At 37.7% G+C, this 60,948-nt stretch overlaps 1 protein-coding gene across 1 annotated transcript; it reads left to right on the forward strand.

Moving 5' to 3' along the window:
• Positions 1-4,511: 4,511 nt before the first annotated feature.
• PTBP3 (polypyrimidine tract binding protein 3) lies at positions 4,512-51,247 on the forward strand (the record flags this gene model as incomplete). The annotated part of the gene is made up of 14 exons (XM_080638324.1): positions 4,512-4,616; positions 26,626-26,701; positions 28,749-28,918; positions 29,778-29,924; positions 34,502-34,666; positions 38,954-39,064; positions 40,525-40,699; positions 43,916-43,993; positions 44,648-44,769; positions 47,333-47,366; positions 48,339-48,431; positions 48,993-49,209; positions 50,333-50,410; positions 51,115-51,247. 14 exons carry the CDS (start codon positions 4,512-4,514, stop codon positions 51,245-51,247), a joined length of 1,704 nt encoding a protein of 567 aa, XP_080494450.1.
• Between the last annotated feature and the right edge of the window lie 9,701 nt (positions 51,248-60,948).

The raw sequence follows: 60,948 nt of genomic DNA on the forward strand, positions 1-60,948 counted from the left end.
TTATGCAAGCATTAAAAACTGAGTGAATAAAAAAGATAAAGCATTTTCAGTGTTGAGAATCTATAAAAAGTTTTATTTTGTGATAAATGGATCAGCAAAATTCCATAAATGGCTTTGTGTGATAAATCTTGTAGAACAAAACAGAAAAACAGGACAGTTTGGGGTTTCTGAAGTTTGGTTTTGGTTTTTTTGTTTGTTTGTTTGTTTTTAGTTTATGAAAGTATTAGTAACATGGAAAATAGGAATATTAGTAAGATATGAATGAGAAAAATCTGGTAGCTGTTAGTTATACCTAGAATAACATCAAAGAAAACTCATTCCTAATAAAATGCTGCACTGCTGAAAACAGATAAACATGGTTGCTTAGAATAGAGCACATTGACGGATTTTGTCAGTCTGATCATATCTGTATGCTGAGTAGGCTAATTATTGTGCACCCAGGCCCTGATCCTATAATTGGATCTGTACATACAGATCTCTGTTCTTGCTTGAAGTTCTATTTAATTAAAAGACACCATATACCTCTCTAAAGTAAACACCACCATCATTCAGCTTATATGCCTTATAAAAGAGGCAGCTGAAACATAGCACATCCATTCAACAGAATCTTTCACACACAGTTTATGGACAGCACAATTCCATGAACTTCCCTAAAGTTGCAAGAAACATGAATTTGACATGTATCAGGAAGAATGCAATTTGAAGAAAACTGAAACAGGAGTAAAGGGAACAGATAAACCAACCAGGGAAGTAAGCAGAAAATAAAAGAATGAGTAAAACAAGTGGACCAATAAAACCAAACCAATCACCCCTATAACAAAAACACATAAAAAAATCAAACCAAAGAAAAAAACCCAAGGCCCAACACTAAAGGCACCACAAGGAAAGTAGGAATTGAACTCCCAAACCCCAAGTTTGCTTCCCAGAAGTATTTTCCCTTACATTATCTTTATCTCTTTATCTCTTTCACTCTGCTTTGTTCCTGCCCTCACAGGAAGGGAATGTTTAAATATTTCTTCCTTTCTGTTGCTCCCTGCATGTGTGAACAACTGGCTCACAGGCCCTATCACAAAGGATTTATTTCCTTTTTCTATTACAACAATCTATCAAATTTTCAGTTGGCTTTGTGAACTGCAGTTGGAAATTAAATTAAAAGCATTCTTCAATGCCAGCATGATCTAGATTATGGAGAAACACACTTATTTCTATTTTTACAGTATACAGACCAATTACAGGAGAACCCTCATAGTGTTTTTAAATTACATTGTATATTTAACTTTTAACAAGAAACATGTGTACCAAGGGGTGAAATTGTAAGGCATTTTTTGACAATTTGACCTTTAAAGAAAAGACCTTTCAAAGGATTCAGAAATTCTTATCTTTTTAATTTCTAAATTTTTTTAAAAATGTAATTAATATATGATATATTCTAATATACTGGAAATATTTATCATATCCTTGTATGTGTGTACGTATATTCTAATATCATATTAACACATATATTAGAATATATATAAAACACATAATCATATATATATTCTCTCCTACTTTTCTCATCATAACTTATTGAAATATCATCTATCTTGTTATGGCTAAAATTCATTTTTTCAAATTAATCTTGCCCCAGCTGTCAGTATGCTGGATGGGGGTTTTTGATCATGGTGATCTGTCTTGCTCCTGTATTTCATGGGGGAACAGAAAGGCAAACTTTTAAACACTCCCATATTCTTAACAAAACCTACTGTTTTCAGTAACCTACTTTTGGAAATCGGCTAATTAAATCACACAATACACTCATAACTTCATTTCTTTTGCAAGTGATGATAACCATAAAACCAAAGCCTGGTTTAAGGTGGAAACCACAGGAAACTACAACTTTCTCACAATTTTCGCTTAAGACTGCAACTTTTCCCAGATATAAGAATTCAGGCTGAGTTTGAAGGACATATGAAGTTGTGCTATAAAACCACTAGAACTTGGAGGTACACTAGGGAAATGAAAGTTCCTCCTTTCTACAAGATGCTTTCTACAAGACACTTTTCTTGCTTCCTGCCCTAACAGTCCCAAACTAGAAATACAACACAGAGACACACTTTTTGACCTGGACTAGAAGTCCAACCTGGTTTAAAAAAAACCCTGTTTATTAGAAAAAAAAAAAAAAAATGTATTTTTTTTAAGGTCAGGTTAGTTCCCCAATACAGGATAGGGGCTAGCCACACTGGCAGCTGTAATAGCAGAAATGGGCTGGTATGCTACCATGTTGGCGGGGGGGGGGGGGGAAGGGAGAAAAAGGATGATAGCAGTGTCTTGCAACTATAGAATTCACAACCTTCAGCTGAAAATGTGTCATTCTATTTTTAGGTAACAGAACTCTCAACTTAGAGCCTCTGATCAAGCCCAGCCCTCCATTTTGATGTGTATATTCCATGAACCCTAAGGTGCTCATTTTTGTATGTGCTCCCTGATGAAGGCAGCGATTGGGCCAAGGACTTGGCAAATATGGGGCTTTGGAACCAGGTCATCTTTTTAGGTCTCTTCAAACCCAGACCACTGTATGATTCTATGATTCTAAATTGCTACCTAACAGCTTCTTCTCCAGTCACTCCACTCACTTCCTACAGCAGGACTCAAAAGTTGTCCTGTCACAATCAAAGCAAATACCTTCCGGCAGGTCATAGGACACAGATGATGGGAATCATCTGTCAGGAAGTGCTTGCAGCTCACTTGCTAAACATATTCTCATTACATGAAGGGAGAGAGGATTGGGAAATCATCAAAAGCCTGTGTCAGGCCAAGTCTTGCACCAAGTGAACTTCAGGAGACATAAATACGTAACAAATCCCATTGTTTCTTCTAAAGGACGCTGTCATGTACTGTGACTATGCTAGGCACTGAACAAGTAAAAATGCAAGCCTTCTTCCACTTTATGTCTAAGATTTCACATAAGGGCACCAACCTGCAAATGGCTTTTGAAAGCATATGAATCTGCCCCACTTCTAATATTATCTTGTCTTTACTACTTTTTAGCTTTTACTTTCAGATTTTGTGCATTGGATTTTGTGCAAATAAGCAACTGTTACAATCTGCCATGCTTAACACAAAGACACCTCTTGTACACATTAATCCTTCCTGTTGGTGGCAGGGGTTTAATGAAGGGATTAATGGGGCCTCTCTCTATCCACTGTCTCCCTCTAAACCCCACTCATCCACACTGCCCATCTTTATCACACTTGTAACTTCCACATCATGTGGAGCAGTGGCATCTCAGAATATCCAACCCATTTGCAGTGAAGCTGCTTCTCCTCCCATGTTTTTGGATGATTCATATGAGTGATATGAGAAACCTCTGGATCTCGTATTTCTACAGAGACACAATACAAAAAGTGTTTTATCCCAAAAACTGTGGCAGGTCTCTATTTCCCACTTAAGCCTATGGAAGCCCTGAGACTCACAGGACTTCGATAACGGCAAGATTTGTCTTGTGACTCATCCATTTGACTGAGGCTACATGTTTCTTTAACGCCATACGCTGGAGCACACGAACCGCCAGCACCCAGCTCGGAGCTGGCTCACCCGAAACCGCTTCTTCCCATCAGCGGCGGCTCGCGGTGCGGCCCAACCTGACCGCAAGGGCTCCGAGCCCCCTCAGCACCTCCATGCCGCGCATGCGCCGCTGGGGGGGGATGAGGGCGGAGGAGCCGAGGTAAGCCGGGTCGTGCGTGTGTTCACAGCGGCCCTCACTTCGCCAGCCGCCGACCCCCAGCACGCATGCGCAACTGCCGGCGGAGGGAAGGGGGTGGGGCGGGGCGGGGCGGGGGCGGTGGCCGCTTGCTGTCATCCGCGCATCGCGCCTGCCGCCCCGCCCCTCCCGGCCCCTGGCGGGCGCCGGTCCGGTTGCCCGGGCCATGGATGGGTTAGTACCTGCCGCCGCCGCCCTGCCGCTGGAGCCGCGGCCGCACCGAGGGGCGGGCAGGGGTCCGCGACCCCCTGGAAGGCTTCACCTGGTGTCTCCTGGGGCGGGGCGCGGCCTCCGGGGGCGGGGCCGGCCCGGCTCCTTCCTCCCCAAAGCAGCTAGCTGGCCGCGCCGGGGGTGGGGAGAGGGGGGGCTGAGGGAGGTTCCCCCACCTCCCGCGGTGGAGGTAGCGCAGCGAGGGGAAAGGTGGGTGTCGGAGGGGGGCCGGGTTTCGGAGGGGCCGGGCTCGGGGTGGGGATATTGTCGCGGGCCGTTCCACCAGGTACTTGGGGACGGAGCAAGTCAGCAGCTGTGGCCGGAGGGAGCTGAGGGACCGGGAGCCTTCTCCGAGAACTGTGGTATCCGGCGCGTGTGGGTTCCTTTCTTTCCACTTTCTTCTTCTTTTTTTTTTTCTATCTCCCATCCCCTCGTTCTCTCTTTATTTCTTTCCCAGCGGAGTTGGGGGCGCGTTTCCTTCGTGCCGCTGCTTGCGGCTGGCTTCTCTCTGATAGCGAGGCCGGCGGCCGGCGCCGCGCTGGAAGCGCAGCTGCGGCTCGGGATGCTGCGGGCGCTGCGCCGTGGGGCTCGGTCCGCCCGCTTGCCTGCTGGCCGAGGGGGTTCCCGCCGCTCGGGTGCTGCTTGCTGTGGGGCTTTTAGCCTTATTGTAGGGTTACCTCTCTTAGCGTATTGAAAAGCTCACTGGCGCTCTGCTCTTGTAACGGTGAGCGGGCGTCGTGATGAGCTTTTAGAGATTGCAGTTCCATGTGGTAACTTTGAAGTTTTTTGTTCAAGTACCTTAATGTGGCAGAAGAAAGCGCGGTGGTGCTGCTGTCTGCAGCTCGTACCTTACAGAGGTGCATATGTGGAAGTGAACTGATTGACATCCATTCTGCAAGGTTAATCAATAATCAGAATGGTTATTCGTGTAGTCCTAAATGCATTTTTATAGACCGTGCTGAAGGCCTTAAGTACACGTAAGTTGTTACAGTGATAAAAGTTTATACAGTATGTCATCCTCAGAAGGTAAGAGTATTTCTGGCAAGTTTGAGTCCCATTGCTGCGGTAGCGTGATGTGTGCTGACTTCTGTCATATGTCTTCGTAAATTTTCTTAACTTGAAAGTAAATAATAAAGTTCAGTATGTGTACTGCCAACTTCCTTCACTAGTTTTTAAGGGCAAACATGATTGCTGGTATGTTTTTCCTTTGCCTATTGGTGTTTCAAAATCCAAAGCCTGGGAAGTTTGACCACAGGGGGAAATTTGGTGGACTCAGGAAACTAACTATGCCTAATGTCAGTAAAGTGCATTACTGTTTCTTTTATTTTTTCATCATAACAGTACACATACATGAAAATGGAAATGATCACTGAAGACAGTAGTTCTAATTTAATGTAAATACGTAGGTATTAAGATGGAGTGTGTCCTGGCCTTCAGCGACCTGTAACATCTTAAGTGCTCTTGAAATCTAGGAATTCAGAAACAGAAGTTAGGAGGACTTTTTATTCTCTTTTTTTTTTTTTCTCTGACAAATCAAAGCAGTACTGCTCAAACTTTTCTAGCATATTTTCACATTGCTGCAGTGGAAGCCTTGATAGGGAAACAGGTTTACAAAACCAGTCTTGTGTAAATGCTGCTTAATGAGAAAAAGCCAATAGTCTTAGGAAATATCTTTTTGGAGAACTTTATTCAAAAATATATCAGCATATTTTTTTTTTCCACATTTGCTTTGAGACTACTTTTTGGAAAATTTCAAAAGAAAATTAAGAAAGTTCTCACTGGAGTGAGAATCTCTTTTAATCTGTTAGTTGTGCTTATGAGTTACTTGTCATTTTATTTTAATCCCTTTGAGAATAATTTTTTTTCTCCTCTTAGGTTGTGGAATTGCTGTCTAAACTGAGTGTATGGTTCCTGTGGTCTTCCTATTATCTTTCAACTAGTATGATGAGTTTCTTATGCAAACTTCTTGAAGTTTTATAAGGGATTTGTTATTTCAGTTGAGAGAGAATAGAAAAAGAGGTATGCATTAGACAGTGTATTGCCCTGAGATGCTAATACTGAAGATAAGTAATATCAACCTTAACTTACGTTTCTAGTAGAAATAGTATGAGCAAATGTATGTAGTTCTTAAAATGTACAAATCATTGCAAAATAGCACCTTCCTGATAAACTTGCTTGTCAGAGAGTAAGGCAAAGACAAAGGGCACAGTAAAGGTGAATCAACTGAGTGTGTTTTTTTAAGAAATTTTCTTAAGCAGAACTTTATAGGTGTTCCAGTAATAATACAGGTGTCTGATAATAACTGCAGGTTTGAGTAAGCTCAGAGTTATATGTTATATGTGATTATTATATGTTATATATGTTATATATATGTTATATGTTATATATATATTATTGTTATATGTTATATGTTGCCTGTGACAGTTCAGGAAGCTGTGATTTTTGGTGATTTGAGGGTGTTTTTTTAGTAAAAGATACTAAATACTTTCTGAGATTTCAGACTGTTAGTTGAAGATGCAGGCTGTTAAAACTGTGATTTCCCTACCTAAAACTTTTTGTAAAACAGCTTCTGATTTTTTTTTTTTTTTGGTGGTTGTTAAATGGCCTTCAAAAGAGGAAGAGTGAAAGAAGTAAACTTACACTTCGTTTACATTAATACAGAAATTAATACAGGGCTTAATTTATTTCTGTGGAATATTGAGGCTGATTTAGATCCAAACCTTATATGTAGAGAGGACAACAATACATAAACACAGAGAAACAGTTTTTATTTGGATCAGGAAGATTTAGTAGAAAGCTGTAAAAAATCCACTGCTTTGTGGCAAAGAATTTGGCTCCTTATTTAAGACTATTGCATTTGGTGGAAAATGTGATTCAAGTCCACATAAGTAAGTTTGAAGAAGTTACTAATGGTATGAGCTATACTATTTTGTTGACTCTCGTAGGTAGCCCATTTATATATAAATATATATATTTATTTATTTTTAACTGAGGTTAGTAGCTTCCTTGTTGGCTAGTAAGGGGAAAAAACCAAGAACAACAGTAAACACAGCAGCAGAATTTATATTTGCAGGTTAAATTCAGTCCGGTACCAGATTAAATTTTCAGGTTTAACAGTGTTTCTGAATTTTGGAAGATGATATTCAAGCTCTTGGAGACGTCAACCACCTGCACATTGTTATCCTTAGGTTTCTGGTTTGCAAGCCTTTTATGGATTTATATTCTACATAGAATAAAAGTATCCTGTAGTTGCTTCAGTCCCTGTTTCTAACCCACCTTAAGAGCTTCTGAAAAATATCTAATGTAGACCTAGTATGAATTGAATTGTTTCTCCTTATGAGTTTGCGGTTCACTGAACAAACTTGTTTACTGTTATTATCTGATATAATCTGAAACAGGAATCACCTGTCACAATCGGACACATCAGAATAGCAAAATATGAATCAATCTTGTAGTTTCCTTACCACTTGTCGAGCTACTATTTATTTGATTTGGTATATAGTCAAGAAAATTGATCTGCTTAAGGTACCTGGTGGGGTAGATAAGCAATTAAGTATGCTGGGTTCTACCAGGAAGTATTTATTAAGTTTTATGCTGAACTAATCCTGTGCTAATTGAAGCATTCTGGAGGTATTAGGTGGTACACACAAGTGTGTTTAGGTTGACTTTCTTTTAAAGGATATCCTGATTAAACATAATATTGTGTCAAAACATGAGGATGGGAGTTGGTTAAATAATAAAAGTGTGCCTACAGCCGCTGTTTCAAGATACAATTATTAATTATTTTCTTTTGCACTCATTAACAGTTGCATGGAATTGCACTCTTGCTTTTGATTCCCCGCCCCTCCCCCCCCCCCCTCATTTCAGTGTGTAATAACACAGCATATCTTTTCAGGTCTGTAAATGTGACTTATGCTCAAGTAAGAGGCAGCATTCTGGACGTGGTGTTGCAGATTGGGTAGGTGAAAAGCAAAAAGTATTTTGACTGTTGCTGTTGATAACACTCTTCCCTGCTCGTGCTGCTTCCCTGTTAACTAAAGTTTTTCAGACTCAGGACTGTTGCCAGAATTGCAGCACCAACCTCAGCAGTGCATTTCTGCACACACTTGTGGTGTAGCAATTGTCATGTGTGGACTGTGTAGTAAATTATTCCACTACCCTGCTGCCTTGCAGGTCTTAGTGACTGCAGGGAAAGCTGTGAAAATACAAAGGTGCGGAATGGCATGATTGCCTCTGCTCACTCCAACTGACCGGGAAACCACACCCAAAATTTCCTGTGAAAGCCAGTGGTATGAATGCTTATATGATTCAATAATATAACCATTATCTTTGCAATGAACTTTCTTAATCACACAGTACTACAAGTAATTTAAGTTGCTGCCATTCTTACTCATGAAATGATATGGGGTATTATAATAGCATTTAAAGTCCAGGAGAAGACTGATCGTTCTGTCTCAATAGCAATACCAGAAGCAAAGGAATCAAAACAATGGTTCTGTATGTACACTCTAAGCAAGTATGCATGATACACATGGCAAGTGTATGGTGGGATCAAGTACACCCTAGTAGGATCTTACCGTTTAAACAAAAGATTAAAATCTCTTGGGAGTATGGTTGCATTAATTATGGGAATAAGAATGATCCAAAATCTGTTTGGGAATAGGCAGAAATAGAACCTCTGTCTTCTGGTTTGGGACAAGACCCAATGAAATTGGGGACTGGTAACCATTTTCCTGTCTTTAGGTGACGTGGTAGCTACATGTTCAGTGGCACATGAGAAGGATGTGAAAATACCTCCCAAGTGTCATAAAAAGCAGGTCACTGCAGATCTGTTCCACTGCACTTTGCAGTGATTTGGTTAAGAGTATCACTCCAACTTTTGGTTCTTGCTTACTAGGAAATTTCTAGACTGCAATACTTGGAAAAGACCATAGATATTTTTGAATAGAGGATTCAAGCACATTTTTGCACTTGTCCAGAGTGACAACATAACTTCAAGGGCTGCATTTGAATGTGCAAACTGTGCTTCAACCCTTAGAGGCAGAGATTTCTCTATCTTAAAGGTCTTTTTCAGCCTGAATGATGCTATTATTCTATATGCCTTCATCCTTTTGACCATAACATTTTCTAGGCTGGGAACAGTTATAATTCTGTTTGGCAGTCAGCATGAAATAAATTGATATTGCCACAGTGACCCCAAAGATAACTGCAAATTAAAGGAGTATAGTATCTGTAACATCTGAGTATTGATGTTTCTAGGTGTCTTAGTTTAATCCATAAATTATAAGTAATCCTTCTTGGTTTTGTTAGGCCTTCTTTTCCTATCTAGCTGTGCATGGCTTGATTAGGATCTTTTTTTCCAGTTCCATTTCTGTGGGGTTTTTTGTTGTTCATTTTCTCACTTTACTACCCACTATAGTGCATTCATTTTCATATTCTTTTTTTGATTTGTCAGTTCACTTGTTTTGATTTTCTAGTCTCTAATTTCTCCTTCTTGCTTCATGTTATAGAGATGAGCTATTTGTTCTGATCTTATGTTACCAGAAAAAGTACTCTAGCTTCATGTCTGTTCCTTCCCCCTTGTTTTGGTTACCTGTCCTTTCCCAAAACACAGCCAGTTTGAACTCTGTAATGAACTTCTGTAAAGTTATTCTGTGGACATTATAAGACCTTCGATGTGGTAGAAGCTGTAGTGCAAAACTCAGTTTCTGTGAAGGAAACTTCTTGAACTCAAAAGTAGGTGATCTGTTTTTCATTTGGTTTCTGTCAGTGCTAGCAAACTTGTTTCTGTGTAATAAAACTTGGTAGAGGTGTAGAAAAGCTTGTTCTCCTTATAAAGCTTGTCAGTTTCTGAAGATGACTACAAACTGTAGACATCCAGAGTCTCTTGAGCTGTTTGAGAGTTTTAATTTGTAATACCTCCCCTGCTCTCCTTGGTATTTCTCCAACAGACAACCAAGTATTTATACTTGTGCGGTGCCCAAGTGTGACTGAAAGTACAGGTGGCAAAACTACATATATTTTCCAGTCTTATAGGACAACTTAATGCATGAGCTAAAGTAGTGTTTAAAAGAAAGGTTAATGAGTATCAACATCACTTCCTCATAAACAAAATAAATTAGTATCTATAATTTTATTCATTTCTAGATTGATTTTAATTTTTGAGGGAGAAAAAAAAATAGTGATCTGTTGCTTCAGAAACTGAGTTGTCTTAATTTAATTGGGTTGAAAGTGTTATCTAAGTCTGTCACTGAAGAAGACTTTGTTGATATGTTATTTTCTTATATTCTGTAAACTATTATTTTGTCCACTAGTGTATGCCTTCCAATTTGTTGAAATACAGCTTGTGCACATACAATGGCTGTTCTCTAAAAAAAGAAAAAAACTGTATTGAAGTAAAATGGAGTGCTTTAAAAATGTAAGAGTAGCTTGAAAATAGCTTTTCATTGCTAAGTCTTCTGTGCAGCATCCCATAACATAGTTTCTGTAGGGAAATTGGTGTGCTAATGGTGCTGCTAATGGCAATTTTTGTCTTACCATCATGTAAGGTAAGTCTCAAGTGTATGCATGTATATTTGTATGTATATACACTAATGGTACTTGATTGTTAACGTAAAGATAGTTCAGTCTGTGCTGTGTTCCCTTATTGTCTCTGCTTTCTGTTGCTTGTTTTTGCTGTGTAATAGTTGGCCTTGGTAGGGCTGAGGACTGGACAATAATAACATAAATACTGTCTGTGATGAAGAATCGTCAAGGAACAGATTATGATTCTTTAGGCATTTTTTATTTTTGTGAACCATAGAGTTCACCTGTTTTGTGTGCAAAATCAACATTTTATTGCATGCATGTGACAAGCATGGCCTAGTGTGCTGTGAGCAGTGTTCTCTTGGAGGAGCTGTTTATAGGATGTATATATGGCACTGATTGCTGTTTCGGTATGTACCTTAAAATATAGGGAGAGAGACTCGTAACACATGGCCAGAAAAAAGACAGGTCTCAGCAGGATCCAGAGTTCTCAAAAATATGCACTCCAAAGACTAGATTAAAACTGTGTTGTAGACTAATAAGTGTTAATGGCTTGATCTTTAGCCAAAGCTGTCTCATTTAAAACTGTAGACTGCCCAAAGATGGTAACTTATATAGTTACCAGTACTTTATAAAATACAGAGAATATTAACAGGATGCATGGATTTAAGTATTAATAAAATTCAGGAGCTTTATTTGCTGCATAAGTTTTCTTCTCAGAATCATGTTTCTCCTATAGTTGGTTGTATGTTTATTAGCAAAAGGGTAGGGTTAAAACTAACGAAGTCATGCTTAACAGTGAAATGATTTTACTATTACTGTTATATCAGTTCACAGTGTACTTTGACTGGGGGAAATAATAATTTTGCCAGATAACTTGTGTATTCTACTGAGAATTGGAAGAAATGGAGACTGCTAGAGGGTGTATTATTGTTCATTTTGGGTGACTGGTGATACTTAGGAGAGGGAATAAGAGAGAAGAGCTTGTCTGTATATATTGAAAAAATGGAGCATTCGTTTATAGAATCATAGAATAGTTAGGGTTGGAAAGGATCTTAGGATCATCTAGTTCCAATCCCCCTGCCATGGGCAGGGACACCTCACGCTAAACCATGTCAACCAAGGCTTTGTCCAGCCTGGCCTTGAACACTGCCGGGAATGGAGCACTCACAACTCACAACTTCGTTGGGCAACCCATTGCAGTGCCTCACCACCCTTACAGTAAAGAACTTCCTCCTTATATCCAGTCTAAACTTCCCCTGTTTAAGTTTGAACCCATTACCTCTTGTCCTGTCATTACAGTCCCTAATGAAGAGTCCCTCCCCAGCATCTTTATAGGTTCCCTTCAGATACTGGAAGGCTGCTATGAGGTCTCCATGCAGCCTTCTCTTCTCCAGGCTGAACAGCCCCAACTTTCTCAGCCTGTCTCCATATGGGAGGTGCTCCAGTCCCGTGATCATCTTCATGGTCCTCCTCTGGACTTGTTCCAACAATTCTATGTCCTTTTTATGCTGAGGACACCAGAACTGCACACAATACTCCAAGTGAGGTCTCACAAGAGCAGAGTAGAGGGGCAAGATCACCTCCTTTGACCTGCTGGTCACACTCCTCTTGATGCAGCCCAGGATACAGTTGGCTTTCTGGGCTGCGAGCACACACTGCCTGCTCATGTTAAGTTTCTCATTGACCAACACCCCCAAGTCCTTCTCCGCAGGGCTGCTCTGAATCTCTTCTCTGCCCAACCTGTAGCTGTGCCTGGGATTGCTCCGACCCAGGTGTAGGACCTTGCACTTGGCAAAACACTTTAAACAAAAGATGTAGGCTTTCTGGATATGCGGGAGAATGGAAACAAACCAGGGTTATTTTAATGCCATGCTGTCTCCTGAGTCTCCAGACAGTCTGAGATTATGGCTTTGACCTCATTTATATAATTAGTGTATTAATACTGAAGATTTAATCTAAAGGATGATTCTTGCAGCACTAGTTTATTATTAAATGTTCCAAGAGATGAAGCAGAATTGGGCTGAGCAACAGAGACTGTTGCATGAAAGAGTGTCATGCAGTGAGAAACCAGTAAGAAACATTGCTAAGAAAGTGGGGAGGAAGGACAAGAACTGTGTGCCGTAAGTGTGACCATATTTTTCCTGCATGCACCTGTACTGTCCTAGAAAACATTAAGTAGTAATTGAAAATTGAGCTTGTGAACAGAAGTATTATACACTGTTGTTGATCTTGATGTGTATCTTTCATCTGTTCGGATAAAAGCTTATTCAAATCATACTTAATATATGCGATGCATGTGATCATGCAGACTTCCATTACTTTCTAGCCACTTGACTTCAAGTGTGCAATTCTTAGAGCTTTTAGTGCTAGAGTTATGTAATTGTTTGAGAACATGAATCTTCCTTTTAAACAGTAAGAAATTTCTAGCTTTCGTTGCTGTGAAAAAGCTTTAAATGTGAAGCTGTAAATTTAATACTCAAAAGACAAGCAATCCAAAACGTGTCTTTAGAGTGTCATGGTTAATTTAAAAATAGGATTTTTTTTTTTTTAATACTTTTTTTAGGCAATTTTTAAGGCTCCGAAAGTTTTTAAGTTAGAAAAAGTAGTTTCATGCTTTTAAAATGAATGATCAGTTGAGAGTCAAATCTCTTTGTTAGCATCCTATGAATTCATGGTGGCTTTTAGATGCATGGAAAGCAAGAATTTTTCTCCCCAGGTATTATTTGCTTAAACTAAGTTATGTATATTTAATTCTGCAGAACAATGGAAATCAAAGTTACAAAGTTACAAAAGTAGATATCTTTCATAATCCAAGTTAGAGCTGCTGATTGACACCAGAATCATGTTTATGCATCTTTATGTTTTCAGAAGGAACTGCGGTTAAAATTAACGGTAAAACTATGTTTCAAATAGAAATTCTGCAGAAATTTTTGTTGATTGCTATTGTGATCCTGCCAGTTGTTTTCTTTTTTAAATGTGTTGTGCATTGTTAAATTATTTCATTTTCAAGAGAAAAGAAAAAAATTGATAGCTCATCACATTTTTACTTTTATAGTGAAGTTTTTCTTTCTTTAACCTATTTACCTTTGTGATAATTTGCTAACATCTTCCATTTTCTTTTCTTTTTTTTATACTTTGTTTTAAAGTTCTCTTAGCAGTTTGTTTAAAGCTAGCAATCTCTTTGTACCTTTTCATATATACTCATTGCTACTTTTATTATAGCCTTTACTGGTTTGGGGTGGATTTTTTTCTTTTGGTTGGTTTTCTGAAACCGTATTGATAGTCATAAGCCTCATGGTTTTGTTCTGTTTATCTTAGCTGTATTTCTTTCTCATTTTTTAACTTTTAATAATAAAAAATTATAAACCAGATTGTCCAGTTATGAGACTTTTGTACTTTAGAAATACTTTGTACTTGTACTTTATAAGACTACATAAATTTTCTTCTGGCCAAATTCAAAAGAGGATGTTACTTACTGGATGTTTATGTCATGTAAGCATCTTCTGTGCATTGTAAAGCATAAAATGGTGCAAAACTATATACAGTATGACATCATACAGATACATTTGTGATTTCAAGTGAAAAACCTTGATTTTAAGGCAAGGTATCTTCTCACTGTATGGGACTTCCTTCTGTATAGTGTTTATTTACAGATACGCTCACACATTCAATTGCTTATTAAGAATTAGGTTGAAATTTATAGGAAAGCTTGTTTATAGTGTCCTATTGATTTTTTTGAAAAAGGAATATATTTGAAAGGAATGTATTGAAGTAACTTTCTCATGTATTTAAGGGTTTAACTAGGAAAAACGTTAATCTTTATTGCTGGTAAAGTTAATATTTAAATGATCAGTAAAAAAAAAAAAAACAAAAACAAAACCAAAACAACCCAACAAAACCCCCCAAAACAAACCAAAATACTACTGGAAAGTTCTTGCCCTGTATCAAGCATAAATACAAAGTATATGATGTTACAATATTCTGACCTGCGGAGTCTGATCGTGATGTTTCTTTTGGACTTTCTGCATCAAACTGCAGATGTGATACACTGGGTAATGATGTATCTTATTTTAAATACTCAAGTAGTCAGTCCCAACTGTGACAGCTAGAAGTATAAAGATTTCTGCACATCTGGATGCAGACTTAGCATTACTGATTTTTTTTCTTTAGTAATAAAAGAAATTTAATGATGAAAGTCTGTGAAGTATCATGTTATTGTTCAGTTTAACTGAACAGCAAACTGTTAGACTGGTACCTCCAATGCAGTTCTATACCATGTCCTCATTAGACTGTAAATGTCTTTGATGCAGAAATGGAGTATTTTGTAATTTTCACTTCTCTTGCTCGCTCATGTTTGTGCAGTTAGTGAAGCAATAGCTGGACCTTATGTTCAACTACGCTTATTCAGAGACCCTAATATGTTTAGGAAAAGACAAACATCTTTGATATTCATAGAATCATAGAATAGTTAGGGTTGGATATTGGTGATGCTTGTTTAGCAGTTCTGCTAGTGTACATGCCAGAAACCTTCTTGTTTTGCTGCAAAAACAGAAGTGTTACTATCTCTAAATGGGAACACCCCTCAATAAATTTGAGAAATTAACTTTCAAACTAGTGTTATTTTAGTAGCTATTTTGAATAGGATGTATTAGTACACTGGGAAAGGAAACAAGAGGGACATGCAACACATAAATTATTATTCTGACTTTCAGATTAATTACTTTCCGGTTAATCTATTCTGTTTAACTGAAAGCCAAATTAGTGTGCAAAGCGTTGCATAAATAAGTGGGGAAAAGGTTTTTGGTAATATGCCTGTCCCTCCTGTAGTCTTGTGTATATTACTTCATTTTCTGAAGTAATTTTTGCTAATAAATTATTCTTAAAGGGGAAATGCTAAAATGCATGGAATGCACTTGTTTTATTATATAAAAGCAGCTGCTCAGAGAGAGGAGAACAACTTGTATTGAAAACTGATCTGTGGATCACTTCAACAATGCTACTTCAACATTGCTAATTTTGAGTTTCCTTTGATTTGGTTTTAGGTTGCCTGGTTCCCCATATGTTGTCTTATATCCCAAATATATTACCTGATAGTGATGCAAAAGGATAAGTCAGTTCCTAGGACTGTGTGATGCTGTTCTATGACAAGTGCAGATAACAGTTTCTCTTTGCTTGTCCTTCAGATCACTAATAGCGGGAGAACACTGCTGAATTCTACCTACTGCACTAGGAGCAAATTGATGAGAGTTAAACTGTCCTTAGTTTAATTTATATTTCACACCATTAAGACAATCTTCATATACAAACAGTAGTTTGAATAGCTGTGGGAAATGCAGAAGTGTGTCATTTTCTTAAAGGCAGGAAAAAGTAAAGTGAAATTTTAATATTTACCTGTTTCCATTAATATTGTCAGGATCAGGAAGGGAAGGCAACAATAATGATGTACTTAGCGAGTTGTGCTGACTGATTTTGTCATGCCTTCATCACGGAAAGAGAAATTACTTTGCCTTACAAAACAAATGAAAAACAGTTATGTGGAATAACCTACTATTGTTGTTTTCCTGCTCCAACACTTGCACGATTTTTCAGACCTTAAGGAGTAGAGAATTCAGTGTGTTTGTGTCCTAATATAAAGCAGAGGTATGTACTGTAAGGTACTTCCAGCTTTAGAACACCTTGGCAGTGGAAATTTCTATTTAAAATGTCGAGGATCTTCATCCAGGAGCATTAGAGACCTAAATTTCCTTGTGTTGGTAGTCTGCGTAGAGGTCTCTTCATCTAAGCTCAAGCTAACAGGCTGAATCTGTTTTACTTCATAGAGTAGTTATGCAGTTCTCTGAAAACAATTAACTTTTAATGCAGATAAATGCTTTCAGTTGAAAGTTAAATGACTGTTATTTTCCTTTTTACAAAAAAATGGGAATGATGCTTTTCATAATTGAAAAAGTTGCTTAATAACTTTTCAGTTTAATTCAACAATATGGTACAAGTCTACATATATATATTTGAAGCCCTTGTAAGCAAAGGCTGAAGTAGACTCTTGGATGTGAAAAGCACTGAGCTTCATTCTTAAATTTGTACTGTCAACTGCAGTGTAACTTCCAGGAGAAAGGGAGAAAGAATTAACTTGGGATAACCAAGTGAACCAGTACATACAGGCACTGTCACAGACAGTAGAAGGGGCAGAATTTGGTTTCTGTATGTAGCCTTCCATTCCATGTTTGAGCTCAGCCCAGAGTCCAAGAGGTTGTCTTGTGGGATATACTACCCTGGATTTGGAGAATGCTGAGGTTCTTAATGACTTCGTTGCCTCAGTCTTCACTGGCAAATGCTCTGACCACACCACCCAAGTCTTAGAAGGCAGACGCAGGGACTGTGAGAATGAAGACCCTAGGCCAACTGTAGGAGAGGATCTGGTTTGTGACCATCTTAAGAACCTGAACGTGCACAAGTCCATGAGACCTGATGAAATCCATCCGTGGGTCCTGAAGGAGCTGGCAAATGAAGCTGCTAAGCCACTGTGCATCATATTTGAAAAATCATGGCAGTCAGGTGAAGTTCCCAATGACTGGAAAAAGGGAAATATAACCCCCATTTTCAAGAAGGGGAAAATGGATGATGCGGGGAATTACAGACCAGTCAGTCTCACCTCTGTGCCTGGGAAAATCTTGGAGCAGATTCTCCTGGAAGGCATGCTAAGGCGTGTGAAAAACAAGGAGGTGGTTGGTGACAGCCAGCATGGCTTCACTAAGGGGAAATACTGCCTGGCCAATTTGGTGGCCTTCTGTGATGGGGCTATGGAACTGATGGACAGGGGTAGAGCAGTAGATGTCATCTACCTGGACTTGTGCAAAACGTTCAACACTGTCCCACACAACATCCTTGTCTCTAAATTGGAGAGACATCAATTTGACAGACGGACCACTCAGTGGATAAAGGACTGGCTGGATGGCTGCACACAAAGAGTTGTGGTGAATGGCTCAATGTCCAGCTGGAGACCAGTAATGAGTGGTGTCCCTCAGGGATCGGTGTTGGGACCGGTCTTGTTCAACATCTTTGTCGGTGACATGGACAGTGGGATTGAGTGCGCCCTCAGCAAGTTTGCCAATGACACCAAGCTGCGTGGTTCAGTTGATACGCTGGAGGGAAGGGATGCCATCCAGAGGGACCTCGACACACTTGTGAGGTGGGCTGATGCCAACCTGATTAAGTTTAACCGTGCCAAGTGCAAGGTCCTGCACCTGGGTCGGAGCAATCCCAGGCACAGCTACAGGTTGGGCAGAGAAGAGATTCAGAGCAGCCCTGCGGAGAAGGACTTGGGGGTGTTGGTCAATGAGAAACTTAACATGAGCAGGCAGTGTGTGCTCGCAGCCCAGAAAGCCAACTGTATCCTGGGCTGCATCAAGAGGAGTGTGACCAGCAGGTCGAAGGAGGTGATCTTGCCCCTCTACTCTGCTCTCATGAGACCTCACTTGGAGTATTGTGTGCAGTTCTGATGTCCTCAACATAAAAAGGACATGGAACTGTTGGAACAAGTCCAGAGGAGGACCATGAGGGTGATCACGGGACTGGAGCACCTCCCATATGGAGACAGGCTGAGAAAGTTGGGGCTGTTCCGCCTGGAGAAGAGAAGGCTGCATGGAGACCTCATAGCAGCTTTCCAGTATCTGAAGGGGGCCTATAAGGATGCTGGGCAGGGACTCTTCATTAGGGACTGTAATGACAGGACAAGAGGTAACGGGTTCAAACTTAAACTGGGGAAGTTTACATTGGATATAAGGAGGAAGTTCTTTACTGTGGGGGTGGTGAGGCACTGCAATGGATTGATCAGGGAAGTTGTGAATGCTGCATCCCTGGCGGTGTTCAAGGCCAGGTTGGACAGAGTCTTGGGTTGCATGGTTTAGTGTGAGGTGTCCCTGCCTATGGCAGGGGGTTTGGAACTAAATGATCTTAAAGGCCTTTCTATCTATCCTTGGTTCAGCAGTAGCAGTCATTTTTTTCCTTCTTAGTAGCTGGTGCAGTGCTGTGTTTTTGACTTTCGGCCTAGGAACAGTGCTGATAACACTGATGTTTTTAGTTGTCGCTAAGTCATGTTTACTCTGACCAAGGATTTTCTACGTCTCATGCTCTGCCAGGGATGAGGGGAAGTCGGGAGGAAGCAGAGACAGGACACCTGACCCAAACTAGCCAAAGAGGTATTACATACTGCAGCATGTCATGCCCAGGATGTAAAACTAGGGGCAGTTACCCAGAAAGGCTAGATCACTGCTCAGTCGGGCTGGGTATTGGTCAGCAGGTGGTGAGCAGTTGTATTCTCTTCCCTTGTTATTTCCCTTGTCATTAGTATTTTTGGTGGTAGCAGTAGTGATTTGTGTTATACCTTAGTTACTGGACTGTTCTTATCTCAACCCATGGGAGTTACATTCTTTCGATTCTCCTCCTCATCCCTCCAGGAACAGGGTGGGGGGAAAGGGGGGGAGTGTGAGAGAGACTGCATGGTTCTGATTTACGGCTGGGCTTAAATCACGACAATGTAGATGGGATCTGGTGTCCCTTTCATCTTGGGCTTTGCCATTTTAAGGAATGGAGATATTAAGAACCCATATGGACATTTGTGGGCATTTGGTATAGCAGCTGTGGATGTGAGCAAAAACACCACTTTGCTGTGTTAGCTGTCTGTCATTGCAGGAGTAGGGTAGGTAGCAGGACTCCATCAGAGCCAGCTGCATTGCAGTGCACAGACAAGAATATAAACCTAACAGGTATGTTGGTGTGTTGTGTAAGATACTTGGCCTATCCCATAAATTATCTTATTGTAGAAGTGGAATATCGATGAGTAGTTACTTGCACCTCTTCACCTTTAGCAGCCCTCTCTGGCCAGTGCAGTCACCCAACAGGGATTTGGATTTAACCATGGAGTATAGAGATCTGAATAAGGCAGCAGCACCCTTGAGTGCTGCAATATCATTATGCTAGAACTACAGTATAACTCAAAGAAAAAAAAAAGTGCTGCCTCGTATTTGACCATTGGCACAGTTAGTGTGTTTTTATCAAATGCTGTGCACCCTGAGTATAAATTGCAGTTTGCCTTTCCTGGAGGGGAGCACAACAGACCTGGAACCACCTACCGTGGGGATGGAAGCATAGTTCCAGCATCTGTCACAGATTTACCCAAATGGTTTGCAGGAGTACAGTGGCCCAGATCATATGGGGTATGCTGATGGCATCATAGCTTAGGGAAACACTGCCCAATGGGTGGATAACAAGGATAGCTGAAATTTGACTGAATGTGAGACTTGCAATCAAAGAGAAATGAGGTGGAGGGACTTCAGGACTAGAAATACAGTTTCTGTGTGTCAAATAGCAATGTGGACACCACTGTCTTCATACTGACATGATTAATAAGATTGTGGCAAGTTCCACCGATAATGTAAAAGGAAATTAGTTTGTTGTTTTGTTTTTTTTTTTTGAATGGTAGGATTTTGGTGAATATACATACAAGATAAAGTCAGTTCACTGTGACTGTTCCAAGTCACCAGGGAAGAAACCACAGTTGAGTGGGGCCTGAGCAACAAAATGCTTTTGACCAGATAAAGCAAAAAATTGCACATGTTGTTGTGCTGAGATGTGTCAGAATGGGTCCAAATGCCTGAAATGTACTATACACAACTACCAGACCAGTCAAACCAGCGGAGTTTATGGCAGAAAGCACACTGTGGCAGAGAGAGAGACAGAAGTGTTCCTTGGATTCTGAAGCCAAGGCTGCTGCCAACCTAAGAAAACTATATCCTAACAGAAAAAGAAGAATGAACCATCTATGTGCGAGTCTGGGCAGCATCTGCAGTGATGGAGAATAAATTCATGACTGCTGCTTGCCCTTTGGCTTCTGGTACTGGATACTGAAAGGAAAAAATGCCTTCAACCCACCATCTACTAAGTTCAACCTGCACTGATGGACAGCCTTGCTTACTCAGTGGGATCAGATGGCGAAACAGGGACATCCAGGCCTTATACAAGAACTGATAAAATGGCCCATAAATCATGATCCAATCATAATGCAGGGTACTACCCCGTGCTCAGAAAACTGGAATATGACAAGCTCTATGCCTTTTGCAGAGGTGGTTCTTGTCACGTTATTGATGGTTCAAGACGAAATGTGCTCTTTGGAGTCCTGTTCAGTAGGTGGTAGAAATACATGAAGCTGAAGGATGATCAGATCAGTACTTGGAAGTCATAGCCACAAGACTGTCCACTGATGTAATGTTACAGAGGAAGTGGCTTAGGTTATGCCTGTGTACTGATGTTTGGATGGTTGCCATTGCCCTTTGTGTGTGCCATTGCCCTTATGAAAATAATGACAATACTGTGGGAAGGACCATTTTTAAATGGCAAACCCTCAGCCCCTGACTCAGAGGATATAACCAAAACTTTTTACAAGGGCATGTAGTGATAGGACAAGGAGGAATGGCTTTAAACAGACAGAGGGGAGATTTAGATTAGATATAAGGAATAAACTCTTCACTGTGAGGATGGTGAGAATATTTGTTTCCTTCACAATGATGACTTGTACCACACAATGAAAATCAACATCTAAGTGAACATCTAAAATTAGTTTCTTTTTACATTATTGGTGGAACCATTGCCACAATCTTATTAATCATGTCAGTATGAAGACAGTGGTGTCCACATTGCTATTTGACATGCAGAAACTGTATTTCTAGTCCTGCACAGGTTGGCCATTGAAGTTGTGGCTGCACCAATCCTGGAAGTGTTCAAGGCCAGGTTGGGTGGGGCTTTGAGCAGCCTGGTCTAGTGGAAGGTGCCTTGCCTTGTGGCAGGGGGCTTGGAACTGGATATCTTAAAGGTCTCTTCCAACCCAAACCATTATATGATTCTATTTTGTAAGTAGACAAAATCCTGTCTGTAAACATTTTCTGACCTTTTGTTTATCCCTTTATCCTCTGGTCCTGCAAGGTGTTTCACAAGGTCAGAACCAATAAGGAACACATAAGGAATGGATGTCCCAGAAGCATGGAAGTTTGTTACTTGGAGCTTAGTTTGTACATTAATATAACCTTATTCTGCAGGCTAACTGCTATAAAATTTGGGAAGGCAGTCTAGAAGTCAGTGAATTCTGCAGTGAATTTTGTTGTAGGCATATGTTACTTGATTATTGGTATTAGTGTTCCCCTAAAGGGAAGTTTGATTAAAACAATTCACCTGTGCACAGGATAAAAGTGTTTTAGGGACAAATGTAATTTCTACTTCTTCCTTTACTTAGATGTTGATTTTCATTATGTGATGCAATTCGTCACTGTCAGGGATACACTGTATTAACACACTTACTGAAGTGTTTAGTATATTCATATCTCTGATGTTTGATCTTGCTTTTGGATATGTATCATGTGGCCTTTTCTACTTCAGTTAACTTGTGTTTGTGTGCATGTATGTTTGTGTGGTTCTGGGAGAATATTTTGAGAAAATAATCTTGTATGCTTGTTTTCTTCTTAAAGTCTTTCCTGGGCATCACTGGTTAGAGTATTAGATTCTTTTTTGTGATTTTTTTGTTTGTTTGTTTGTTTGTTTGTTTTTTCAGACTGACCTGATAGAAATGTTCTTGTATTTTCAGTTTATATAGGAATTGGAATGCTGATAAAGTGACCAAATACTTTACATTTTAAATACTTCTTAGTTATACAGACAAAAAGACTCTTGCATTCTTCCTGATCATGTTGCTAATGAAAACCCATGGTATTTATACCTGACTTACGTTTAGTTACCTTTTTATTTTAGGAAGAATGGAACAATAAAATTCTTACGATGTGTGGAAAGTACAGAAGGGAAATGCCTAGGTCATATTTAGGGCAGGGGGCTGAGGTCCTTTTGGAATTTATGTTTTCACTTTTTCTGCTATTGTAGTTGGTGAGTACTGTTAATAGTAGAAAAAATGTTCAGTTAAATATAACCTGAATTCTTCAAATACCAAGTACCTGGATTTCTGGTTTCTGCTACTATAGTGAGGGGTAAACATGAGTATTAAGTGGCAATAATGGAACTGACTGCATGCAAAATGTTGAAAATGCTTAAAATACGACTTCAGGGATTTTATTGTCAGAGCTACATTTCTTTACTTATTCCTTATGTATAGAATTAGAGTACTTGTTTTAAGTTTGATACTGCTTAATCGATTTTTAGTCAGAGTCTGCTGAAGTTTTATGCCTCGTATGTTGCATCCAAAGACAGAGAGTTGGCTTTGCGCTAGAATTATACTTCAGAACTTTCATGTAGTGTTTATACTTTCTATTTCTAGAACATCTGTTAAATTGTGGCAAGGCAAATATTTAAAAATGGGGAGATGGTGACCTGGTTTGCCAGCCTGCTGTGGATATGGAAGTTGCTGTTGTGGGTGCTTGCCTTTATGGATAACCTGAAAATATGCAAGAACAGTTGGATTCTTCTTTGCCTCCTTGCATTTTTAAGATGTGTCTCTAATGTAGTTAGCATTTATGTGGTTTTTTAAAATAACTTCTTTTGTTTTTTAAATTTTAAACTGCTGCATCAATCTTAAAAAGCAGTTTATATTTCTAAAAAGAGGAATAACTATAAAGACAATAGCACAAATGTGTGTAATCAGTTTTATTATTGATAATTTTTTCCAGCTGTTTTATAAAAGAGTGGTGATGTGATTCCATGATTTCTACTATTCCATCATCTACATTGCAAAAGTTAAGATGTGATGACTGGACAGTTACTAGAATGACTTTTTATGCACTTCTTGAAATTGTTGGATTTTAAATTCTTCTAAATACTCAATGTAGCATATTTTAGGCTGTTTTTTGGAACAGTAATTAGTTTGTTGCCATGTAGAATCTTGTAGAAAAACACACAAAACTTTGATTTATATGCAGGAAGAAAGGTGCTTTTGAAATAATTATTTTCCCATAAAATTGGGCCCCCTTTTTTGTTGTTCTAGCTATGTTACAGTAAAAAAAACCCCATGATCATATTCTTCTGTTGACTTAGAAGTAATAGTCTAGAAAGGCGATTAGCTATATTCTAGGAAAACAAACAATATATTTCAGATTCAATATGGGATAGTCCCAAGGAAACTTATTTGTAATTAATTAAACTGTACTGAAGAATTTGTGACTATCAAGGAAGAGAGGAGGAAAACACTGCAGTTAAAAGTTGGGTGAAAAAGATGGTCTTAATTACTTGCAGCCTTTTTTAAAATGAAAAGGCAGTTTATAGGAGTCTCTGTTTCCAGAAATAATGCTGAATAGATACCTGCCATAGTTCTGACAAGTGGACATGTTCTGAAGAAGTATTTTAGAGTACCAAACTATACACGACTTGAAAAGACTTTAGAAACCTAGAGCTGTTGACTTTCAGATATTTGTTACACTTCTTTGCTATGAGTGCAGTATTTTTTTTACTTGAATTGCAGAATCACTAACATGTATTACTATCAGAAATTTAAAATCATAGAAGAGCTTAAGTAGTTTCAGGAAAGGCATCTGTTCCTGTAGTCTGAAACTGTGTAATATGCCTTATTTATTCAGGGAAATTGACCATGGTAGATACAGAAGAATTATTCATTTCATTAACCTATCATTGAGTGCTACACTTTGTAGAGGCCCCTTACTGAACTCGTTACAGAGCACTATAAATGTTACCTGTTTTTAAAGAAATGTCCAAAATCAAATTATGCTTTCCAAGCAACTGTTTATAATTCCCACAAGCAGTATTGTTACTGAATGAAACTATCGTGGTGGGGTGGCCTAGAAGAGATTAATACTTCTTGAGAAGTTTACATACATTTTCTTTTGGAATATGCTAGAACGTGATCTGAGAAAGCTAAATTGTCTTTCAGATTATGGTTGATTTATAGACTTTCTGTATTACCTGTGATAATAAGTTCTGGTCTTTGCAATTTGTTTTGAAGATCTGCTCATCAAGGTGTTCTATTGTAAATCCTTGCAGTTAGTTAGTATTTTCTGTGGTATCCTCCAAGAATTTTGCCCAGAAATCAGTATCAAATTTATCAGGTGTATTTTCATGTTCCAAACCTACAAAGTGATCGATGCTGTAAATTACTGATGCTGGCAGTGAAATTTAAGTTGAAAACAATTTTTTTCTTTGTAAATTATAAATTTCATGACATATGTGTTTCTAACAGTTCCTAATTTATGCATTTTTCTCATTTGTAGACTTAATACCTAGACAACTTAGACTAATTTGTAAATATCTCGCACATTTTCCTTCCTTCTGCAAAACCAGTAACTGCATAGCTTGCCAAAGTAGTAGATTCTGGTTTCTGCACTAAGATACTTATTTGAATCCTGAGTTGAATCAATTAAGAGAACTTTTAAAAACAGAAGAGATTGGATTCCCCCCCCCCCCCTTAAGTCTGTTGTGGTTTTGGTTGGTGTTTTTTTTTTGTTGTAGTAACCATTTAATTGACAAACTTTAAAGAGATCAGTTTAAAATGTGACCATCCAAAGAAACATTTCTTGATATGTATAATGTATGGTGTACTCTGCTCAGCTGAATAGGCTGCTCTTTATATTAGCCTATATTTTTATTGCAAATGGATTTAACTGGTGGCAACTGAAAAGAATAAGAATTGGAAATTCTTTAAAACATATTGTTTTTATTTTTTTTTCTTTTTAATGTAAGAAATGGTTTTGCAGAGTGTTTGTCACAATTAAATGTTGCATTTAAACATATTGTTAAGATGCAGTTTTGTGGTTAACAATAGTAACCACAAATACTGTCTGTGCTGCTGCCAGAGAGGAATGAACACTGTCGTGCTTTTCTCTATCCTACACTAACACTTGTGCTCCTTTATGAGCAGCTAAATATGGCTGAAAAGGTTTTTCACCACCCTAAACTGGTCACAGCCTTCTGTTGTTAATGACCTTCCCTACACTAGAGAAGCAGCCTGAACTCATGGTTATGAATGAAAAGAGCCAAACTGCTCTCTTAAGCGCAGACAGCTGATAAACCAGCCCTCTATGAGCTGTACTTCCACAGCCAATACAAGCCAGAATGATGGCTTGCTGCTGCTAAATGATGCTTTCTTAGTCCTGTCTCCTTCAAGTATCTCTACCCCTTTCTTCACACCGGATTCTGGCACTTTTCAACCCCTCTTTTAGCTGATTAACTGACATAACTCGGCATAGAGTGCTGCCAGGTTGGAGGACTGAGTCATCTCATATAAAATCTCTTAGAGACCAGAACTGACACAGGATAAACAGCTCATAATCATGAGCTGGTGGGAATACTGGGGCAAGGGTAATGGAAACCTCTCCTTCCACCAAAGTCCCTAGGTGGAAGGACTAAGGTCCCACCTATAGGGGACCTTAATCTCAGTTTTTTAATGGAAGTGTTCTTACAGAAGAGTGTGGTGAAAGTTTCAGGAACCTTAACTGCCTTTTAGAGGTGTTGTGGTATTTTGTTTCTTTTTGGTATTTTGAAGGACTTTTAGATGCTTGACTGGCCATACAGTAGCAGTCTTAAAGAGTAAATAGATTTAACTGGCATCTAGGCACTGATTTTTGAACGAAGAACTTGTAGTTCTCAAACTATTTTCTGTTAGAGCTTCACATTGTCAGCATTCCCAAAGCATACACTTAAATATTCAGTATTTTTTAAAAAAGATATGATCCACCATCAAGTTCTTAGGACAAGAATTAGGTTTTAACAGTGACATAAGTATATTTAAATATGTCTTTAATTAGTTTTGCTCAAGGTCCACTGTGTCCAGTCACAAATGCTGTCTTTATCTGTGTGGTTGTGTGTTTACTTATGTCGAAAAGCAATGTTGTATTGTAGACCCGAAGCTGGCAGCCAGCTTGTTTCTTTTTGTAAATGTTTGCTATTCTTTTAAAATGTAAACTGTAGTATAGTAAATATTAAGAGAAGTAAGAAATGTAACACAGCTGAACATGCTAACTTCTTGAGAGAGAAGGAAAATTTGTGTGATTGGCACATTTTCCTGAAAAGTGAGTTCACAGCATTGGTTGATAATGGGTACAGAAAGAGGACATTTTTGGGAAGAATAAATTACAGGAGTTTTTGCACTTTTGTATCAAGCTCTTTCTCTATAACAACTTTTAATAGTAATCTTGTATTTTATTTTTCAGCGTGGACCTGACGAGCTTCTTTCTTCTGGTGTCAGTAACAGGACTTCTACCATGAGCACTCCTACTCAAGCTGCGGGTATACAAAAGAAAAGATTTTTATCACAGTTCATGAACAGTGTGTATTTTTCTCTGTAAATTAATTTTATGTTTTTGGGGAGTGGGGAGAGTGTGTGTGTGTGTGTGTGTGTGTGTGTGTGTGTGTGTGTGTGTGTGTGTTCTTTATGGTCACCATGAGCATCCTCACCAAGCCTGAATTGTAGTCTGACTCCAACAACCTATTGGAGTCTAGCCAACCTAATGAAAATACTGGGGAGCTCTGAAGTCAGTTGTCCTTTTTGGCTGACTGCTTGATCTGAAAACTCCTGTAACTCTGAGTGAAGATGTAAAGAGAAAATGTTGAGCTTGCCACTTAGCTCCATCTCATTGCCTCTGATAATGAGTCAGAACCCAGGAAGTATTGCTTCTGCAAGAGCCTCTCATCTTAAACTAAAGGCAAAATTCCTGATAGGTTTAATTTCCTGCTTTCTTTGGTCAAGCAGTCCTCAACATAGTAAAGTCAAGGATATCTTGTCCTTTTGAACCTGAAAAGTAGATTTCATAAAACAGAATGGATTGTATGGGTTGTAGGGCTTTAATGGTATTATACCCCGTTCTGTCTTGGTACTGATATGACTTTAATATGATTTTGTTTGTCTTAAAGTCTCAGCCCCAACAAGAATGCCACATGTTTATATATTTCAGAATGCACATGATGCCATTTAGAATTTCATGCTGGAAATATCAGTGTGTATCAGACTTTTCTGTTTGGCAGGTGGGGGAATTACTTAACTTGGCTTCTGAGTGTGGCATGGTTGAGACTGGTAAAAATGTCCTCTCTAAAGGTCCTTATACAGAATTACTTGTGTGAACTGTTTCTCAGCCTTAGACTGTACTCAAAACCTACAGCAAAATATGAAATTACTTACTAAGCCTAAACAGGTATTTTTTCTTAATCTTTTCTGATTCTCCTTGGAAGGCTAAATGTAGCACATGAGGCGTAAAGGCTGTCTCTCTTGATGGAGTGAAGCTGTTTGTGGCATATAAGTGAAAAAAAGAAAAAAAGACAAACAATACTGTTTCTTCCTTTAACTTAAGTAGTATGCAGTTAGACTTGAGTACAATTTCCGTCAAATAGACTGTCTTTAAATCAGTTTAGAATTTTTTTTCATCAAGTCTCATAAGCCTCTGGAGCTTGCTGTAGGACAATATCTTACTGGGATCTGTAGCTTGGCTAATGAATTTCATTTTTACTACTTTTAAGTTATTACTCTATTGTGATAGCATTGAGAACTATATGCCTGTTCTAAATGTGGTGTTTTGCTTAAAAGTGCTCTCAAGGACTGCAAGTCATCTCCTTGAAATGTAACCAATGGTCACCTACCTCTTAGAGGATCCAAATAGGCATATATTAAAAAAAAAAAAAAGAAAAGAAAAGAAAAGAAAAGAAAGAAAAAAAGCATTTTGCTAAAGTGGAAGAGTTTAGAATCTGCATGGATTTCATGCCTTACTGCTGTCTATCCTTTCCAGAGACTTTTTAAAATTTGCAGTCATCTGGGACAGTAGGCTTTTTTTAATTTAAAAAAAATAAATAAATAAAAAATTGAGGTAACAGCTGAATCCACACCATGCAGGAAGATCAGTTAGTAATAAGTTAAAAAAAATCCACAAAACCTCCTGATTACTACCTTACCCTCTTCTGTGTAATTAGCATTTTGTAAATATGTTACATGGGCATTTGGGAAGAAGTTACTATCCTCTCTACCTGTGAGACTTGAAAAAACCCACCAAAAACCAAACCCAAAAACCTCCCCTCAGCCCCCAAGAAAACAAACAACCAAAAACTAAACCAAAGCAAAACAAACCTATCACATGCTCCAGTTGTAGTGAGGTTTGGAACAGATAAAAGGAGTCTTCTTAAACTGTCCTTTGTTTTATACATGAAACTTTCTTAGGATTCAGAGAGCTATAAGTAAGCTAATGTCAGTGCTGAGACAGCAGTTAATCTTTTTTTAGGTTTTGGTACTTACATTGTGTAATAAGTTTGCCTTGTTTGCTTGTCCATTCCCCTCCCTAAAATATTTTAGATAATGGGAATGACAAGAAGAAATTTAAAGCAGACAGATCACTATGCTCTCCTTCACGTGTCCTTCATATTCGTCAAATTCCAAGTGATGCTACTGAAGCAGAAGTCATTTCATTAGGCATTCCTTTTGGCAAAGTAACGAACTTCTTGAGGCTAAAACGAAAATGTCAGGTATGTAATTTTTAATGTTTCTATTATAAGAGCAAGGCTGGAGATGTAGTTCATGTTATGACCCTTTCGATACTGCATTTGCCTGCAATGATTGCAACAATATCTTGACATTTCATTGACAGCTCAAGATTCTAATAATTTTCAAAGGTGAAAAAATGCACTGATACTTATATTAATTTTTAATACATTTTTGGATTAAATAATCTAGTAACTTGTTAGTAATATTGCTAAACCTTATAGCCACCTTGTGTAAGTATATACAGATGAGAAAGAACTATGCTGTTACTATTGAAGTTGACATAAGTCTTGAAATAACCCACCTGATTAAATAACTAACATGCATGTTAACTTTTTAATCTGAAATAAATTGCTTAGGGTTTTTTATTTTGTTTTTTTCCTCTTAGATCCAATAGCGTAGTTCACATTATGAATAAACACTGAAATGCTAAAATAATAGGCACTAATAAAAAAATTATCTGCAGCAGTGAGCGGGGTTAATATGCACAAACTGATATTTAGCATCTTGTTCCTACTTTTTCAATCAATATGTGTATCTGCTACTTACGTAGTAGTGCTTGCATTCAGGAATCTAATAAATTCATTAGCAGTGTGGTATTTTTAGCTGCATTGCTTCCTATATGTCATACTTATCTTTAATGACTTACTGTACTTACAACGTTTTGAGAAAACCCACAGATCAAATATCCCCTTAAACATGCATTTTAATGCTGAACAAATCAATACTGTACATTCACATGATCATTTTCTAGTAAGAGTAGAATTGGGAATATGGTGCTTTGATGCTTCGTTCTCTCCTGTAAACAACACAACACTGAAAAGTGCTATGTATTGGTTGCAGGCATTATTGGAAATGGATTCTGAAGAAGCTGCTGCTGCTCTGGTGAACCACTGTAATTTTTCGTTACCTCATCTCCACAGTCAGCCTGTTTATATTCAGTATTCCAAGCACAGAGAACTTAAGATTAAAAGTTCATCATATCAGGCTGTAAGTATAGTATTTCCTTTTACCAGGATAGAATTGCATATCAGTTGTATGCTGCTTTTGGCTAAGATAGTTAATTTTCTTCATAGTAGCTTGTGATGCTTACATAATATCAAGGCCTTTTCTGCTTCTTACACTGCCCTGCCAGTGAATGCACAAGAAGTTGGATCAGCCCCCACAGCTGACCCAAGGAATATTCTATACCATATGACGTTGTGCTCAGCAATGAAAGCTGGGGGAAGGAGGAGGAAGTTGGGAAGTTTGGAGTTACGGTGTTTTTCTTACCAAGTAAATGTTACGCATGATATCCTACTTTGTAGGAAATGTCTAAACACCTGCCTGACAGTGGTAAGTAGTAAAGGAATTCCTTATTTTGCCTTGCTTGCGCATGCAGATTTGCTTTGTCTATTGAATTGTCTTTATGTCAATCCATGAATTTTCTCAGTTCTACCTTTTCTATTCTCTCCCCACACTGCTGGGGTGAAGTGACCAAGCAGCTGTGTGGCACTTGGCTGCCTATCAGTATTAAACCACAACTTTAGTAAATAAACAGAACACTTTCCACTACACCAGTAGTCAAATTCTAATAGATATTATTTCTGTCTCTTGTTATTCAAGCAGTAACTTTTTTCAGACAGGGAGTTCTCTGTGAAATTACTGTGGAGGAGCTCAAGCTCAAGCATCATTCACCCTGATGTGCAGAAAATCAAATGAAGGTGGCAGGAGAACTGCTTGTATGAACAAGGAGCTCCTGACTGAACTCTAACATAAAAAAGAGGCAGTTACAATCACCTGTCCATACAATACAGAGGACATTATATTGTCCTCTGGAGGAGTAATATAGAAAGCATTGTCTGAATACGCAGGGATGTGATTAGGAAAGTCAAAGATCACATGGAGTTGGCTCCAGGAGGAATGTGAATGTGGCAAGAATGGCCCCTCAAAGTGAACCAGGAGCAGGTGGAAGATTTAGGGAATATGAAGCCTGCTGCTGAATGGGGGAAGGAGCCCTGCTTGCAAAGTAAATGAAAAAGGGTGAAGTGCTGGATGCTTTCTTCTCAGACTTTAATGGTTACAACTTGCCCTTCAGAATACCAAGCCACTGAGGACAGTATGTAGGTCTTCATGAAGGAAGTAGAGAAGAATCTCGCTAGGGAACATTTAAGCAAACTGGCTAAACAAAAGTCTGTGGCCCTGATGAGATGCACTTATGAGTACTGAGAGAACTGGCTAATGTCATTGCAAGGCCACTCTTACAGTCTTGGAAAGGTCATGGCAACTGTAGAAGGCTCCTGAGGACTGGGAGAAAGCAAATCTCTTTCCTATCTTAAAGAAGGACAAGGAGCATCCAGGGAACCATTGGCTGATCAGCCTTACCTAGATGCCTGGAGCAACTAATCCTGGAGACCTTTTTCATACATTTTAAGAACAAGAAGGTGGTTGGGAAAAGTCAGCAAGGGTTTTTGAAAAGGAAGTAATGCCTGACCCATGTGAGCTTCTACAGTGAGATGGCTGGTTTGGAGGATGAGAGGAGAGGAGTGGATGTTGTTAAACTGGACTTTGGCAAGACTATAAACATTATTTCTGATAACATCCCAGTAGACAAACAGATTAAATACAGTCTAGATAAGTAGACTGTGAAGTGATCTGAAAGGATAGAATGGTTGTGGCCAGTGGCATGAAGTCCAGCAGGGGACTGGTCACTAATGGAGTACCCTAGGGGTTGATCCTGTGTTCAGTACTGTTTAACATCTTCATGATATCCTGGATGATGAGACGGGGAATATCCGTAGCAAGTTTGCTGACAACACGGAACTGGGAGGGCTAGTTGACATCCCAGATGGTTGTGCTGTCATTCAGAAGAACCTTGAAAAGCTGGAGAAGTTGACTGACAGGAGGAACCTCACTAAGTTCAACAAAGGGAAATGCCAACTTCTGCACCTGAGGAGTAACCTCAGGTACTGTTGTACACTGGGGCCAATGAGCTGGAAAGCAGCATGGCAGAGAAGGACCTGAGGTTCCTGGTGGACAACACACATGCCATTGAAGAAAAGGTGGCCAGCAGCAACATCTGAGGCTGCAGAAGGCGGAGTGTTGCTGTCAGGTTGAGGGTGGTAACCTTCCCTCTACTCAACACTGATGAGACACATCTCAAATTCTGTGTCCAGTCCTGGGCTCCTCAGTACACGAGAAACATGGACATAGTGGAGCTAATCCAGCAAAAGGCCATGAAGACGGTTAAAGACTGTTCAGCCTGGAGAAGGCTTGGGCGTATCTTACCAATGTCTGCAAATGGAGACACTTTCCAGTGCTACCTAGTGGCAGGACAAGAGGCAATGTGCATTATTTCAAATACAGAAAAATCCACTTAAGAAACTTTCTTACTCTCATAGTGGTCAAACATTGGAATGGGTTGCTCTGAGACTCTGTAATCTCTATCCTCAGATACATGTAAAACCTGGTGGGAAACAGTTCTAAGCAGCCTGCTGTAGGTGAGCCTGCTATTGTATTCTACACTACTTAGAAATACTTGCTTACTTTATGTTTGAAAGAACTTTTGCCGTTCCTGACTTTTAACAGGTAACAGCTTTCAGTAGCTTCAGAACATGAAGAAAATATTATGTCTTCTCCAGTAAATCTTTTCCCTGAATAATTAGTCCTGATTTTTTTCCCCATGTCCACAATATAGTAGCAGGAATACCACAAAAACCTATGTTTCTGTTTTCTTAAAGTTAATTGTTAGTTATGTGGTCTGTAGATGCTATCTGAAGAACACAAGGAAGAACAAACCCAGGTGATACACGATGAACCACTTTCTGCCCCAGAAGCTGCTCTTTTGAAGCTTTTCACTTTGTCAGATATCAATGTTATTGTGGCAGGTCGTGTAGCTTGTTTTTGAAAGATTCATGGTGTTGTCACTGTTCCAAGACCATGCCAAACTCAGGAAAATCATAGTCTTTAAATTGTTCAAATTTAAAAAAGATAACATGACTAAAATTAATGTTGATTGTTTATTCTAAGAAAAACCCTAGATCCAATAAAATGGGTATTTTCACTGATAAATATCAGTTTTATGTGTAACTTCATGCCAAACAATAAAATTAATTTCTTCCTTGCATTTTCGAAGTACTAAAAATTGATTTCATAAGAATATGAATTGAACATTGCAGGTGGTGGTTTAAATCCTAATCTGTAAACACAGAAGTACTCTTTGCACAATAATATCAAAGGATACAAATCACCATATTGCAGTGGAAATCTGTTTGGATTTTTGAATTCCTGGATGAATTGCAATTGACCTCCCATTTAGATATATAAATTATATACTGTGATGTGTGTATCATGATTCTGTTTTATGTAAGAATGTTGTAAGTAGTGATTGGGGCAAAAATAAGTGCGTATTTTTAATTTGTTCCGACCCAAGTCCCTGAAAACTTGCAAGCTTGTCAATCTAATAAATGTTATTTGTATCTTTCCTTATTCAAGATTGCTGGATTGGTTTGTTATCTGCAAAAACAAATAAATAAAATAACAAGGTGGGTTTTTTGCTTTGTTTTGTTTTGTTTTTTTTTAAAGATGTGTATATAACAACCTCAGGAAAACTATACTCATATTTGCAAATAAGGCTGCTTGTAGCTGTTTCTCAGATTATTTTCAGCTCAGTGCATGACACTTGCTTTCTCCTTCTCTAAAAACAACATTGTCTACTTTCATTTTACTTCCCCCCCCCCCCCCCCCCCCTTTTACTTTTGAGTTTTATTTAAATTGTGGAGGCACTAGCAAAGTGTCTGAACACTACATTACTGACTTAGTGTCTAGGCTCAGGGCTAAAGTACAGATTATTTTGCAGGGGTTTCTGAAACTAGCTGACATCTGTATTGTGTGCCATGTTTAGTCCATCTTCCAAGGGAAATAGTGTTACTGAGACATGACTTAAAGTCACAGCACTACATTTGGAAAGGAACACCTATCCATGGTTCTCTCAGAGGTAGTCTTGAAGACCTTTCCAAGGAAAGCCCATCAAAAACAAGCATAGAGACTTTCAAAGTTCCAATGAGGCAGTTTGATGAGTGAGATTTCAGGGTGATTTTTGTGTTGATAGTTTGGCTCAGAAGGAAGAGCAGACTATGCACCTTTAAGCTTATCCCCAGCAAAACTTAGTTCCTGAAGAGAATGCAGTCCTAGTAAAGCCGAGCTAATAGTTTTTGGTACGCTGGCTGTTAGTCTATTACAGTATTGTCATCATACTGATTTGCTGGAAAATCTCTAGAGTAACAAAAGCTTATGGAATCAAAGCAAAATTGTATCTATATGGCATTGTAAAGTAGGAACAGTTTAACTAAAAAAGAGTCATAATTATGTGAAACTATGATCTGACTTTAAGGGGAAGGGAAGAAAGTGGTATGATTTTCCTATTATCACAGAATTTGAACTGATAATAGATAAAGGGAATACGTTTTTTTTCAAAGTTGCATTTGAAATGCATTATACATGCTTTTCTTTGTATGAGAACTTTGTTTAGAAACTAATAATTTGTATGTGTGTAACTGTGGTGTCTGTCTGCTGTGTCATGATTTCAGAGAGCCCAAGCTGCATTTGAAGCTGAGAATGCTATGGAGCCTGGAAGCCAGGTTGTTCCAAGTACTCATGCTGCTGAAGGTGGGCACCGTCCATATCAAGGTTCGGTTCTTCGAATAATTGTTGAAAATCTTCACTACCCTGTCACTATAGAAGTGTTGTATCAGGTAATGAGATTGGTAAAAAACAAAAAAAAAAACCAACTTAAAATCTGTTCCATTGTTGCTATTTTAAATTAATTGACTTCCTTTTCTTTCTTTAAGTAGCTGTGCATCCTTAATTGTTTGAATGAGGACTGTAGTTTTAAAATTATTCATTGCACTATGGGGCTAGGCTTGAATCAGTTTTGCACAAAAAAGGATCATAGTAAACAGGGCTTCTGTTTACAGCTTTGCATGTTGTCTTTCATTTTGTTTAGTTCCTTGGTTTCTGTGGAAGCAGCCACAAACTTGAGGTGTAACTTCTAATTTATGCCCACATGATGAGCTGGTAAAATAATGATTGTTATGAACTTGTGGACCCATATTCTTTATATTGAGTAACTTTTGTAGTTTTCATTATATTTTAACCTTTTATAGTCACTTTTATAATTTGAGGCAAATGATGTAACATACAAGTATAGTTACTTGGACAAATATTTTTGATTGTTCATCAACTGTTAGAATGCCATTTACTTTATCTCTGAAAGCCTGGTGCAGAGGTGGTCTATCGCTATGAAAGAAATCACCGTAACTCCTGCTAGGTGGTTATGCTATCTTAACCCACTGTTGTGCTCTGTTGAGAGCTGTAAGTTTAAAAACAGTAACTTTACAAGATTATGTCTTTGTGCCTGAAGAATTTGTTACTTTTTTCAGATATTGCAAAGTGTTTAATATTTGAAGCTTTTGTCATTACTAGTAAATGTGTGCAGTAAAAAGAAAAATGCCCCAAATTTGAGCTTCTTAAATTAATGTGATTTAAAACAATTGGTGTATTTTTACAAAAATCTGCAGTTTTGGAAGATTTTTGGTGCTTTACTAGCATCTCAACAGTTGTTGATTGTTACCAACATTTTATTTTTCCTTTTACCTCTTAATATTTCCTTTCTCAGTATCTCTCCTCCAGATACTAACTAGTATACTAGTTGTCACTTTGATGTAGCAATTTTTCCTATCTAAACTCTTGTTTGTATCTCTGAGTGTTGTTTCCTCATTAGTGAGCTTGTGCGAATACTGTCGACTGTTTAGGATCATTAGTGCACTCAACGCATGAACAAAGTCCTGTGGTTATGGGAGCTGTACTAGATTAATAGTGCAGTAACAGTTCCTGGATCTAATCTCGTATGGGGTTTTGTTTAGTTGTGGGGTTTTTGTTTGTTTATTTGGTTTTGGGGTTTTGTTTTGTTTTACTAAGCACGTAGTGGAAGGGGGATTCATGTTAATTTATTTTAATTTGATTAATGTTTACTTTAGTGCACCAGAATGATGTTTTTAGTCTTTGAATTGCCCAGTAGCTCTCACTCAACTACTTTTGCAATAGGTCTAGAAAATTAAGCAATATTTGAAAAGGGAGCTTATTTGGAGTTCTGAACAGTGGTCAGTCCCCTCTCGTTAAAGCAGCACTTTGTGCCCGATAGCAGCAATGTCACATCACTTTATAAATGTGTTATGGAAATTAAAATTCCATGTTAATGGAAATGAAAATTTTCATTGATAAGTACAGGGGGATCTCCAATAGGCAAGCTGTCATCCAAAACTTCAATTGTATTTTTTAAGTTACAATTGTTTGTCAAGAAACTAACACTTTTTTAAACCAGGATTCACCTTACAATATTTATTATAAGAAACAGAATATTTAGTGTTATCTTTGCAGAAACAAAATTGATATGCAATGATTTTTAGGTTTAAAACCAAACAGGAGTAAATGGAATTTCATTATCTTAAAAAGGTGTATTTAGTTTAATGGATATACATGGAAAAGCCTATGTTCAGAAGGTTTATTTAGGCCTTTCTTAAGGGGAAGTGCTTCATGAACAGGAACTTAGTGGCTAATTTTAAATTGCTATGAAAAGCTTTTTGTTCTGTCTTCTATTACAAAATGAAAACTGCAGCATAAAGCCCTTGTTTCTGAGATTCTGAAAAACTGAGCGCAAAGAGTTGGGGTAGTGTGTCCACTACCAGGATTCTAGGCCTAATAAGCCGGCAAGAGATGCTTGTCCTTATCTCATAGAATCAACTAGGTTGAAAAAGACCTTTAAGATCATCAAGTCCAACCATTATCCCAGAACTGCCAAGACCACCATTAAATCATATCACTGAGGGCCTCATCTACTTGATTTTTAACACTTCCTGGGGCAGTGATTCCACCACTGCACTGGGCAGCCTGTTCCAATGCCTGAGCATCAGTGAAGAAATTTTTCCCAATATCTAATGTAAACCTCCCCTGCTGCTGTTTGAGGCCATTTCTTCTTGTCCTGTCACTTGTTACTTGAGAGGAGAGACTGACCCCCACTTCACTACAACCTCCTTTCAAGTAGTTGTAGGCAGCAATAAGGTCCCCCCGAGCCTTCTTTTCTCCAGACTAAACACCTCCAGTTCTCCAGTTCCCTCAGCCATTCCTCATAAGACTTGTGCTGCAGACCCTTCACCAGCTTTGTTGCCCTTCTCTGGACCAGCTCCAACACCTCAGTGTCTTCCTTGTAGTGAGGGGCCCAGAACTGGACACAGGATTCAAGGTGTGGCCTCACCAGTGCCCAGTACAGGGGGATGATCACTGCCCTGGTCCTGGTGGCCACACTATTTCTGATACAGGCCAGGATGCTTCTGACCTTCTTGGCTGCCTGGGCACAAGCTGGCTCATGTTCAGTGGACATCAGTCAGCACTCCCAGGTCCTTTTCCATGAGCAGCTTTCCAGCCACTCTTCCCAAGCCTGGAGTGTAGCATGGGGTTATTTTGGCCCAAATGCAGGACCCAGCACTTGCCTTCTTGAGCCACATACTACTGGCCACAGACCGACAATCTAGCCTGTCCAGATCCCTCTGCAGAGCCTTTTGTATCCTTCAGCAGATCAGCACTCCCAGCCGCCTTGGTGTCATCTGCAAATTTACTGAGCATGCACTCAATCCCCTCATCCAGATCATCAGTGAAGACATTAAACAACACTGGCCCTAACACTGAGCCCTGAGGGACACCATGAAGGAACGGCTGCCAACTAGATGTGACGCCATTTACCTCCACTTTTTGGACTCAGCCATCCAGCCAGTTTCCAGACCAGTGAAGAATCCACCTATCCAGGCCATGAGCAGGCAGTTTCTCCAGAAGAATGCTGTGAAAGACAGTGTCAAATGCTTTACTTAAGTCCAAATAGACAATGTCTACACCCTTCCCTCATCAGCCAGGTGGGTCACCTTATCGTAGAAGATCAGGTTGGTCAAGCAGGAGCTGCCCTTTGTGAACCCATGCTGACTCGGCCTGACCCCTCCATTTTCCTGTATGTGCTTTTTGATCTCACTAGGATCATCTGCTCCATGACCTTCCCCAGCACTGAGGTCAGGCTGGCAGGCCTATAATTCCTAGGGTCATCCTTCCTGCCCTTTTCTTTCTGTTCCAGGCTTAGTATTTTCTGGGGATGGGGGAGGGTGTGGGAGAGTTCTTCTTTCCTGACTTGCATTGATTCTGACAATTTGCTCTAAAACTGTTAGTACTTTCCAAACACACCTTTCCTCTTCCACTGTTGATTTGGTCATAGTTTTTCTACACTTACATGATGTGCCCTAGATATACTTTTGTCCTCTTTCTTTGTGGCTTTGCTTTTGTACAGACACCTTCATGTAGTTCACACTCTCATTTTGAGTGTATGTATATTAATTTCAGACTTCTAATTTTTTTTTTCTGCAGTGCTTGCATTTGCAATAAATTAAATGCCATTCAATTGTAAATTAGAGGGGTTGGTCCCAAACCTGGTCTTTGTCTTGCTTCTTTCCTTCTTTGTCTTCTAGTTTGGACAGTAGTTGTGTGTAATTAATCTGTAGACACATCAACTATTTAAAATGTATTTTTGGTCACCAAATTTGCAGAACTTGTTTGAAATACAGAATGTAAAGGTGGATGCCTTGAAAAGCAGATTGCAGTTTCCATCTCAACTGACTTGTGAAAGTCCATTTCTCAAACCTCAACTTTGATTATCCACAGTTTTTCTGCAGGCATTGGACAAATGCCTCTTCGGGCTGGCCTTCCCCACTCTTTGACTGTTGAACAGCCATTGCTGAATCTTTAAGGAAATTTCATCCTTTTTCATTATCTTTTATAGCCTCTTTAGTTTTTTTTAATATGAAAAAAACTCTAAGTTCATTCAATTTCTCCTCAGCTCTCACAAAAGAAATAATTTTCAGCAATCTCTGTGATACATTAAATGCTAGATTTTAGTGTGTATGAGTTATTCATTGTTTCTGAAAACTCATTTTCTATTTCTGAAGATTTTCTCTAGGTTTGGATCTGTCTTGAAGATTGTTATCTTCACTAGGAACAACCAGTTCCAAGCTTTGCTCCAGTATGCTGATCCAATGAATGCATATTATGCCAAAATGGTAAGTGTAGTGTATTCAGCTTGATTGTTTTGCTGGTCCCCTTCCTACCCTCCCAGGGAAATGGGGAACATTAGGGATAGCTGGGACTTGGACACTTTGTATTTCTCTTTAACCTCTGTGGCCACTTCAATATTAGTAAATAAATAAAATCAATTTGAAAGTTGCCATATAAGGTATATAGAAGCACAGATTCTGCTAAGTATTAAGTGGTATTTAGCATTAGGGTTTGGGTTTTTTTAAATTACCCAGAGGCTAGAGTGAATGGAACTTTTATCCAACTTCTGTTACTGAAGTTGACTTTTTATTCTCAGCTTCAAAATCAAAGAAACAGAATATTTATCTATTGCTGTTTGCAAGTTAGTCCAGTAAGTAAATTCACTATGTGTTTTAGTGAATAAGTGTATATTGGAAATTAGTAAAGGTAAGTGGGATTATAGCCTGTTTGTTAACAATACCATCTTTTCTTAAGGAACAGTATTAATAATAATATATACCTTATTAAAGATTTCACAGAAATCATAATTCCAGTCTAGATTATGTTAAATAATTATAACAAACGAGTATCTTTTGATTGTGTTTTACCCCCCACCATCCATCATGATTCTTTTATGACTGGTTTAAGCAAAAAACACTACTTTAGTGATCTTTCTGAGCATAGCTATTCTTAAAGAGATGGATTTTATAGAATCATTTAGGTTGGAAAAGACCCTTGAAGTCATTGAGTCCAACCATAAACTACACACTGCCAAGTCCACCACTAAACCACTTCTCCAGGTCTTTTAAATACCTCCAGGGATGATGTCTCAACCACTTATGGGCAGCCTGCTCCAGTGCTTGACAACCCTTTCGATGAAGAAATTTTTCCTTATATCCAATCTAAACCTTCCCTAGTGCAACTTGAGGCTGATTCCTCTTGTCGTATCACTTGGGAGCAGAGATCAACCATCACCTTGCTCCATCGTCCTTTCACGTAGTTGTAGAGAGTGGTAAGATCCCACCCTGAGCCTTCTCCAGGTTAAACAACTTCAGTTTCCTCAGCCACTCCTCATAAGACTTGTGCTCTTGGCCCTTTACCAGTTTATGTAAGGGACAATTTCATGCAATAAAAGCTCCTAATTAGTATTGCTACTAGCATCTGATATCGTGTGTTGAGTGGGAGACAAGTAAGATTAGAAGCACAGCAAGAAGACAAGTCATGTGTAAAGCTGTTTTGTCCATTGGCACGAGGCAACATAATACAAATTAGTGGACTGCACTAGTACTCTACACAGGATGTTTAGGTAAGGATGGTGGCAGCATAGTTGTATACTTAGTGTGTAAAAGCACCACCTTAGAAACAAGATGCCTTTCTGTATGGATAAAACTGGAATAAAAACAAACTTACAGTGGTGGCTGCCACCTTGTGATTTGTCTCTGAAAACAAATTATAACAAAAATAACAAATTGCTATTTTTCTTCAGAATCTGGATGGCCATAATATCTACACTATGTGCTGCACTCTGCATGTTGAGTTCTCCAGGTTAAGTAGACTTGAGGTGAAGTACAACAATGAGAAAAGTAGAGATTTCACTCGCCTTGATCTTCCTTTTGGTGATGGCCACCATCCTCTGGAGCTACCCATGGCTCCTGCCTGTGGTAAGAAACCTTCATTTTTAGTGATACACCATAAGGTCACTATGCTTTTCATGTTGCACTTATGCTGTAGCTTGACATCAAGTTCACAGAAAGGTACATTTTGTTTACATTTGTTTGTTGGGTCAAATAAAGTTTGTATGGAAAGCAGAAAGTACTACTCAAGATACATGAGTATCTGAAGCTATAACATGAGGAATGCACTTGGGCAAATTCAAAGTGGTGTGAAAAAGCTGCATTTGTAAAATGCTGTGAAATTATATCATTGGTACAGGTAATATAATAAATGTTGCATATCAGAATGGCCAATGGCAGTCATTCAAAGTTGACACTATTTGCCTAAAGCTGCTTGAAAATGAGTGAAGAGTGTTAGCTCTTATTTGTTGTTATTTAGGATAACTGCCTCCTGTAACAAATAAAACCACAAGAAACTTTGAAATGCTACCCCATATATATATATATATATATATATATATGTATGTTTTGTTGTCACCTTCTAAAAGATAAATTTTTAGAAATTTTTGTGAATTTTAGAAGTAATTTCCATGATGTAGAGGATACAAAGTCTGCTTGAAGCTACACTGGAGAAGCCTTTTTGGCATAAATAGCTCAGGTATCCTCATTTAATCAGCTTCAGTAATAATGCAGATGACCAAACAGATTAATATGATGATCTGGCAGAAGTACTCACAATGCAATTTGAGTGATTTTAGCTATTTTTTCTCTAATGACAACCATTAGCACTAATACACAGCTAAGAACTGTCCCAGCATTTTGAGTAGGTTGGAGAAGGGTTGGGGAAGAATTCCCATTTTTCCTTTAGTTTTCTGTGATAGCTAGGGCAGATACTGTGTTTGGCTTGGGTTTTTTGGATAGCTGGCTTTGGTAGCTTAGATTAGAGTAAGAAAGTGAGTTGCACCCACTACTTTCTGGATTGTTTTTGCTGGCTCCTTTGAAGGCAGGCCTTGGATCTTAACGTAATGTGCAACCATCTTTATAATGGTTTTGAGGATTTGCCATAGGTCATCATGGAAACATGCTGTTATAGATTTGACGTTCTCATTAATTAGACTTGCGCAATTTGAAATATCAGTGAAAGGGGAAAGTAAAATTAGAGTAGATTAAGGACAAACTTGTTTATAGAGCAGAGATAACATTGTATGCATGCTTTTGGGGAATAACACATGAACACATCTCCATTTTCTTCCCCCTCACTCTTCCAGCCTTGTCATTGCTAGTAGTCCTGTTTTCAGTCTGAACATTTGCTGTAACAGTAAGAATGACAGAGATGCTGATGTAAAGAAGATTCTGATGTCTTCATCAAAATTTGTTTGTAGTGCAGTCACAATGAAGCAGCTGCATAGATATTTTTCTTTTTAAAAAAACCAGCCGTAGACTGGAAGAAGCATGCTTCTAGCCTTTCAGTCAGTGGTGACAACACACATACTTTGCCATAGGCATGTTCGGATAGTCCTCAGTTGCATGACATGAGGAAAAAATATTGGGAATCATGTTAGCACTTACACTTCCGATGTTGCTACTAGTGGATACATTTTTGATGGAGAACTAGAAGAGAAAGCAGGTAACTACCAGAATAATACATGCATTTTTTTTTCTGTAGGCTTGAAGTTATCCTACTATGAAAACTAAACTGCTCTTGAAACTTGTTTTTTTATTTTCCTTTTTTTTTTTTTTTAATTTTTTTTCTTTAATTTTTGCTTTTGCTTGTGGTTAAAAGATGCTGCAATGTAAATAAATAGATTTTGTGAATGTTCTGCATTTAAAGAGTTCCCTAACCCAGTGAGCATAAGCAGAGATACATGAATTAGCTTGCTTTGGAAGCTAGCCATGAAACAAATTATTTTACGCGTAAGTGCAACAAAGAATTCCAGATCTTTCTGCATTACCTCTGTTTGACACAATTTTTATATGCCTAATTTTTGGTATCAGTGTGCAACGTGCAGGTCTTATTTAGCAGAACAGAAGCGCTTTCTCTATTTCTTCATTAATGTTTCCATTACCATTCCTGGATTGTGAATAAGTGATTAATATCTATATTGCCAGGACTTGTCGATATAATGCACCAATGTGTATATTTCAAGAACACAATGACTTCCTTTGGTGTGATAAATGAATTCAGTTGTTTGTATGAAAAACACGTTGTTGCTACAGATAAGAGGAGGTGTAATATGATGCAGCATTCATAAATACTTGATCTGTGATGTCTGTTTCATTTGCTGGTTTTGTAATCCATAACAGATACTTCTTATACTATTGTATCATCCCTGTCAATGACCATCTGTTAGTGAATTTAGCTATTTTAGTCAATGGTGGAGGTCTGAGTAGTAAAACAGACATATTGCCAGGCATGTAGGATGTATTTGCTAAATACATATACCTCATTTAAAAAAGCCTAGCGTGCCAACAAATGAAAGAAACCACAACTCAAGTTTGTATGTAACTACATATTAGAATACAAGTTAGTGTGCTGCCCTGGGTAACACCTCCACATACTAATGTGAAAGTCACTGAGCTATCTTTGAGGCTGGCATTCTCCAGATGTCAATATTCCAAATCTGTTCAATGCTTTTGATTGCCAGGAGAACCATTAAAAGCCCCTGCTTATTTATGAAATAATATAACCTGATAAAGTAGATCTCCTTAAAAAGCAAAATATACCTTTATGCATCTCAGTAACTAGTAAAATTCAGAACTTCAGTTTCATTGTAGTTGTTTGTATTATTTAGCCCGTACTGGTTTTAGAAATATCTAGGGAATAGCTGTATCTCATCATTGCAAAATGTTTTTGAGTATACTTACTTCATGGAAATGTTCAGAATACGTTTCCATTGTGTAAGTAGAAACTATGGAACATTGCATCACAGGTATCTTAATGTATCTTAACTTTAATGGATCGTATTCTATGCTATGCTTTACTATTCAAACTTCTCCATATTACATCTTGCTATGGCTTCATTTTAAAAAGGAAAATTGAGGCAAAGTGGAATATTTGTCTTCAAATGTGGCTGAAATTTGTCTTTGTAAAACATTGAATCTTGGATTTAAATGAGAGTTTTTAACACAAACATTTTATAAAAGACATAATCACAGACTGAGATCAGAACACTAGAAGCTGAATCTTACTCCTGAAGTCTCTTCCATTTTCTCAAAATTTTAAAGGCTTAAAATTTTAAAATTAGATGTGTCTGCTCTCTCTAGGCACCCAAAATTTCATCATCCCGTCATATACAGGGGCTCCTGGGTTTGCCCCAGCCATGGCCTTTACTCCAGTTGCAAGTAAGCTTCCGTTTTCTAAAAATGCAGTGTGTGTATATGTGGCTAGTGGCCTATTTGAATACACTGGTTCACAACAAATTGTTTTCAAACATTGCAGTTGGAACACAGTGCTCGTTTGAGTCACTCTGGTTCTCTTTCTCATGTTATTCAGCAAAACTAATTTCTGAATAAAAACCCCAGATACTGAAGTATTTTATCATTTAATAAATATGATAAAGAAATTAAATGCAATGGTAAAGATTACCTGCAGTTGAAGAAACTAAGCATATGTTTTAGTAAGAATCATAAGACTTCAGTGACAGTCAAAGCTAAAGAAGGAAATCTCCCTTTTTCTGGCTATAAAATGAGAAATAAATAGTCTTCTAGACTCAGTGATCTTTTCCTTTCTGTGCTAAATTATTTTTCTTCTTCCTTGGGCTTGTCTCTTTTTTTTGTGTCTGTTGGTATAGCTGAATATTTCTTCATTTCTGGAGGGGAGATGCTTTCTGCTTTGTTGGTCAAATACTAGTAATAACTAAATTCCTTAGAAGCATTTTTTAATTGAGTATTGATGTTTTTTGCCAAATGTAACCTGCTTTTGTCTTCTAAAATGTCTTTTCTTCTTTGAGATGTGAAGTCATGCTATTAATACCCTTTCAGGTTATTCCTTTCCAGTTGTTCCTGCACCACTTGGTTCTCTTTCTCCCACGTCAGCAGTGCCTGCACCAGTGGCTCTTCCTGCAGTTACTACTGTTCCAGCCAATTCTGTTTTACTAGTCAGCAACCTCAACCCTGAAGTAAGTTTGTTTGGTGAAACTGATGCAAGTATCAACTTGTACCAACTGCCAGAATTCTCCTTGCAAATTGACATTAGCTGAAGAAGTAAGAGAGGAAATCTCAATGCTGATAATGCGAAAAAAAGGATAGCTCTATTCTTGTTTGGGATAATTTGCAAAACTGATGATGTGTGAAAACTCCAGTCAGCAGTGAAAAGCTTTCCAACACAATTTACTTTAGAAAACCTTTGTTATCAGGGTAGCTGGTAATTATAGAAAAGTCCATGGTCAAACGTGAGAAATGCTTGAGGAGGTAAACAACATACAACTAAACTTAATGGTGCCTCTGTTAATATGACTCCTCTGTGAGCTGCTTTGTCATTAGAGAGGCCAAAGACTTATTTGTTACAAAGCATGAGGAGTTAGAGAAGCAGGAGGGAAGAGAAAAGAAGATAAAAACATTCCAAAGCAAGATCATTAATTTTCGCAGCTTATCCCGAGTTGGAGAGGAAGATCAGAGGTGCACTTTGCTATTAACATCACTGTAAATCCATTTAAAAAAGTTAATAAATACACATGTTCACATGTCATAATACACACAGATTTTATTATTTTATATATATATATATACATATATGTTGGCAGTAAAATTGCCAAGGACAGCTTGCATAGTTATTTTTATAGTGAGAATTATATAGGAACTCCTGTTACTCAAATACTACACATTGCTCTATGCTTTATTAAAAGCAATGTACATCTCTTAAAAAATAATAAAAGATAAAAAAAATCAAGCTTTACAGAGGCTGTGACTAAAACCACAATTCTGCTTGACTATGGATAAGCACTTCTACTACAGCAATTGTTTGTTTTACACACACATTAGACTTGCTTAACCAAACAACTGATAAAATTAGGAGTTATTAGCAAAATGGAAGTTATTTTTGTATTACTGAAGTTTAAAAATCTGTTGACAGTTTATTTAATCTTTAAGTAATTGCTGTATTTCTGGTTTTGTTCTGACAGCTGAATTTAACAGTAAGCATCAAAAGAAACAGCTGCAGATTAGGACTGTAAGACAAGTCAACTTTACTTTAATTTGTCAATATATCTGTTCAGTAAGTTGCTGATGATTGCTGTGGATACACAATCCACAAGCAATCTGAGTCTTAAAATAGTGTGTTTTTTAAGACTAAGGATGTGTGAAGCAAGGTCAAAGCTATTTTTGGACATTGCTGCTTTACTTAATACTAATCATATATAAGAAGCTGTCATATGGAACCTTGTGCTGTAATGCATGATACAACATAAATGCATTAAATAATGCTCAACTTCTTAAAAGATAAGAAATAAGACTGTACAACAGTGCTTATTGTTGGAAATACAAATTGTTGTAAATATATTTCTTGGCAACTGTGTAACACTTGCTCTTCAGTAGTGGTTGTCTGAGCCCTTCACTTCTTTTTCTGTGTATAGAAAATCTGGTTGACTTTATTTCAACTTACATTTCTCCCATATTGCAGGGTTTCAGTGTGCATTTCAGCATTCCCTCATGATTTTTAAATTAACTGGTTTTGTTTTCCAGAAAGGTTTTTTTTTAGTCTAAGTATTGCAGTCTCCTTTGGTTACAAAATTTCTTCAAATAAACTCTGTGCTGAATTAAAATATTTGGGCCAGAAAGCCCGAACTCCTAGAAGCATTTAAATTTTATATTGATAGTAATTGTTACTTATTTAGTAATAATGATGATGATAAAGGGTATGGAGTTACACTTAAACTGCACTATCTGATGTTTTTAAATAATTTAGATAAGTTTGGTACATATTTCAAATGTCGTGAATTGAGAATGAGTAAGACTAAAGAGTGTGAGTAGTGCTTCTGATACCCAGGTATTTTTAGTACTCAGTACTGGCAAAACCTTTGCCTCAGCTGAATCAAATTTGGCTGCATTAGGGTGTAAATTTCTCTTTGGTGCTTGGAAAGCTTGGAACACAAGGATGTAACTAAAAACACTGAAGGAAAGCTATTTCGTTCAGTATTTAGCTTTCTGTTCTCAGCTTCTAGTTGAATGCAATTTAAGTACTGCTTTCTATCTGGTTCATATATAAACATGGTATGTGTATCTATTTGAACATTTTGAAGCAACTGCTTTTAGTTTTAAGGTGTTGTCTGCTGTTTAGAAAATACAAAAGGATTCTTGAATGCTCTTTTCTGTTTCTAGTTTAGCAAATGTCTTGTTTTTCAGGGAGTGAACTGCTAGCTTGGAAAGAATGAGCTGAAATAATTAAGCCACTTGAAATATTAATAACTTCTTCAGCATGACAGAATGAGTCTCTATTGATGAAAATGCATGAGCTGTAGTGTTAGCATGTTTAAATATTTTATATGTACATAGCAAATATATATTAACAAGAATGCTATACACTGTATTTATTGTAGTTAGGGAATGGGTTTTGAAGAGACAGATTACAGTATCACAGTATTAGTGTACAGTATCTCTTCCATTCTTTTTGTTTACCATGCATTTATGGAATATATTTATTTGTATGGCTTTAAAAATAATATACTCATTTTATCATTTAAACAGGCCATCACACCACATGGACTTTTCATCCTCTTTGGTAAGATATGTCAAACATACCTTGAGAGCTAACATTCTTTTTATTTATCTGATATATGCTTGCTAATGCAAGGTCCATTTCTCTTTGTTCAGACAATGCACAAGAGAATGTGCTAGTTTTAAAATTGCAATTGTTTGAGTCAGTAGTTGTAGGCAACAGGTACCAAAATGGCATAATGTTTACAGCATCAGAAGAATTTCAGTGTGTGGTCCAATTTGTTTACCACAAACAATAGGAAAGCAAAGTAAAATAAAAAAAACAAAGACTGAATCAGAGGAAATGAAGTAAAGAATTGGCACGTATGTTAGTTGCAGAGGACAATGTGTGTTGGCGTAGTAATATTTAATATGCCTCTATTAAGAGGACTTTAACACTGTTGCACTCTTTAACAGCTGAATACAAATATGCTGTATCATAGAATAGTTAGGGTTGGAAAGGACCTTAAGATCATCTAGTTCCAACCCCGCTGCCAGGGGCAGGGACACCTCACGCTAAACCATGTCACCCAAGGCTCTGTCTAACCTGGCCTTGAACACCACCAGGGATGGAGCATTCACAACTTCCTTGGGCAACCCATTCCAGTGCCTCACCACCCTAACAGTAGAGAATTTCTTCCTTATATCCAATCTAAACTTCCCCTGTATGAGTTTCAACCCCTTACCCCTTTTCCTATCACTACAGTCCCTAATGAATAGTCCCTCCCCAGCATCCCTATAGCTCCCCTTTCAGATATTGGAAGGCTGCTATGAGGTCTCCACACAGGAGACTAAAATCCTGTGGGTTTTCCCCCATTTCTGAGCCTCAGAAAATAATACACAAAATTTAAGGATCTCCTTCGTACTAATATTCTAACCAACCTGTTTAATGAGGTGATTATTCTTTGTAACCATAATGTCAGTCAAAAACCCCAGATTTGCCCTTGTGCTGTTTGTAGTAATGCTCTGGACAAATTTTCTGTCTGGATTTTCACAGGTATGTATGGTGATGTACATCGTGTGAAGATCATGTTTAAGAAGAAAAGCAATGCATTGGTTCAGATGGCAGATGCAACCCAGGCTCAGTTAGGTACTGATTTTTAGGGCACAGTTATGTTTTCAACTAGAGTGAATGCGATAAAGATGAGGAATTTGCTATCTGTGAGTGACAAAAGCATAAACAAATGAAATCCATCATCATGATGCTTTAGTACATACAAGCTTGTCCTTTTTAATGTTATCATGTTTGCTTCATGTAAAAAAGTTGTTTTCCTGTAGTGGTTAAAAAAAATAAATCCTGTGAATCTCAATCTAGTCAATGATAGAATTAAAACATTATAATATGTTCTTGTAGCTTATCTTACTAATGCATCATACAATTTTACTGTAGTTTATCCTATATCTAGCTATTTAAGGATAATCAACTGCTCTTTATTGAAATACTGGTTTGCATTTTTGTTGCTTTTAAACTGGAGGATATTTTACATTCTTATGCTTGTTTTAAATATAATGTTATGACATAGCCCACCTGGTAAACATGGAAGTTGCAGTTTAAATTTAGAATGTGAAATCTGACACTAAATAGAAGGCAAAGAATACTTTTTTCTTCCTTTCCCTTCATTCCTGTTCTAATTGTATTTCCACTGGTTAGCTATGGGCCACTTGAATGGACAGAAGCTTTATGGAAGGGTCATCCATGCTACTCTTTCAAAACATCAAATAATTCAACTTCCTCCTGAGGGACAAAAGGGCAATGGTCTGACGAAGGACTATAGCAATAGCCCTCTACATCGCTTTAAGAAGCCTGGTTCTAAGAACTTTCAAAACATCTTTCCTCCATCTGACACCCTGCATCTCTCCAACATCCCGTGAGTATCTACATGTGTGATCCTCTTGTAAAGATGGTTTTTAGGTTAAGTTCTTAGTTTACATAATCTGATATAATCTTTACATTGCCTTGGCCTTTTACAGTTTCCTAAGAATTTGGATCTTTCTGCTGTGTAATTAGCAATAAGTGAATCCTTTAACTGTCACTTTTTATTCTTAGCAAAGAATAGAACTGATCAAATGCTCTTCTTTGCATTTCAGTACAGTTTACATTTGCTTGAGAATATGCTTTTGCTTTACAAATATTAAGTCCTGTGTTTATAAATATTTGTGAATATTAAAGTCATGGTTTTTGAGGTAATGTACTGGAGTTACATTACATCAGATTCGTGACTGGCATCATTGTTTAATGTAGATGCAGTTTTTAATCTTTCTAACACTTTTTAAAAGAATTGTTTCTACAGAATTCAGACATCTTACGTAGAAGGGAAGTTGTTATAAAGAAAAAGTATTAAGAAGCATGTTCTTTAAAACCGGACCAACCTTTTCTCCTATCTAGAATGTTGTCAACAATGTGAGGAGTGAGAGCCAAACATAAGTTTTTACAAGCATCTGTTGTTCAACATCTGTGCAGGGAGGGAAAAGGGAAAACTATGGAATTTTGTCCAAATTAAAAAAAAAAAAAAACAAACCACATAACAAAAACAAACAAACAAACAAAAAAACCCACAAAAAAAAACCAACCAAAAAAAACCCCCACTTAAATAATGGCTTTCTGAGTAAAATAGAAAGCTTTCAAAATTGAAAACATGTGAAGCACACTTGCAGCAATTATATGATGAAACGTATTTCTGAAGATATTGGTGAAGATCTGAAGTGATTTTTATGCAATCTTAATTTAACTAAGAGAGGAACATGGTAGGATGAAAAGTGGTAGAGTGTGTCTGAAATGTATTTGTATCACACTGCGGTGCTAAATCTTAGTGTCCAAGCCAAGATGTTTGAGCTAAAGTCGACATGGCTTGAGTTGGTGGAGATAGTTTTTGCTGTTCAAATTTAATTTGAAACCAGAACTGAGATTTTGATACTATTACAGAACCCTGTATTCTTTTACAAGTTGAGGGGGGTTTGTTTCAGTTTTGTTTTGTTCTTTATTTTAAATAGGCCTTTTGTTACTGTTGAGGATACGGAAAACCTTTTTGAAAATACAGGATCTACTGTGAAAGCCTTCAGATTCATCCAGTAAGTTCTCTTGTAAAAGTGCTGAGCAAATTTTCACCCTGAAGAGGGCTAATTGTTTTTTTGAGAAATAAATATATATAAATAAAATAATGCATAAATAAAAGTATAGGCAAAATTCCATGTGTTTAAATCTGTAGTCAAAAGCTGCACAGCTATGGCAATTTTTGATAATCTGAATCTTAAAATTTTTAATGGTAAAATATGTTAGCATAATTAAATGAAAATATTCAGCCTTTTGATGAATTCCACATGGTTCAAAGTACAATAAGTTCAAGTAAAGTAAATACTCTTTTCTTTAAAAAGAAATACTGGCTTTGAATATGTAAAATGTCAATTAAAAGAAGCCAATGAACCTGCTCTAACATTCATTAAAGTTGCTTGGCAGCATTATTTTAGCATGATCATACCAGCTAAGTAATCCCACATACATGGACATTACAAGCGTTTGTTAAAGGTCTTCAAGCCTTATTTTGACCCTGTTTTTTGAAGCGTGGTGTAATGGACGAAAGGCATGGCTGTAGGCAATTGATCTGCAATGTTTCTACATCTCCTCATTTTAGCATGTGCATAACTAGCTCTGATTCCCTGTACGAGTGTGTTCAGTGCGTGTGATGTGGCTGAAAAAATACTTGTGCCACTTTTCTGTGTTGGCTAGTTCAATGAAAATTTGTTCAGGATTAATGATAGTTTTTATTGTACTTCAGGAAAGATTGCAGAATGGCTCTTATCCAGCTGGGCTCTGTAGAAGAAGCATTTCATGCTGTCATTGCACTTCAAAATCGTAACCTTGGAGAAAAGCATCACCTCCGAATTTCCTTCTCAAAATGTACAATCTGACTTTTCTGTGAACTTTCCTTTTAAGACTGCATCACACATTAAATAAAATCTTCAAGTAGAGACTGAAACAGCTGTAACCAGCTCTGTCTCTTAAAAGAAAAAGCTCATTTGTACACAAAGTATTAGGTGATTATCTTTTCTGATTTTGGCTGCCAGTATGTGATCAAAGTTTAATATTCATCCATGGAAAAATTCCTCTATGAAAGTGCTTTAGCAACAATATTTATCCCAAAGTTTCCTACCTAAAGTTATATTTTGAGAACATCCCTTTAGCTTTTGTTTAAAATTGGCCTTACAAAACACTTCAGAGAACTTTTACAATATACCAAACAAAAGGTACTTCTAACAAAAATAATAGTAAATCTACACTACATAGATTAAACACTAATTTGAATGTGAAATAATGCTTGGGTTTCTTGAAGAAAAGCAAGCATTGGCTGTGAGTGTCCTCTAAATAGTATTTATGTCGCCAGGGTACGTGTTCATAGTTTGGCAAATCTTTACAAATAACTTCTTTTAAAAGCAAACTGTGCTGTTCATATGGGTTAAATTATTAGAGAACAGGCAGTGCCTTCTCACTGTAGCGTAAAAGATATTTGACAAGTTTCTTCAAGATGTGGTATCAGACACCTAGCTTGGCTTAGCCCTGGCATTAATTTCTTTTTTTATGAAGTGATGTATGATAGTGCTTTAGAGAAAATGAGAAAATAGTCCTGATATCAGTGAATTTTTTTACATTTCTTTAACAAATAAAATGTTTACAATCTTACTGAAAATATTCAGGTCTTTGATGATTTGATAACTTTTTAAGAAGTTATTTTTGTTAAGGTCATCTTTGGAGCAGAAAAATAAAGCCTCAAGAGTTTTTTGTACCACTGTAATGTCTAATACTTCAATTCCTATGTATTTACTTAATTTTTTATTATGTGCCTTACTATATGCTTATGATACAAGAGCTTTTAGAGTTTTCTCTGAAGTGTCTTGAAAAATACATTTGGGCTTTCTCTTCATGGTCTTCTTAGAAATGTTTTCCTTGATACTTTTGTTCCCACAAAGTAATCTGAATTCCAGACTTTTGTGCTTTGGTACAAGGATTGGATAGAAGTGGGAATGACTTTAATGAGTTTAAGTGAGAATGAGCTTAACTTCTTGTGTAATTGTGCGGGGATTCTTCAAATTTACCTGGTTGCAGTTACTTGATGCCAGTACTTGGCTGAAAAAAATGCACTAAAAAAAGCCTGTATAGAAAGACTACACAGCAAATTTCACCCCAGTTTCTGGACTTTATCTAACATTTTAAGAGACATCTGAGTTGCTGCATTTTTCTCCCAGTATTAATCTTTAAGTAATAAAAAGCTGTCATTCTTTCCCTTGTAAGTAGGAAGAAATATTTGATAGTGAGTGCATATTTCTCTTTGGAGAATATGCTGAGGTAGAGTTAGCTTTGGTGTTTAAAGTACATATAAACTTTTGTGACTTTTATTTCAAAAAATTAAATTTCATTGTTTTTCTTTCTTGTGTTAACTACCTTTTAGAGAGATATTCCTATCAAGCATAACATTTATTTACTCCTAACTACTGCTGAAATGTTTAGCCACTTTGGGGTTTTTTCATTAGTTTGTATGAATTGTATGACTTTCTATCTTTCTCAAAGAAAAAGCATGTTTCTCACATTACGTTAAGTATTCTGTAGTAAGCTTTTTCATATTTTCTCTCTGTATTATTTCTTAAAATCAGCAGGATTTTGAGAAAAACTAGCTTGCCTTCTTTTAATGTATGTAAATCAATTGCAGCAGCCAATCATAGTAAAGGTGGTGCCAGACTGCAACAAATTGTGCTGTTTGACAGTAGATAAAATGCTGACTAAATACGTATGCAGTGATAATAAGTGCCGTACAAAATAAATAAATAAGTATACAGAATATGCTATTTACTGAAAAGTCTAATTGGCTTAGGAATAACACAGGATGTTACCATTGGAATTTAAGGTAGTCTTTCTATTTTCCTCTTTCAGAAATAGCTAACTCAGTTTTGTGAAGTTTGAAACCAATTAAAAAAAAAAAAAAAGAAAAGAAAAGAAATTCTGGGGTGCCAGAGCATGATACAAAATTACGCATTTATGATTTTAGCCAAGTGCAGTTGTAAGAAGGCTTGCTGGTTTGCATAGACTCTTTTTCGCCAGGATACTTAATTCTAATTCATGTCTATGTTTTACCTTGTTAGCAGTCACACTGGTATCAGTTAGAGAATCTTGATGGACTGGGAAAGTTCCTTGTTTATTGCAACATAAATTACTTTGATAATACCGCACCATTACCCATAAAATATGGTTTGTCACTTTTCTCAAGAATTACAGCTACAGTGGAGAGGAATCTTACTAGATACGAATGTAACTGTAAAGCTGGGAAAATGGAACCTTAAGTTTGGGATCTAATACTGACGTGCAATATCAGGAGTGGTACAGGGATACTGATTATATGTGTATACAAACATGTGAATCATGCATTTTAGTTAATTGACTGACAGCAGAAGATGGGAAAGCTTAATAAAGGGATGTGGGCCTCTGACTTCCTCTCAAAAAGAGAAAGGCTTAATTTCTCCTTTAACTTAGTGTTAGAATATAGCTAATATCTGCTCTGGACTCTTTGCTGTTAGAAATGTAGACACCTGTAGTTTAAATTAGAAGACATTTATGTTTTTTTAGTGTAAGATAACTTTGAGTGTGTTAAAAATTAAAAAACAATAAAGGCTTTTTGGTTTTCTTACATACTTATCGTGTGTCTTGTTTTCATTCTCCTTTGTTGTACTTCTCTAGTTGAGCTATTTCTGTCAACTTAAGTTTAGATTTGTGTATATTTTAAAGATGCTGCTTCTCAGGGAGATTTGCTTTTACAGGAAGTGCAGACAAGCTTCAAAACTAATAGTGCATCTTAGTGTTTGGTTTGCAGAACGAAGGCACTAGTTAAGGCTAGTTTATCTCAATCAGTAGTCTGCCTTAAATAATTAAAAGCAAACCCATAACCCCTTGTTTATCATAATGAATTGTTAGTGAAGGATCAGGACAAAAGGAGTAATTCTTAGATTTTGTGTTTGGCTCTTTAGTACCTGGCTATTACAGCACAGTTGCATCTCATTTCTTGGTTCTCTGAAGCATGTATGAGCAGTGATACCTGTGGGAAAAAAAGAAAAAAGCAAGATATGGGAAAGAATGGTATTATTCTACAGATTCTTAGTGATGTGATTTGGAAAGGAATCTCTGGAGGCCTTAATCCTGACTCAGAGTTGGATTAGGGGGCAACTTTGAGCAGTTCCTCAGGCAATTGTCCAGTTAAGTTTTCAGTATTTCCAAGAATTGAGATTTTACAAATTCTTTATTCTCCTCACTGTTCCAGTGCTGGACTGCCCTCATTTGACTGCCTCATTTTTTATCTAATATGCAATTAGGCTTTAAACATACTGCATCCTATGACTGTTGGCTTTTGTCCTGCAGCTGTGCAAACTTCTTGTGTAACAAGAAGATTCTGGCTCCATTTTCTTTATACAGTGGCCTTAAGTCGTTGAAGATAGGGTAATAATTTCTTTAATATAAGTTCTCAATTTCTGTTTAAATTGTGAATCATAGTGTAACCCGGAACTTGTACTCTAAGCCACTAGTGGTTATATCCTGACTACCGTTACTGAAATGCTTGAGGACAGAGTTTTCTGCCTATGTATGCATTAAATCCACAAATTGGCTTTGGGTTGCCTCTAGCTCTGTATTTTTTTGCGAATTCACCCTCAGTTCAAAGTGTATGATAGCCTTTTTAACAACCTAGGACCAGCTTAGTGCCTTTTCAAATGACCTGTGATTTGTTGCACAATGTTAGAACTTTTGGTTCTTTGAATTTCTTCAAAGGTCTTTGAACATCAGAAGAATTTCTAAAACTTTGGTTTCTAATTTGTCTTGATTGCCTTGTCTGCTGATCCTGTCAGCTGCACTTACTTTTTGTGCACTGATTTTATGCCCAAGATACTCCACATACCTGAGAAGATTTGCCTACATATGGCACTTAATGATTACAGATGGCAAACTGTCTGCATGCTGAGAAGACTACTCACCTGTCTTGATAATACTGCGAGTGTGGTTTGTGTAATCAAGTATCTTGCCATCCTCTGATTCATATCAGTAGGAAAGTGATGAGTTTTTTTCTTATAAGGGATATGAACCTACTTCTTGTCGTTGTATACTGTTAGGTCATACTGCTGTTTTTCAAATGAGAGGTCAACTGCTTACAAAATGAATTGTTTTCCCTTTACCTTTTCCCCTGTATGTTGTTATCTACAGCAGAACTACCTTTTCTTTGTATTAACTTTATCTTCTGTCTTCTGAAGATTTGTTTGCTATATGCAAGATGGTTTGCCTGCTCTTTTCAAAGCAAATCTGAACAGTTAGGGATTGTGAATTATTTCAAGAAAGAATGGAGAATTTCAGAAGTATTTATGTTCAGGGTTTATTATGGGGAGGGGGAGTGATGACACACAAAATTGGACCAAAGTTTATGTGCCTTCAGTAGTTTTAGATGTAGAGTTTTTTCATATCTATTGCTGTCTTAAGTCTAATACATACTACTTTCCCCTGTAAGTTGTGTATTTACATTGTTAAAAATTAATGTTGTCTACTGACTATGCAAGAAGTGAATTACAGCTGTTTCAGCTTTTTTTACCATTGCAGTTTTATCTTTTGTACCACAATATGCAAGAATCCAAGCATAACCCACCTATTTCTAAGTTTGGATAGTAATAGCATGTTGTGCCTGGAGCAGTCCCAAAGAAATTAAATGCTTACATAGATGAAGAAAGATTTTACCTTATATCAGGGTAATTTTGTTGCTGTAGGCATCTTTTCAGTTCTTGGAAACTGCACATTGTTTATGAGTGGGAAGCTACCACCTATGTACTCAGTTGATTTTAAGCGCTTTACAATTCTTTTTGAATACGTTACCCCCTTTCTGCAAAGGTTCACCCCAGAACTGCAGCAGCACAAGACAAAGGTTGCTAGCCACGCAGATTCTCGCATCAGAACATCACCTCGTTCTCTGACCAAAGACTGATGGTTCTGGTTTCAAGAGACACCTTCTGGAAAACCTGTGTTCTATCTCATGCTCATTTCTGATGGGAAGACCCAATGCAAAGTGGCCTTAAACTGAGATCACTATTGGTGGATGAAACCCAGTGGAAAATGTGTGAGATAAGAAAAATGTTAATGGACTACTTCTAGTGCAGTATAAAAGACATATAAAGCATGGCTAAGAATTGCTGATATTCCCTCATTTTACATGATCTGTTCATAGATGTTCCCTTTCAGTTTATAAAAATGTTCATCTAACCCAAGATTATGCTGTAAATATTTGTAACATCACATTTCGTGGGTTTTTTTAAACCTGGCAGAAGTGTTCTGGGGAGCAAATGGAAGTGTAAAGTGTGTTATATATATAAAAAAAGTATACTTTAATAAGCAACAGCTTTAATTTGTAAAGCATCTTTGTGTCATTGCATAAAAAGTATTCCTTGTCTGTTGATATGACTTAGAACTGAAAAGAAGATGTAATATTAAAGAACCCTATTTTCTGACTAGGTAGTGCATGCTTAGTTAGGTTTTTTTTTTAATGCTGGTTTTTTTAGTTTAGTGTATTTGCTGATTGCTTGGTATCTATACCTAACTCTTTTCCGAACTCTAGTTGTTGTGGCATGCCTTTTAATAAATGTCATTACAGCTGTACTGTCCTAAATTTTCCTGTGTTCTTGTCTACTGCTATGGGGTTTGGTGGTTTTTTGGGTTTGTGGGTTTTTTTCCTTATAATTATGCAGCTAATAATCTCTTATTTTCTGGTTGGTTTTTTTTTGTTTGTTTGGGGTTTTGTTTGTTTGTTTGTTTGTTTGTTTTCTTTTAGCATACACAGCCATGTAAGCAAAAGCTATTTATCAAAAGCATTTTAAAAGGACTAATGCACATCTTCAGTGACAGCTGAAGTTCAGCAGCATCTAAACTTTCCCCTGAGCAGGATAGAAGTTCTCATTTTCAGGAGGATGTAAATCTGTTCTACAGCCCTGAGCCAATACAGCAGTTGAAGATTGCTTCATTCTTTGAGACTTTAAGACTTAGGGCCTCATCAGTTAGAATTCTTTATTTATTTTATTGCGCCACACTCCTTTCTAGCCTTAGGATTCAAGTTTGTATCGTTGCACAAAGACTTTAAAAACCTTAAACAGTGGCTGAAAAAGATGATTTGCTGTCCGCATTCTGCTTCCCAATTTTCTTGCTGATCAATTTTCTTTCATACTCTCCTGCTTGTCCTTCTCTGCGTTACACAACACTAATTTAGACCATTTTATTCTTGCACCCAAAATTCAGGATTGATGGTACACTGGCAGTAGTCTAAAGCAATAGACAGAGGTATGTGGGAGTGCAGTGCCTCTTTCTGAGCTAAAAATCTCAGTCAGTCTGGCAAGAATTTGTTTATCACTAAGTACAAGCCCAGAAGATCTTGAAGCATCTGAAGTCTTGTATATGTCTCAAGGCTAGGACTAGAGCAGTGAGCAAATCTAGTGACAACTATGCTGCTACCAAACGCTGAATGCAGATGTTTTTGTAGGCAGAAAAATCTAATTCAGTTTAGACTGGATTGAAGCTTTCAGCAAAATGCATATTCTCCAAATGTTAGGTACATAGTCCCCAAGTGCAACTCTTGATTTGCCAGAGGAAGTGTGGTAGAAGAGTGGAATTCCTACTTCTTGTCCTCCTCAACCACCCCATCTCAAATTCTTGCCTGCTGTACCCCTGTAATATAATCATGAGTAATTATTTTTCCCTAAATAGTTAATATAAGTGTCCATCTTAGAAAATGAAAAATCACTTGTAAAAGCATGAGTATCATTTTTCTGGCACCAGAATTCGTTCTCTTACTTGCAACCTGAAACAGAAAGGTCAGTAAGTGGTGGATTTGACATCAGATAAAATCTCACATGGTTTGTATCAGTGCCAAAAGATTACTCTACAACCCTGGGGCTCACCCATTTACAGGGCTGGACACAAGATACTGTATTTTTTAAAAATAAAATAAAACCTTCTTGCATTTTCTTAAGTGCTCTCGGATAATTGGGCTTGAGTTCTTCAAAGTGTAGCAGGTGAGTACAAGGATATGAAAAAAAGATGTGAAAGTGGAAATCGTGGTAGAATACATAGGTGAGGGGAAGCATGGGAAGTAGAGGCAGGGGAGAAGAGACCTTGAAGTGAATCCTCTCAGAGACTATTTCCAGGCCAATGCTTTTGCTGTCGACCAGAAACTCAGCTCAGATGCTGCAAAAAAATGCAACAGAAACTGTCCATTGACAATGAGGATAAGCCTCTTTAGGATACTGTAGGGTAGCAACATAAGTTGCTTGGCCCCAAAAGAGCTCTTGTAAGTAGAATACTACTTTAGTCTCAAGTTTACTTTAGTATAAAAGTTTAATTTACTTTATTAGAGAATAATACTTTAGTCTCAGTCCTTAGTATTTGCTGCTTAGACTAAATCAGTTTATCTGGGTAACACTTTTAGGCCCTGTTTTTTATTTCCAATCTGCTTCAAGTACTAGCCAGTGTCCATCTGAGAGAACCTTAGCTTTTAATCCATGTGTTACAAATTATTTGGTTGAAAAGCAATGGCGTACCTTCTGTGGCACCTGCATTAAATGTCCTGTGTCACGTATTTCTAGCTATGGTTTAACTGGTTCTCTTCTGTGTCCATGTGATGTCCTTCTGTGATGAAGGGTTTATAATAGCTTTTATTGAGGGTTCTATGTGGGTTTTTCTCCCCTCCAGAGCCCATCTTGGTCTGAAAAGCCACATTTTTCCGTGCTTGGAAACTTTAGAGGACTAACTGAAGGATATTGTATAATGCTGCGGGCTCTGTGGTTGGATGCAGGCTCTATTTCTACTCTGCTATGGTGGTACCTAGTACACCCCTAGAGCATGTATTTGCAAACGTTTGGTGAATAAGTATTGCTGCCTGTAAAAATAAAAAACAAGACATAAGGTTATTTCAAAAGCTAAGGAAAGTAGGATAAGCCTTCTGCTCCAGTTCTATGAATTCTGTTGATTCTCTGGGAGGAACTCTCAGCAGGTCCACGAATTATTTTAGTCACTGCAATGTGGATGGGTGCTTGGAGGGAGGATTGTGGGTTCTTTTCTCATTAAAACCTTTCAGTTAAGACTTGACAAAAAATGAAATTGTCAGGCTTAGTTCTTACCAAAGAACATAGCAACGTTGCTGGTTGATTTTTTCAGCATTTCTAAACCATTCTTTCCTTCCCTTCCCTCTTATTTTCAATTGTCTCCCAAAGCCAAATTGCCCCAAAGCAGTATGAGATCTAACAGTAGCAATACGGTACGTTCAGCAAAATGTCATTTCTGTATATACAGATTTGGCTCATCTCAACAGATTTGGAAATATCTTGTGAATTGTGTAATTAAGGTTCCTCATTTTACAAAGCTGTGAAAGCAGTTTATTTAAGGGCACAGTAAGTTTCTGAAAAAGGTTTGCTACCTAAGTACTCTCTTCTATCAGATCTATTAACTGAAAGTTGTTTCTACACCCTCCTTCACAATGAAGTTTGGTTGCGTTACTTTTGGTTGCATAGTTATTTTCCTTTTGTATGTTCTCAGTGTGAACTGAATAACTTCAAATTCTCTCTTGCTGAGGCTTTAATTATCTTGCAGAAAGCATAAAGGGTTCACTCTTTCCCTGTATGTGTTTCAACAAGCTCACCCTTTCTCAGAGCCTTCACTGGTCTTATTAGATGATGAACTAGTTGAAGATTTTGAAAGGAGACCTATCCCAATTGCTTGAGTGCCTTCTGCTTCAACAGTAAATGACAATACACTCTGCTCTTTGAGTTCTTAAGCTTAAGCATCTCTCAGGATAAGATCTTTCAATGTTAATTCAATCACAGGGATACACAACACCGTGCTTCTTGATGCTAAGACCTGTTAATGGCATGTCTTTTTCTCTCTTTCTACTCTGGGTTGGCAATGTTGGTTACAACCTGCCTGTCACAAGATGGCACGGGCTAATTTCACTTTCAAGGCAAGCTATCTGTGCTTGTAAAATTCCCAAAGAACTTCCTGGAGCTCTTTAAAAAGCCTTTTATTCAGCACTCAGTGCAGGACTATGGCTGCTGCTTGTGTAAACTGTTTTTTCTTTGAGTAACGTGTTCTATTACTATGTATCTTCCACCGTTATACAAGCTGTTTATTCTGTGGGCCTTAGATTCCCCCAAATTTATATCATGGGAAGATCACTATTGTCAGTTTTTATTTTGATGCATTAGACTTTAATAAAGGCCCTTAAGAAATATTTTCACAGTCTTATTGCTACCCATCAGCAGAAAATAGACAAGGAAAAAACTGCTTCTGAAGGATCAGACACAACCAGAAGATGTTACCAACAACATCCTCTCTTGCTGGGGTATCTTGGTCACTTAACTGTCTCATTTAATCTAGCAGAAAGATTACATGTTTCTGGACAAATCTGTCATTCAGAGGCTGCGTAGAAAAGCACAGTTAATATGCACAATATTTTAATCTCATGATAACCTGCAATGAAACATGCAGCTATTGTATTTTTATGGTGCAATAACAAATGTTCGGTACTAGACAGAATTTAACCTTCAGTTACTGTGGT

Source organism: Psittacula echo (assembly GCF_963264785.1).
Source record: "Psittacula echo genome assembly, chromosome: Z".
NCBI lineage: Eukaryota > Metazoa > Chordata > Aves > Psittaciformes > Psittacidae > Psittacula > Psittacula echo.